Raw genomic sequence first — 72,089 nt, 5'->3', positions numbered from 1 at the left:
AGTTACGTTTCATCATAAAGACAATAAATATCCGTCTTTTACAACTGAAATTTATTCTTGAGTACCACACATGTCACTCTTATTCATGTTAGGCTTCTTTAGCCGTCTATAGTACATATAAAATTATTTAATTGTTCATATTTTGATGTGAGATTTGTAATGATTTTTTGCCAATTTGTTTAGATGTAGCTTTTTCTTTTTACAATTACAGGTTTATGCTTTTACTTACTTTCATTTTTGTGTCCTCTTCATCGTGTCATTTGTAGTTCTGTATGTGCTAAACGTCCATGGTGCAGGTTTAACCCGGTAAATACTTATTTGCACATAGCCTATACTGTCAGTATATAATTCCTTGCACATAACCTATAGTGTAGAAAACACACACGTGACCAAGAGCAGTACAAACACGTACAGTTTTGTACAGTTTAGGTTATGCCTGAAGAAATACTTAGTGGAAGAAACCTATACCATGTAGATTTAGCACATAAAATCAACAGATGGCTGGATGAACAGGACACAAAAATAAATGTAAGTAAAAAAATACAAACATATAATTTTAAATAAAAATAGCTAGAATAAACAAACTGTCACAGAATTACTACAAAACTTACATCGAGACAAGTACAGTTAAATAATTTTATATGTAATATAGACCACTGAAGATGCCTAACATGAATAGCCGAAACATTTCGTACTCAAGTATAAATTTCAGTTGCAAAAGACGGAAGGTTTCTCGTCTTTATAATAAAACATAGCTGAAGTTAAAAGGATTTTAAACTATTTTTTTAGTAACATTCATGGCATAACTATCCTCACCGTACTCAGAGGCGAGTGGTTTAGACCGTTGTGGATACCGGGCTTGGCGGCTGGTATCCAGTAATAGGGAAGGGGTTAAGTGCAGGCTTGTGATGTTTGTGTCTGCGATGGCTGAATGGTGAGTAATTTTTTTGGGATGGGAGGTGTTTCCCAGAACCGCTTAGCACTTAACTATCGAAAATCCCTCACATGAAGTAGCACTTTTCTGAGGACCAATTAAGTGAACGAGTAGTTGCATACACACAATCTGATCAAAAGTATCCAGACACCTATAAGTGGACATTAACAATGGATGTTTTCGCACTTGGCTCTTAGGACGGATTGAACTCTGTTGGGAACACATTCTGTGAGGTGTCTGAATGTCTGTGGTGGAACGGCATACCAGTCTTAATCAAGAGATGAAACTAGAAAAGGCAGCGATGTTCGAAGCTGGGGTCTGTAACATTCGACGCTCTAACTCGTCCCAAAGGTTCTCCATTGGGTTACGTGGGGACAATGAGCGGGTCAGTCCATTTCAGGATGCGTTGTTATGATGATGCAAACAATCATCGTCTCTGAACTGTTCCTCCACTGTACGGAGTAAACAATGCTGTAAAATGTTATCGTATCTTGCAGCACTCAACGTTTCCTTAAGCGCAATAAGGGGAACACACGCTAACCACCAAGAACACCTCAATACTGTAACATCGCCTCCTCCGTACTTCAGTGTTGGCACTATACACGGTGGCAGTAAAGTTCTCCAGGCATTCGACAAACACACAAATAAATTTCGTTTGCCGGCCGGAGTGGCCGAGCGGTTCTAGGCGCTACAGTCTGGAACCGCGCGACCGCTACGGTCGCAGGTTAGAATCCTGCCTTGGGCATGGATGTGTGTGATGTCCTTAGGTTAGTTAGGTTTAAGTAGTTCTAAGTTCTAGGGGACTGATGACCACAGCAGTTGAGTCCCATAGTGCTCAGAGCCATTTGAACCATTTTTTTGAAATTTCGTTTCTAGTCATCCACTGTCCAGTGGCGGTGTTTAACATTGACTACACTAATATGTGGCTTATGAGGAGCATTTCGAGAATCGATTTCATGCGATTTCTTACAACCATACCCCCCCCCCTCCCCTCCCAATGCTGTACTGTCCCTGTCCGTCTGTCCATGAGGCCTTTCTGGTTTTGATTTCCCTATGGTTATTCCTTCCAGTTTCCAGTTTCCACGTCACCAAAAATCAGCTTGGGCAGCATTAGACTGGTTGAAAAGTTCATGATGGATCTGTTACTCCGGTGACATCTAGTGAGTAGTCTTGTTCGAAGTTTCTGAGCTCTCCTGACAGACTCATTCTGCTGTTACTGATTCTCTATCGACACAATACTCATCGTCTCGTTGAATACTGGCGGGCTTATTTCTCGTGGTGTCTAGTGGTCAACCTCACATTACATGGGGCTGGCATATTCTGTTGATCAGACAGTTTACATACAAGTTTGGAATAATTATTTATGTCCTTCAGTCCACCTTTGCATATAAGAAACAACTCTGAAGGATGAAGTGATCTGATTGCAATAGCGGTAGGGAGAGGAAGATTAGGCAAGGCTGCAAAGAACAAGGGGTAAAATCATTACAGTGATGTCTTACAGAACTGTTAGCTCTTAGTTTCATTATTGCAAAGCACAACTGAAAAACACCTAAGCCGATTCTGTAAATTCCAGATAATTCCATTGGTGTTGAATAACCTTCAAATCTCTGTTTTTGGATCGATCTATTGAATGCAAGTTGTTCCCCTTCGGCGCCGGAAGGTCACGGAGAAAACTGCATCCGTGAGTGAGGTACCCGACGCCCAAAAAAAATCGTTTACGAAAGACATGTTTCAAGGCAACATCCCAGTGCAACATATTCCTAAAAGTACGAGATTCCACGGATCACTTAAGCTCGTTAAGCTGTCTGATTCAAAATTCATACAATGATTCCACATCACGTGGCAAGTGCATTATCCAGAAACACAGGAAAACTTGTAACTTAACGCTTGCAGGTAAATTCAGTTGCCTCTAGCTATCATTGGAAAACAATATAAAGTACGCAGCTTAGCCCTGAAGGGTGTATTCACACAAAGGTATCAACAAACCTTACAAATTTTCTGAACACCATAGACCCACATATACGCAAATAATATGCCACACGGGTTAACACTTGTTTTAAAGTGTTATATGATGCTAACCCCTGAAATAATTTTCGGATCACACGTGCTAGAAAATAAGTGCTCAGTCGAAAAAGGACCCACATTAAGCATACGAACTTACAAACCGATAAGCTATTAAGCAAGAGCTCGTTAGAAACGAAACTAAAACGCAAGGCGCATGGCAATAAGCTTCCTCGCCGTAGCATGTCAGAGTAGACTGGTCAAAAGGTTCTATGTTGTGAGCTTGATGAAATATTTACGTAATGATTGAGTATGACCTGTTGTACACTGCAGAGGCAAAGAAACTGATACATATGCCTAATATCGTGTAGGACCCCTGCGAGCAGATGGACGTGCCACAGTAACACGTGGCATGGACTCGACTAATGTGTGAAGCAGTGCTGGAGGGAACTGGCACCATGAATCCTGCACGGCTGTCCATAAACCCGTAAGAGAACGAGGAGGTGGAGATCTCAACAGCGCGTTGCAAGGTATCCGAGCTATGCTCAATAATGTTCTTGTCTGGAGAGTTTGGTGGTCAGCGGAAGGGTTTAAATTCAAAAGAGTGTTCCTGGAGCCACTCTGTAGCAATTCTTGGCGTGTGGGGTGTCGCAATGTCCTGCTGGAATTGCCCAAGTCCATCGGAATGCATAATGAACATGAATTGATGCAGGTGATCTGACAGGACGCCTACATAAGTGTCACCTCTCAGAGTCGCGTGTGGACGTATCAGGGGTCCTAATCACTCCAACTGCACACACGCTCCACACCATTACAGAGCTTCTACCAGCTTGCACAGTCTCTTACTGGCATGCCGGGTCCATGGATTCATGAGGTTGTCTTCCCATCCGTACACGTCCATCCACTCGATACAATTTGAAACAATTCGTCAGAGCACGGAACATGTTTCCAGTCATCAACAATCCACTGTCGGTGTTGGCGGACCCAGGCGAGGAGTTATGCTTTGTGTCGTGCACTCATCAAGGGTACAAGAGTGGGTCTTCGGCACCGAAAGCCTATATCGATGATGTGTCGTTGAATGGTTCACACGGTGACTCTTGTTGATGGCTCAGCATTGAAATCTGCAGCAATTTGCGGAAGGGTTGCACATATGTTACGTTGAACGATTCTCTTCAGTCGTCGTTGGTGCGCTCTTCCAGGATCTTTTTCCGACCACAGCGATCTCGGAGATTTGATGTTTCACGGAAATTCTGATATTTACTGTACACTCGTGAAATGGTCGTACAGGAAAATTCCAACTTTACCGGTACCTCGGAGATGCTGTGCCCAATCGCTCATGCTCTGAATATAACACCGCGTTCAAACTCACTTAACTCTTGATAACCTTCCATTGTAGAAGCAGTAACCGATCTAACAAGCAGTGTCAGAACTTCTTGTCTTGCGTTGCCGACCGCAGCGCGGTATTCTGCCTGTTTACATGTACCTGTATTTGAATAAGGATGCCTATACTAGTTTCTTTGGCGCTTCGGTGTAAGTCAGCTCGTCAGCAACGCCGAAAACGATCGTCCACCTGCACCAAGTGACCGGAAAACCAGCAAAACCCACTTGTTGACAAGGATACAAACACTTTAGTGTCTCAGAACAAGCCATTCCATACTCGCACTAACAAATGTGCATAGCACCTGTGCTGGGTAGTAGACGTGCTGAGCGACAAGGTAACAAAACAGATGACAAACAATGGGCACTGCAGGTTAAAAATCAATGAAGAAGTGCATTTCATTATCCAGCCACCTTTGAGGGGCTATTAATGTGAGTGGCAAATGGCTAGTTAAATTATCTGTATGATGCTGCTGAGATTTTTGGCTAAAATGTATAAGAGTTGTAATATCTCTTTATATTCGATGAATTATTCTGATACAATTCTACCCTTGAATGACGTTTACTAATTTTCTATCTTCATACTCGCAGAATCCATGCGAAAAGTAGCTCATACAATAGCTATGCCATGAGCACATAAGTATTCTTTGTAGTACTCTCTCTGCTGGTTGTTAAAAAAAAAAGAAGAAGAAGAAGAAAAAAGGCTTCCGAGATTGTCTTCGTGCCGATTAGCCTGAGCTTTGTTTGAAGAACTGTAATCTGATTATTGAGATTTATGACAGAAGATAACTGATCCGAAATTGTACGATTAAAAGTGAAATATATATAGATGGCTCCTTCATACAAAAGGTGTGTTTTTGACATTTGAGAATTAATAATATTCATCAATATATTGCGTAGTTGTTAATCAGAAGGGAACTTCCGAAAGACTGGATACGAACCTGCATTTAATAATCCAAGAGCTCCATTACTTCTTCGGAAGGTTAAACTTCATCAAAGCCAAATATCCGCTTGATCTGAGGTTTCCCGACTGATTATACAACGCTCCCAAAATTACGAGGCATTTTATTTGTGCAGATTAGCAGACTGCCGCAAAGCACGAGCCTGCAGAGAAGAAGAATCATCGCCTGATTTCATTCTAACAAGTAAAATTTCTGAATCATTTTTAGTGACTGAGCTATGACTGTGTTTCCTATCATGAATGATTGATTGCTCGAACGAATTGAGAACTACATAGATAGGAGGAAAAATTACAGAGTGAAAAATAAATAAATAAATAAAATATTGAAACAATCGTGGGGAGGTCTGGAACACGAGACATCAAAGGCCAGGGAGAGGAGGGGGGGGGGGGGGTGAAGGGACAGCACTTCCGAGGGTAGGAGGCAAATAGTGGGCACCATAGAGCAGAGGTGATATTCAAGTGTGTTGAGTATATTACGTGGGCAGTGAGTAATCCTCAGTGACCAGTGAAATTGCTCTGCCGGAATGGAGAGCTCTAATAGAACACTCAAGTGCGTTCAAGTGGATGGGAATTATTTTCTGCTTAAGTTGCCGGTTTTCTAGACGATTGTCGCAATTTAGTGATGATCCGCTTCATCGGTAGGAAGATGCCAAGCAGAAGAACACATAGCGAGCATTAACTAACTGGAGGTGGTGTTTAGTGAGCGATTCAAGGGTGGCAAGATTTAGAAGAAAACAAATTCCATTTATTACCATGAAAATTAGAAGCATCTTGTTCGTATGTGTGTGCATAAATGATCTAGCAGATAACGTCGGAAGTGCCACGAAGTTTTCCGCGGATGATGCTCTCGAACACAGTGTAGTCGCGACGGTAGAACATTGTAGAGAAATGCCGGAACACCTGCAGAGTATCGACAATTGGTTCAGGGAGTGTCAATTGACCCTCAACGTAAACAAATGTATCATTTAGCGAATACATACACAGAGAGACCCTTGATTGTATTCTTTCCGAATTGCAGGACAATCACTGGAAGCAGTTAGTTCCATAAAATACCTAGGAGTATGCGTGCGGGGCGATGTGAAGTGGAACGGTCACATAAAATTAATGAAGAATAAGGCCGATGCCAGGCTGAAATTCAGTGGAAGAACCTCAGGAAATGTAGTCCCTCATCAAAGGAAGTAGCTTACAAAACTCTCATTTGATCAATAGTTGATTATTGATCGTCAGTATGAGATCCGTACAAGGTAGCACTAATAGAGGAGATCCAAAGAAGAGGAGCATATTTCTTACAGGTTCACTTAGTAAGCGCGAAGGCGCCACGAAAATGCTGAGGGAACTCCAATATCAGGCACTGCAAGATTGGCGTTCTCGATCGCGATATGGTCTACTCTTAAAGTTCCAAGAGCGTACGTTCCTAGAAAAATCAACCAATATATTGCTTCCTCCCTTACGTATATCTCTTGAAAAACAATCAACACAAAATTAGAGACATTCGAGTCCACACAGAGGCTAACCAGCAATCGTTCCTCCCGCGAACAGTACCCTCCGATACCCTCTTCGTGGCATCTCAGATTCGAATACCATAAGCGTTGTTAAATACAAATTAAACAAACGACCTGTATAATTTATAATGTATGGGTGCTGTTTTCTACATAAAGTCCTACTACAATTACTCTTGAAAGCGAAATAAAATAATTATGCTGGTTCAAATCTTACAATGATCTTAAACTTTTCTAGAAACATTAATTTGACCAACTGTGAAAAATATAAATGGCCACCATTTCTAGCGAGGACCGCTGCCACACGTGCAGGAATAGAGTCAAGGTGTTTCTGGAGGGTACCTACAGGGAAGTGGAACCATGTCAGATCCAGTGTCATGCCCAGCTGCGCTAGGTTTCTCGGTTGAGTTTCCATGGCGCGAACAGCTCGATAGAGGTGATCCCACAGATTATCGACTGAAATTTTATCCTGTGGCCAAGGGAGTAGGGTAAACACATCCTGGTGCTCTTCGAACCCCGCACGTACACTACGAGCTTTGTGACACGATGCATTATCCTGCGGGTAGATGCCAACGCATCAAATAAAAACATGCATTTCGGTATGAACATGGTTCCCAAGGGTAGATGCGTATTTGGTAGGTGCGAACCTGTGTTGATCCATTACACCTTTCAGAATGTAGAGCTCACGCAGGGAATACCAAGAAAACATTCTCCAGACAATAACGTTCCCACCTACAGCCTGCAACCATACGAAGATTGTTGCAGCGCCGTACGCGCCATATGTCTGATGGTGCATAAAACGTGAATCATCTGAAAAGACTTCATCGCCGATGAACACCAGTCAGCATGGGTGTATGAACAGAGCACTTGCTGCGTAGGCCCACACGCAGCAAAATTCGCTGAACGGTCGTTGAGGAGATACCGTTAGCAGCTCCTTGCTTCATCTGGGTGATGAGTTGCTCAACAGTTGGACGTCTGTTCGCTCCTAGGCATCTCCGCAGCCGTCGTTCTCCCCAGCCACCTACGGCGCGTGGTACACCACAGTTGCCCGGCGCCTGTTTTGGATAGCGCCATTTTGCCACGCACGGTATACTTTAATCACTATTGCATACGAGCAGTTTACGAACTTAGCCATTTCGGAAACGTTTGCACCCTTGGCCCGAAAGCCAATCGTCATACGCTTTAGACGTCAGATAAATCTCTCCACTTATGCATTACAACAACGATCGGAGTGTTTTCCGCGACTGCCTCTACCGTTAGTGCAGCCACTCGTCATCTCTGAGTGGTTATGACACGTCGACGTCGACAGTGTATATGTTTTACAACAGCTGTTGCAAGAATTGCAGATAATCTTACTAGTCAATGCTGAGGACAGCTACAAGTAAAATAAACATTTGTGTTCACTGTCATGCGACCATGATCTTTAATTTGCTCTGCTGTCATGGATAACAGCGTATCCGGCGTTTCCTGATCAGTCAGTCACTTCATTTCACCAAAGTATTACATGGTGTTTCATACACATGTTCCATCCCACTTTCTGACGCTTCATCATTCAATTTTTCTACTTGTTCCAGGAAATTCATTTGGACAGAATTGAATTTTTCCCGGCCTCAGGTAGGAACTGGCAGCCAGAACCAGCCGGATTGTTGCGACACCATTTGAATAAACGTGTCGAAGCTGCCGAGCGACAAACAGGACTTATGTATACAAGTGAAGGGGGACTTGCGCTGCGTACGTGACTACAGCCATTCCAGAGATAGACATCAGAGGAGAGAACGCGACCTCTGTGACCAATATAAATACGGTTCCATCCGCAACCCATAGTAGGACAGGTCTACAGGAGGCACTGCCCCTGTGTCTCTCGTAGCCCTGTATCGCACTTACAACAGCTGTTAGTCTTCTAACGAGATAAATTCTGAGGAATAGTTCACCGACGTATCTGCATCACTTCAGATTTATACAATTAGGTAAGGAGCTTTAGCTTTGAAATAGTGACTGGAGTGGAGTTCCATGAGAACGAATCCATTCTGACTTTGATTTCTATGATACTTCCTTGAGATTTACATCGAGTTCTATACTTTAAAATACCTGTAGCAAAGCTACTGTCACAAGCAGCCCAAGCTACGTTCATTCGTGGATTGTGTGGACTGAGTAAGACCCTCTGTCTTCTGTAAGGTCTCCTATCTCCCACTCGGGACACGACATTATCTCGAATGTGAACTTACCAGACGTGTAGGACACGGGATAAATCACAAATAAAATGTGAAAACGCCGATACTAGCAAACAGTTCATGTTGTAAATTACGACATATTTCAGATTTAATATACCATTATAGGAATGGAAAGTGTTATACTGTGAAGCAATAGTCCGCTGTTTAACCAAATTTGTGGAGGTGTTCAACGGATAACAGGTGTTAAATTAATAAACTTCCATTTCATTCGGAATTGCTGTCCATCATCATCAGTATGGGGCGTGACGTACATGGGCACGAATATACAGTTGTATTCTTCATGGCTTGGAAGCGAATAGTCTCTGAATATCGTTGAAACAGGAAATACACGCCCAGAAAAACTCGTGCAACCGACCCAAAGGGACTGAGCACCAGAGATTTTGGTTTCAACAACATTCACAGTTTTTCCGAAAAGACAAATACAACTTTATCACACCAACAAGCAAACTGTTGAAACAAATATTACATGTTAAATAACTGAAATAATTTAAAAGGGTCCTAACGACAAATAGGTGGGGCAAATTTGGTAATAACGAAACATTTAAAAACATCTAAACATTGTGAACGAATATACGCTCTCCTTTAAACTAAAGACAGAAACGTGAATTCGTTACACCACTAGGAATTAGGCTAAGAATCTGAAAATTGGTCTTAACAACACCAAAACACAGCTCTGAAATCGCGAGTGAGGCTCATTTACGCTTATTTCTTCCGTAAGATACAACAGGACACATGCTGAACCGATGTGACTGAAATGTTAATCATTTCTGCACAACATACTAACCTAGTTGTCCTGTGAATATGAACGTCCTATCTCTAGTCGTACAATATGTTCTGTCTTTTTTCTTTTTTTTTCTTTCTGAAGATGAGTGTATGAACTTCCATGTTTGATCCAATTGTGGACTTGCGGTGAGAAGACGACAATAGTACTACAAACAGCTGGTTCGAGCTCTCACGTTGGGAAAAAATTGGCGTTCTATAATCAGGCAATCTGTAATGAATAATTAGCCCACCATAAGTTTTAATAAAAAGAAGTTGTAACCAAAAGTTACCTCCCGGAAACAAGTCACTGTTTCCGGCAAAACATTAATTTTCATTGTGCGATCTCACCGTCAAACAAGTAGTAGCTTGTAAATTAAAACTTGCAGACAACTCTACAGTGAAAGAAAATTTAGGGTTTGATCTTTTCCTCTGTAATCTTAGCTGCCCTATGAAGAGAGCTCACAATACAATGTTGATTCGTCAGTGTGCTGAATCATTTCAACCCGACGGTTACTTTCATCGAGTATGGGAAGAATAACATTCTTCATTGGACGGAGTATTTACTTTACGGTCTGTCGGTTCCCTAACACAAAATGCGAACATCCTGTGACATAATGACCAAAAATAAGCTCACCAAGTATAAGAACAAGTTCGTGATTTGATCGAAGACTTCCTGATAAAACTCGACGCATCGTTCTAAATGCAAAAAAAATCGACAGATGTGAATGTAAGTCCGATAGCACGCCATGGGAATGTGATAGTCGTTACTGTTTACACTATATATTGCGTGACTAAAAAAGGCAACCACCCAGAAGACATGGTATGACGTAAACGTAACTTACTGTTGTGAGAGAGCGTTGTAAGCACCTGATGTAAGTGTGTAAAGAGCCTTACTGTGGGTATCCACTTGGCCGGCTGGTCCATTCAGATTTGTGTACCATTCGGCTGTGGTGGTGGACTAACATTCGCCTGCATACTCGTCGTCAATTTTCCGGTCAACCAAGTCTGAGTATCACGAGGGAAGTTAGCCATACAGTGCACCAAGCACTTTCTTTTTTTTTATTTCTTTTTGAGTCATCAGTCTTTGGCCGGTTTGATGCGGCCCACCACGAATTCCTCCCTTGTGTCACCCTCTTAATCTCAGAGTAGCAGTTGCAACCTACTTCCTCATTTATTTGCTGGATGTGTTCCAAATCGCTGTCTTCCTCTACAGTTTACACTCCCTACAGCTCCCTACGCTACCATGGAAGTTATTTTCTGATGCCTTAACAGATGTCCTACCATCTTGTCCTTCTCCTTGGCAGTGTTCATATTCCTCTCCGATTCTGCGTAGAACCTTCTCGTTCCTTACGTCATCAGTCAGTCTAATTTTCAACATTCGTGTTCAGCATCCCATCTCAAATGCTTCGCTTCTCTTCTGTTCCGGTTTTCCCATAGTCCATGTTACACTACCAGACAATGCTGCGCACCAAACGAGCATTCTCAAAAACTTCTTCCTAAATTAAGACCTATGTTTGATACAAGTAGACTTCTCTGGGCCAGGATTTCCCTCTTTTGCCATTGCTAGTCTGCTTTTCACTTCCTCCTTATTCCGTTAGTCGTAATAGGCTTACGTAGTAAAATTACTTAACTTCACCTACTTCGTGAAAATTAATCCTTGTGTTAAGTTTTTCAGTGCTCTCATTTCTGTTACGTCTCATTACTTCCTTCTTTCTTCAATTTGCTGTCAATCCATGAACTGTTCATTTCGTTCATCAGCTCATGTAATTCTTCTTCACTTTCACTCAGGGTAGCAATGTCATCAGCGAATCGTATCATTGGTATCCTTTCACCTTGATTTTTAATCCCACTCCTGAACCTTTCTTTTATTTCCACTATTGCGTCTTTCGATGGACAGATTGAACATTAGGGATGAAAGACTAAACCCTCTCTTACACTCTTTTTAATCCGAGTACTTTGTCCTTGGTTGTCCACTCTTATTATTGCTTTTTGGCTCTTGTACATATTGTATATTACCCGTCTCTCCCTATAGCGTATCTCTATTTTTCTCAGAATTTCGAACATCTTGCACCATTTTAGATTGTTTTATTGTCTAATGCTTTTTGCTAATCGGTAAATCCTATGGACATGTCTTGATTTTTCTTCAGTCTTGCTTCCATTATCAATCGCATCGTCAGAATTGCCTCTCTAGTGCCTTTGCCTTTCCTGAACCCAAACTGATCGTCATCTAAAACAGCCTCAATTTTCTTTTCCATTCTCCTATAGGCTATATTACTGTTGTCAGCAACGTGGATGCATGACATGTTAAGCCGATTGTGCTATAATTGTCAACTCTTCCAGTCTTCGGAATTGTGTGGATGATATTTTTTCCGAAATTCTGCACTTTATATAGCCGTAATATCTGCGTCTGCCATCCGGAAACAAGTAATGGATTCCTTGCAACATTCTGAGTCAACCTGCACTGTTGGAGACTAGCAGCAGGCGGAGTAGAGATTTACCGTCCCACGCGCAGCCTGGTGTAAACACCACCACACAAGCGGCTGTGTATGGTACGGCACCATGACCGCAAGCATGCACCACTGAATGACACTGCACTGTGTTCTGTTACGAACCGCTGCTCTGCACTGTCCCAGGGTGATGGTAATCGACGAGTATGGCGGCTACCTCAGTAGACGTCACATTCTTCCAGTATTTTGGAGAGGCGCAGCGATGTTACTCCCTATATCTTGGTGTGGAAAGCCATCGGTACAGCGTCAGGTCACAACTAGTAGTGTTTGATAGAACTCTGTCAGCACAGTGTACGTCACTGCCATCCTGCGTCCTCATGTGTTACCCTTCTTGCGACTGTATCTTGGTGTCATTTTTCAGCAGGACTATGCTAGTCTACACATGGCATGTCCAAACGTTGTTGAGGTACTCTGATAGCCAGCATGATCACTTTATCTGTCCCCTACAGAACATGTTTGGTACCAGCTCGGAGATCAAGAGATCAATTCCATCCGCGTGATAGTATCCTGGATATCAAGGACCAGCTACAACAACTATGGGCTAGCTTGCATTAGGAGAAGATACAATGGATTTGCGACACATTTCTCGACCGAATCAGTATTTGCATCGAGGTCAGAGGGTGTGCAAACTCATACTGGTACGTCGGCTGATACTCACGAGATCTTTGAAAATTTCGTTCGATAATTAAACCACTGAAATAACTGTAACTACTTGGCATGATCAGCTCGGAGAGAGATATCTGTTAAACTGAATGCTACAATTTTTTATTGCATCCTTTATTTGCCAAGAAGGCAATCTAAAAAAAATTGATTGCTAGTTTTAAGCGCTTAAACGGTCAACTTCAGGTAGCGATACAAAATTGCGGTGTCTATATCAACAGAAGAGGTAAGACATTTAGTCATCACAGTATCAAAATGTCAATTTAAAATCGTATTTACAATAAACGTATGTGAAAAATACTGTTCAAACATCTTTGTAGCCAAACGAAATGTGACATCAGATAAGTCGTGCAGTGCGGGCACAGTGTCAGTCCAAGTGAAGAAGATCAATGCTGTCTGTTTGCTTAAATCTATCCGTGCGACCTTTGATTTCTCTTACATTATGAAAATGATCATTTCTTCCTATGTAGGTGGGCGTCAATAAAATGTATTCATGGGCGCCATTCGAAGGAGAATGATGATTGAAATTCCGCGAAAACATCCTACCACAAAGAAAAACGCCTTTGTTTTAATGAATGCCACTCCAAAACTCGTATGTCAGAACCGTGACAATCACTTCCTATTTCGCGATAATACAAAGCAAACTGCCCTTCATTGAACTTCTTCGACGTCCTCCGTCAATGCTATCTCAATGCCATCCGATGTGGAACACAGCGTGACGCAATTCTCCAGCAAAGGTAGGCACTTTCTTTAGTAGACCTGTTGCATCTTCTAAGATTTCTGCCAGTAACTCACAGACTTTGGTTCGCTTTCCCCACAACATTATCTATGTGATCGTCCCAGCTGACGTTATTCGTAACTGTTGTCCTTAAGTATTCCATTAAATTAACAGCATTTAGATTTGTGTCATTTACAGCGCATTCGTTTTAGTACTCATGTAGATGACCTCACATTTTCATTATTTAGCGTCAGTTGCCACTTCTCGCAGCCTGCAGATATCTTACGTAATTTCACAATTGGCTTTGGTCATGCGATAACTTTATGAGACGGGAAATGACAGCGTCATTTGCAAACAATGTAAGACGACTGCTCAGGTTGTCTCCTAAATCGTTTATGTAGAGCAGGAGCAGAAGAGCGTCTATAGTACCTTCTTGGCGAACACCAGATATCGCTTCTGTTTTATTCGATGGCTTTCCAACAATTACTGCGAACTGCGACATTCCTGATAGGATATCACGTCGCACAACTAAGACGATACTCCTTAGGCATGCTGTCTGTTTAGGAGTCGCTTCTGACGAATGTGTTAAAAGCCTTCTGATAACCTAGAAATATGGAATCAGTTTGGGATTCCCTGTCAGTAACACTCATTACTTCGTAAGAATAAAGAGTGGCTCACAAGAACGATATTTTCTGAATCATTGTTGACTATTGATCAATGAATCATTTCTTCGGGGTAATTCATTATACCTTCACACAGTATACGTTCCAAAATCTTATTGCAAATAAACGTTAGTGATGTAAGTCCGTAAATCAACGGATTACTGCTAATTCCCTTCTTGAGTTTTGGTATGATCTGGACAACTTTCTAGTCTTTAGGTACTAATCTATCGTCGAGGGGGCGGTTGTACGGGTGTATGATTGTGGAGCTACAATATCAGCATAGGCCTACTCTGGAAGTAACCTAATGGTTATAGAATCTCAATTGGAGACCTTACCTTTAGTAAGTGATTTAAGGCGCTTCAAATGACCGAGGGTACCTGCTTACAAATTACTACTGGTGGCAGCTGATCTTGATGCTAATTCAGGAATATTTACTTCGTCTTCTTTGGTGAAGGAATTTCGGAAAACCTTGTTTTGTAATCTTGAAAATTTCTCGGGTATTCAGCCAGGTAGCGTCGTCCAAAAGGCGCGATATCTCGGCTTCGTCGGTCTTAAGGCCCGTTTTATATGCCGGTTGTTGTAACCGTTCGTGCGGAACACGGCCTGCAAGTGCTGCAAATTCAGCCGCTAGGCTGTCACAGTCAGAGATTTCACGTGCTCCCTGTACCAGTGTGCTTAGAACACCCTCTCGCTGTGAAGGAGCATGACAGCTGGAGGCATGCAGGTACAAATCTGTATGTGTCGGCTTATGGTAGACGCTGTGTCCTTGTGTGCCATCTGGTCTTCTCTTGACGAGCTCATCCAGAAATGGAAGCTGGTTGTTTTCTTCTACCTCCATCGTGAACTTGATATTCTGGTGCAGCGAGTTCAGATGCTGCAGAAAGTCTTGGAGGTGAAGAAGCTGAGACCGCAGCCTTCCAAGGACGAACACAAACCGGTTGCGGCAGCGGTCATACCTTATGTCGGGAACACATCGGCAAAGATCGGTAGAATACTCAGAAAATGTAATGTCAAGTGCGTGTTTCGCCCTCCATCCAAAACGAAAACATTATTAGGATCAGTCAAGGACGACTTAGGACTCCGGAAACCGGGAGTTTACAGCATCCCTTTCCAGTGCGGGAAAATGTATATAGGCCAGACCATCCGGACGGTACAGGAGAGATGTAGTGAACATAAAAGCCACACAGACAACGCACAGCCGACCAAGTCCGCCGTGGCAGAGCACTACATCTCACATGGACATGACATGAAATACGATGGCACAAAGGCGTTACAGCAAACGAACACATTCTGGGATTGTCTCCTCAAAGAGGCAGTGGAGATCCGGCTGCATGATGAACTAATAAATAAAGACAGCGGCTTCCAGTTAAACAAAGCCTGGGATCCAGCTTTAAGCATGATTAAAACACAGCGACAGTCTCCGCTCCTGTCAGGACACCTGAAGAAGAAGAAGAACATTGTCACCACGACCGCAGAGTTCCGCAAGCGGCCCTAGCTGCGGAAGGACTGCGGCTTTCTGTACTCCGGGAAAACCTCAGATCACACGTGTTTAGTAAATTTGCTTCAGCAACATTGTCATCGGTAATACGTATCATCATTGGTATCGCGTTATGAAATTATTAATTGGGTCTTGCCGCTGGTGTACTTTGCTTACGACTAGAATCTCTTTGAAGTTTCTCCTAGATTTCAAGACAGAGTTTCGTTGTGGAAACTGTTGAATGCATCTAGGAGTGAAGTCTGCGCTAAATTTTGAGCTTCAGTAAGACATCGCCGCTCTTGGAGATTTTGCGTTCTTTTAAATTTGGCAAGCATTTTCCGTTGCTCCCACAACAGTGGTCTGACCGAGTTTTTAGGGGACCAATACTATCGCTTATTAATTTATTTGGTATACATGTCTAAATGGACTTTGATACTAATTCTTTGAATTCAAGCCACATCTGGTGTACACATCTGTAGTCGGTTTGAAAGGAGTGGAGACTGTCTCTTAGGAAGGCATCAAGCAAATTATCTACTTTTTTAAAATATGTATATGTTTTTATTTTTGGTGGTTTTGGATGTTACGTATTCAGTCTTGCTATATCGACCTTGTAGTCACTAATCCCTGTATGCTTCATGACACTCCCTATTTGCTCCTGATCATTTGTTGCTTAGAGTCAAGTATGTTTTCGCAACTATTTATATTTCGAGTGGGCTCCTGACCTAACTGATCAAAATAACTTTCGCAGAAAGCTTTCAATACGATTTCGAACGACATTTCATGCCTAATACCGACTTTAAACATCTATTTTTGGTAATATGACGAGGGTTGATTGAAGTCACAACCGTCCACAATTGTTTGAGTGGAATACCTACTTGCAATGAGACTAAAGTTTTCTTAGAACTTCTCAGCAATTACATCATTTGCGTCTGGGAATCGGTGAAAGGAAACAATTACTAATTTCTTCCGGTTGTGAAGTATAACATATACCAACACTAACCCACAGGAACTAAGTATTTCAATTTCACCACAATGCAAAGTGGCTCTAACGGAACAAACACTCCACTACAATTGTACTTAATCCATTCTTTCTTATATCCGTTATTTCATTGTAAAAATTTCGGCTGAACTTACACCATGTGATCAAAAGTATCCGGACACTACCAAAAATATTTTTTTCATATTATGTGAAATGTGCTGCCACCTACTGCCAGGTACTTCATATCAGCGATCTCAGTAGTCATTAGACATCGTGAGAGAGCAGAATGGGGCGCTCTGCAGAACTCACGGACTTCGAACGTGGTCAAGTGATTGGGAGCCACTTGTGTCATACGTCTGTACGCGAGATTTCCACACTCCTAAACATTCCTAGGTCCACTGATTTCGATGTGATAGTGAAGTAGAAACGTGAAGGGACACGTACAGCACAAAAGAGTACAGGCCAACGTCGTCTGTTGACTGACAGAGACCACCGACAGTTGAAGAGGCTCGTAATGTGTAACAGGCAGACATCTATCCAGACCATCACACAGGAATTCCAAACTGCATCAGGATCCGCTGCAAGTACTATGACAGTTAGGAGGGAGGTGAGAAAACTTGGATTTCATAGGCGAGCGGCTGCTCATACGCCACACATTACACCGGGAAGTGCCAAACGACGCCTCGATTGCTTTAAGGAGCGTAAACATTGGACGATTTAACGGTGGAAAAACGTTGTGTGGAGTGAAGAATCACGATACACAACGTAGCGATCCGATGGCAGGGTGTGGGTATGGCGAATGCCCGGTGGACGTCATCTGCCAGCGTGTGTAGTGCCAACAGTAAAATTCGGAGACTGTAGTGTTATGGTGTGGTAGCGTTTTTCATGTAGGGGGCTTGCACCCCTTGTTGTTTGGCTTGGCACTATCACAGCACAGGCCTACATTGATGTTTTAAGCACCTTCTTGCTTCCCACTGTTGAAGAGCAATTCGGGGCTACATCTTTCAACACGATCGATAATGTATGACCTATGACGGAGTGTTTACAAGACAATAACATCCCTGTAATGGGGGAGCGACGTGTAGACAACCTCCAAGATGGTGCTCCCCAGGCAACGCTGCAGTAAAATGCAACGGCAAAAAGTCTACACAATTCCGGCGACCGGACGCTTAAATGCCTCCCGGCCCACAAGAAGGCAAACGATTCAGAAGCGGAATTACTCCACGAAGATGGTGAGAGTGTGCCACTTCAATATAGAAGGCTACACAAGGACGAAAGGAGAAATCCTTGAAAAAATTGTAACAAGAGAAAGAGTAAGTGTCGTACTCTTGCAGGAGACACACCTGACGGATGAAAACATCGAACGATTATGCATACCAGGATTCACCAATGTGGGATACTCCCGGACACGACAAACATGGTATGGCGACCCTGGTGAAAAATGAGCTTCTAGGAAACCTCGAGAACAATGTGGAATCGGTTCCACACGCAGTAGGCATTAAACTGGAAGAGATGACAATCTACAATGTCCACAAACCACCTTCGCAGCAATGGCCTATAGGAATCTTACCGCAGGCTAATCATCCAGCAATCTATGCCGGCGACTTTAATTCCCAGCACACCAGATGGGGATATCAGAGATCCACTCCGGAAGGCGTTGGACTAAGTGACTGGGCTGACAACCGGGACCTACAGCTCCTGTCTGATCCCAAGGACAGAGCGTCCTTCAATTCAAAAGTATGGGGCACAAAGACGACACCCGACCTGACCTTTGTCACACGCGGCGCAACGGGCGTACCAATGCAAGCTACAAGAAGAGTCCTCGAAGCTTTCCCATGGAGCTAACACCTCCCGATTATTGTGGAGATCGGCCTTTCCATCCCGATCATAAAGAGCCCCTCGATTCCACGGTGGAATCTGAGAAAAGCAGACTGGGGTAAATATAAATCTTTTATTGACAAGACAATAAATCGAATACCACCAAGTCCAGAGAACTACCAAGGGTTTGTAAACCTGATATATAAAGGGGCCCTAAAGGCTATCCCCCGAGGGGCCCGGAGGGAATACATTCCCTGCTGGTCAGAGGAGTGCGAGTCATTGTTAGAGCAGTATGAGAGGAATGGGGAGGACGAGACTGCAGAGCGACTGATCAACACTATGAACGAGGAATGTAGGAACAGGTGGAAGATGGCAATGGAGAATCTGGACTTTACCCATTCTAGCAGGAAGAGCTGGGGTTTACTACAGAAACTGGGTGGTGCCACAACACCACGAAGATCGGCCACGGGTGTGGGCCCATCCGAAATAGCGACTGCCATGAAACAGACCTCAAAAATACGCCTGAAGACTGAGGAGAAGAAAAGGATCTCCAGGAACCTAACCAAGGAATTAGCCAATAATCCAACTAATCTAGATATTGTCAAAGCAGTAGACGTCGAGGAGATTACCCAGACCCTAACACTAATGAAAACAAGGAAAGCAGCCGGACCGACGAAATCCTCCCAGAATTTCTGAGGGAGCTGGGACCCACTGGGAGGAAATGGATGGCCAAGCTCTTCACGGAATGCATTAAATCAGGTGCACTCCTGAAGTTATGGAAAGAAGCTAAGGTAATAGCGGTACTGAAACCAGGGAAGGATGGAGATAATCCAAAGAACTATAGACCGATCTCACTGCTTTGTACCTCTTACAAACTATTTGAGAGAATATTACCGGACAGACTAGCACCATACATTGAGGCGAACCTCCCAGACTATCAAGCAGGGTTCCGTGTGGGAAGGAACTGCCGTGAACAAGTTTTGTCCCTTACAACATATATAGAGAAAGGCTATCAGAACAATCTGAAAATGGGCCTGGTATTAATAGATCTTACATCAGCCTCTGACACTGTCTGGACCGAAGGACTACTGGTCAAGCTTACTCGAATTATCAAATGCAATCAGACGTACACATTACTAAAAAATATGCTGACAGGCAGGAAGATCAAGGTCTATCTCTATGGAAAGAGCAGCAAAAGCATGGTCATAAACAATGGCCTGCCGCAGGGGTCAGCCCTGGCGCTGACCCTTTTTTAATTTATACATATCTGACATGCCGAGCACCAGGTCGCGTAAATTTGCGTATGCGAATGATCTGGCCATCGCATACCAAAGCAAAAATTTCGAAGATCTTGAAAAAACATTGAAGGCGGACCTTGAAGCGCTGAACACCTACTACCTTAAGTGGCATTTGCATCCCAACCCCAATAAAACGACCAGTACCATAATGGACCTTAATAACAGAGCTTCAAGCAGGAAACTACAGCTTTCCCTGAATGACCGGCATATCAGACATGAAGATAAGCCCAAATATCTGGGAGTAAAATTAGACCGCACACTAACGTTTAGCTCCCATCTGGAAGACACCAAACAGAAATTAAAATCTCGAAATGCCATTATGTCTAAACTGGCCGGAACATCATGGGGGTGCGGAGCTAATACACTAAGGACGTCGGCATTAGCTCTCGTGTACAGCGTGGCTGAATGTTGTTCACCAGTCTGGGCGAAAAGTGCGCTTGTAAATAAAGTAGACACCCAATTGAAAGAGACGATGAGAATTATCTCAGGCACACTTAGGGCTACCCCATGTGACTGGCTCCCAGTCCTTGCCAACATAGAACACCCTGATATAAGGCGCTCCGTGGCGACATCAAGAATATATAGAAAGATCGTACACAATCCAGAACTCCCTATACACCAAGACTTATCACCCATCAACAGGCTAAAATCTAGGTCCCCCTTTTGGAAGATTGGCAGCGAATTACAGGACTTCGACCCAAAGCTAGCCTGGGGGGAATCATGGCGCAAAGGGACGCACAAGAACCAAAAGCTTATCGATGACCCCAGCAAGAAGATAAATGGTTTTGATCTCCCTCGGAAGCTCTGGGTTGCTTTAAATCGCCTTAGAACAAGCGTGGGAAGATGCAAACATCTAATGAATAAGTGGGGACTTGCGGAGAGTCCCATGTGTGAATGTGGTGAAATCCAGACAATGGACCATCTACTGGTGTGTGAAGTGGCAGGATATAGTGGTGAACTGAAGGACATATATTACCTGCCTGACCTAGCCATAGATTGGCTCAAAACTATAAGTAGCATTGTGTAGTGTTGTAATTTCCTGGTGGGTTGTAGTGACACTGTAATATTTGCCTTGTATATGCCGAAGGAATAAATAAATCCCTGTAATGGAGTGGTCTGCGCAGAAATCTGACCTGAATCCTATAGAACACCTTTGGGATGTTTTGGAACGTCGACTTCGTGCCAGGCCTCACCGACCGACGTCGATACCTCTCCTGAGTGCAGCACTCCGTGAAGAATGGGCTGCCATTCCCCAAGAAACCTGCCAGAACCAGATTGAACGTGTGCCTGCGAGAGTGGAAGCTGGGCCAACACCATATTGAGTTCCAGCATCACTGATGGAGGTCCCCAACCGGCCTCGTTGGCCTAGCGGTTCTAGGCGCATCAGTCCGGAAGCGCGCGACTGCTACGGTCGCAGGTTCGAATCCTGCCTGGGGCATGGATATGTGTGATGTCCTTAGGTTAGTTAGGGTTAAGTAGTTCTAAGTTATAGGGGACTGATGACCTCAGATGTTAAGTCCCATAGTGCTCAGAGCGATTTGAACAATTTTTTATGGAGGTCCCCACGAACTTGTAAGTCATTTTCAGCCACGAGTCTGGATACTTTTGATCATATAGTGTATCTTCGTCTTTAATCAGCTTCCAGTATGTCTTCATCTACATCAAAATGATTCGCCATTAAGTGTGTGGGAAAATGTTCATCTAACCACCTTTATGCTATCTGGAGTTTCAGTGCATTCGGTTAGTTCTTGGAGTTCTGGTTCTTTCCCAACACAGCTACGACATTTTACAACTACTGTGCCAACTGTCGCTACGTCTTCCCTCTTGATGTGTCATCCCTGTACCCTGTGACAGTGACACCGTTTCTCAGATGTTGAGTCCCATAGTGCTCAGAGTCATTTTGATTTTGACACCGTTTCTGTAATTTCCCGGGACCCTCTAACCCAGAAGCGTCCATTTCGCTCCATTCACCCCCCCCTCCCCCCCCCCCCCAATACCCGTGTCACCGCTTCCTCGCTTCCTGGGTGTAATGAATGTCCGTGTATTAAGTGAAACCCTAAAGCCCACCACCATATGGTGCATTTCGAGGAACCTGCAGCTTTCTCGATCACAGAACCGTCTGAGTCTCTGCTTTAGAACGTCCACTCTGGTCTGTACCTAAGGTCTGTAGTCAGTCTTGTCGTCGAGGCTACAGATGGTGAGTCCCGTCTTCGTCTCCGAAGAAAGACTGACAATCTTTACCAATACTGCTACACATCTGACACTAGAGAAAATCTGTTCTGATCCATATCGTTAGTAGCGACATGAGTCACCACCTGCAACTGGCTGCACTCTGCGCTCTACTTGGCTTCTGGAAGCACCCATTCCACTTCTGGGATAACTCCCCTGATATGCAAACAGAGTGCACACTGGACGTCTTCCCCTCCTTGGCAGCTATATTTCTAAGCGGGCCAATACGCGCCTAACGCTGGAGCTGCTAACTAATAGTAACTGAACCATCTGTGACTACCCAGATATTGCAGTCTGAGACGCTACCTCTGGAACAGGGCAAGTTACTGAATCTGGTTCAATACCTTTATCAGACACAAATAGTGCCTGAGATCCTTTCGTAAGACGAACCGTGGAGGCCCTATGATTAGACACCCAGTAAGCAATTTTTCCAAACGTTTCTCGTAGAGAAAGTCTTGCGCCACCTGACACAGCTTTTAACGACCTCCCACTCAACCACGGTTGAGGAAGGATCAACCTCAGAGCTGTCAGTACCCATGGCGGTCATAGTAGTGGATCGAGAAAGAACACGTGGTAGGTGGTGCACGTTAGACGTATTCCTACGTCTGGCCGCCCTGGTTACATCTTCATGCTGCGTGACCAAAGCCAGGACCTCCTGGAGCAGTGAGTGAACGGTTCAAAAATTGAGCTCGAATCGGAACACAGCAGCATCAGTCCCTGAACACACTAAATACGGTTGAAATATGCACTAGGCAATTATTAAAACGCGGAACTCTGCCTCAGCCAACTCAAGTCACAGACACAAGAGCACCCGCCTTATATGTAGTCCTCATCCCTCCCCATGCCCTTATCACGCCTTAGGTCCCTTTAAAAAGGCCTTGAAGAGTCGACAATTCCTGTCGGACGAGGGTGTGCATCTTGCAGTTACGGACTTCACGCAGCTGTGCACGGCGTTTTACCGAAAGGGTAACTTCAACCCAGTTTGTCGGTGGGGTGATTGGCTCCATGCTCAAGGTGATTTTGTCTGCTTGGAATACAGATACTGGACTATATGGCCTAAAACGGTAACATATTGATCATCACTTATACATTAGAACTCCAGAGGTAGTTCAACAGAAATGACTGCACTACCATCCAGTATATGACTTTTAGAGACGCGTTGCATTTCGCCATCTAGGGGCTTTTGAAAAGTGAGTGAAAAGTCGGAGAGATAGCACCACCGGCTTGTATCGAGGTCATGTTTAGTTATTAGCATCTTTGGAAAGAACGCACACCAAGTTTAAGCCATATTGGTCCATTTCTTTGTGTTTGGCCTTCGTGTGAATCAAGGAAGTAAAGTGATTGTCAAAAAATGGACGAAGAAGAATTTCGTGTGGTGATTAAACATTACTTTATGAAAGGCAAAACGCCTCAGGAGACTAATGAGAAGCTTGATAAACATTACGGTGACTTTGCCGCTTCGAATAGAACAGTTTATAAGTGGTTTCAAAATTTTCAGTGTAGTCATATGGGCACAAGTAATGTTGAACGTTCTGGACGCCCTGTGGAGGTTACGACTCCAGAAATCATTGATAAAATCCATGATATGATGATGGATGACAGAAGAGTTAAGGTGCTTGAGATTGCTAGTGCTGGGGCATCGTGAATGAACGGTACATAATAGTTCGCATAAACATTTGGACATGAGAAGGCTATCCGCAAGATGGGTTCCGCGATTGCTGACGCTTGACCAAAAACGGAATGGTGTGAAGTGTTGCAAGGATAGTCTTCAGCTGTTCAGAGAGAATCAGCAGGACTTTAAGCGTCGTTTCGTCACTGTGGATGTAACATGGATACATTACTATACTCCTGAGACCAAACAACAATCTAAACAATGGGTTACCGAGGGGGAATCTGCACCAAAAAAGGCGAAGACCACTCCTTCGGCCGGAAAGGTTATGGCAACTGTCTTTTGGGATTCGCAAGGGATAATCCTCATCGACTATCTGGAAAAGGGTAAAACTATTACAGGTGCATATTATTTATCATTATTGGACCACTGCAAGAAAAACGCCGGCGACTGGACTGCAAAAAAGTCCTTTTCCATCACGACAATGCAGCAGCACACACCTCAGCAGTTGTGATCGCAAAATTAATGGAAATAGGATTCCAACTCGTTTCACATCCCCCCTCTTCTCCAGACTTGGCTCCCTCGGACTACTATTTGTTCCCCAATTTGAAGAAATGGCTGGCAGGACAAAGATTTTATTAAAACGAGGAGGTGATTGTAGCAACTAATAGCTATTTTGCAGACTTGGACAATTCCTATTATTCGGAAGGGATCAACAAATTAGAACAGCTTTGGACTGAGTGTTCAAGTCTAAAAGTTTTTATTTTTGCAAGGGCCTTTAAAACGCCAGAACAAATGTAAGTCTTCCATTCATCTTCCCTAATTCTTATTACTTATGTGATGTTTTCTAAGAACAGAGGTAATCAGTCGTCATATTCCAATTTTTTTATTAAACTAACTTCTTGGCTATATTTGGTAAATTAATTTGCCGTTGTCAGAAAGTCACACAATTAAGCTTACATCGGAAAGCAATCGCCAAGCAAACTCTGGACGATAGAGTCACCGTCTCTTTTAATATCGCTTCTCAGTACTACGCTTACATACTTATGTGGCTTGACATGGTCTAACCGTTCACAACTAGCCGCATAGTAATTTACTATGTGAGTCTCTCTCTTTGTTACAAGTGTTATGTCACATACATATACATTTAAGACTCTGTTGTAGGAAAAGTCTCTATCATAGCTTTATCATCCCGTAAAAACCGCCTACATCACTCTAAGACTCATTCCCAGTCACGATATGACAGGTAGTTGAGACCGTGGTATCCATTAATAGTCGTTTTCAAAAGTTCAGATGGCTAGACTAATCTCTAAACATTTATTTGTTTGAGAAATAATCTAGGCACATACGAAGACAAAGCAAAGAATGTGAAGGTACATGCACACAGAATGCGTTAGTGTCACCTTTGCTCTGTCCCGTGCGCGCTGCCAGGCTCCCCTTAAGTTATTAAATCTGCAGTTTCCGTCCGCATACCAATACTGCGTAACCTGTGTCTGTAACAAAAGATTAAGAGCCTCTTTCCGTGTAGTTTGTAGCTTCCAGCACTCTCACGGGAAATAATAAACATGTTACTCATAATAATAATGATCTCATGACAATTTCATGAGGTAAAGTTAATGAAGCACAATAGAAGTAGATACAGTCGAGTCGGTGTGTGAAAATATAAGATTACGTTAAATGTCTAGTATGTAGGGAATATTAACTACTAAATTTGATGACAGCACATCATCAACCAATAAAAGTTGTGTTTACCAAGAACTTGTTCATATTGTTCCAGGTGCTCTCTACCAATTTTGCGTGATAAAGTATAATCCAAACTGTCAAAGAGAGGCAAGGGCCCGTTCTTTATACAGCAGGAAGGGGTTGGACACGCCTCAAATTTAAAAGAACGGAAGTTTATTTCGCAATTATAATTATTTTGTGGTTGAAGCTATTCTGTAGGTGTTTGCTTAAAAACTGATTATTTTTGGAGAGGGATCCGTCTTGAGCAGAACACAATTTTATCTTCTGTTTCCCCTACGATTCAGCAACGTCAGTGGGCTTTTATTTCTTTCTTTTAAACGGGGTAAAATGCTCTTTACTGCTTGTGCACACATAAATTTGAATTTTTAACACTATTCACAAATTTGAAAAACAGGCGAATTTTTGTTTGTATACCTTGTCACCATGCTGTAGGTTTTCCGAGTTTATATGTTTTCTTATAGAGCTTGTCTTTTTCACACTTCGTCATTTGTAATCATACAGAACATAATGCAAAAATTTCCTTAATTCGAAATTTAACTAGTGGGAACGTTATGGTTAGGACCAAAGACAAATAGTTCTATAGTGAAGATTGGTATGTGTGTGTGTGTGTGTGTGTGTGTGTGTGTGTGTGTGTGTGTGTGTGTGTGTGTGTGCGTGTGAGTGTGTGTGTGTGTATGCAGTCAATGTCGGTATGGGTTATATTTGTTTGATTACTATTTATGTGTGTGTGTGTGTGTGTGTGTGTGTGTGAGTGTGTGTGTGTGTGTGTGTGTGTGTGTGTGTGTTCGTATGTTTGTAACTAGCTGAACATTTGCGGTTTTTTTGTCTTATTCTCTTTAATTATTTAGTTTTGTGCGTGAAGGACATAGGATGTAGAGACAGGTCAAAGAGATCCCCTTTCAAAAACAAATCTATTCGTAATAATAGTTTGTGTCACCTATATGTCTTCTCAGAACACGTCAATGAAAATGAGAATTATTACTACAGAAGAAACCCATTACACAATATCGTTGACAAGAGGCCAGCGCCTGCAGTAAAACACATAAGTGACTGCAAACGTTATGACTGTTAACGCCGTCTGCGTTGTTTTACGGGTGCTTCTCGGAATGAGCACATCCTTCTGTGACAATGTGCTATTCGCTCCTATGAAGTGACACACCAGTAATTACACCTTCCCAAGTAGATTCGTATTAACTGCTGGAAGCCAATTCACTAGAACAGGTGTTTCAAATACAAGTATCTCTATTTTGCCTCCCATTTCGTAAGAGGGAATTACACACAGTTTTTCTGTTGTGTTAAATGTTTCGTTTCCACGTACAACGCGTCCCAGGAGGAATGGTCAGTATTCAGAGATATGACAGGAACGACCATTCGAAGCAAAAAGTGCAGTAAACATGGGATTTAAAATGCATGCATGAAGAGTCATGAGCGCTTGTTCAATAGAAGAGATATCTTTTACATTAGCGGAGATGAACGAGTGCTAAAAACTCTATAGATATGTTCTTTAGGGCCCATGTTCACTACACTTTTCTTGTTTTGTTCCCTGCTACCACCTCTCAGTGTATGAAAAGCCAAGAGCTTGCAGTAAATATGTTTCACAGAATCGAAGATGAAGAAGTGCTCGTAGCTCTTAAGATATGGATTTTAAAGCCCATGTTTAGTCGACTTTTTGCTTCGATTAATCGTTATATCATAACCCCCAATACTGAACATTCCTCGTTCGATACACTGCGTATGCAAAACCCAATATATTCGACAGTTCCCACATATTCTATTCCTTCACTACAGGTAAAAGCTATTCTCGAAGATGTGCTATGAGAACTTAACAGCTGGGAACGAACACTTGTCTCCTCAAGTATTATATCTGCGTAACTGCGCAGTAGTTGTTTAGAGTCGAAATATACATTGACACAAACTTGTCAATTTCAAATATAAATTCACTAATATAAGGCTGATTAAACTGATTCAAGCACTCCATCAAAAAATTTAGTAACAACGTTACAAGGAATTCGCTTTACAGATGAAAAAAGTCATTCAGTTGGACATGGTTTCCCTAAGATCAAACCCCAAAAGAATGTGCTGAACAATATCCTACTTTTAATCGCAGCCTTTGCTTTGATTTTCTTCAAACACTGACGCTGATAATTGCGTAGACTTGATGTATAAATCACTATCCATAAAAATCAGAAGAACTTCGGAAACACAGGCAAATTCAGAAAGGTTTTGTGGATACCAGAATGGCTAAGGTCCAGATATAAAACGTGAAGATCTAACTGAATGATTTTGTTACACAAGTTGGAGTGGAGGCGAAGTATAGGAACATTTTTGAGCGTTACTTGGTAAAGACAAGGACCAAAGAACCAAAAAATGGAAAAGCACAATCTTCAAATAATGTCCATACTTTTTTGGCACCTAACCAGAAAACAATATACAGGTGGATTACCTAAGACACCAATACGTGAATTTCGAATTGATCAGGTTGCTGTATCTCAAAAGCACAGCACATAAATAATGAATATCGTTTAAAAATTGGATAAACACGAACTCTGATCACTATGCTCCAGTATGAAACTTACGAAACACGCTTAATGAAAAGCAGTGCGACATCTGTGTATCGATTGAACATCGAGACACTGAAAAAATGGAAAAGAATTTGAAGAGATAGCTCGACGAGTGCTGAAAGTTATCTGAAATACACATAGGCACTTGGTACAGGCTGTAATGGAAACAGCAAAGATGAAAAAGATGATGAAACGTGTGTGGGTGTGTGATAACTGCGAACAGGTACTGAAGGACCTTTCAGCTGCTCGAGAAAACACCACACATCCAAGAAATGACATTGGGATTTATGTCAGCCGCAACTATCACACACACGGCAAGCAAATAGGGACTGAGAGGGGAAGCATGAAAAGGAATTAGTGAATAAAATTACCAAAATTAGCAAAAAATGCCGGCCGATGTGGTCGAGCGGTTCTAGGCGCTTCAGTCTGGAACCACGCGACCGCTACGGTCGCAGGTTCGAATCCTGCCTCGGACATGGTTATGTGTGATGTCCTTAGGTTAGTTAGGTTTAAGTAGTTCTAAGTTCTAGGGGACTGATGACCTCAGAAGTTAAGTCCCATAGTGCTCAGAGCCATTTAGCAAAAAATGAAACCAACGGAAGTTATTGACATTTTAAAAGAGGAATTCAACTGTAAAATTTTCTCTCATTCTGTTTACAAAGGAAAGACTGTAACTTTGTAACCTCAAATGAAGAAAAACTGTCACGTCCTAGCCGAACGCTATCAAAAAACTTGTAAATTTTGGAAAACCTGCTATTCAAATTAAACCAACTTTCCCCCACATTTAAATGAGATCAAACTCATTCACCACTGACTACACAACAAGAACACCATATTTACCACAGTACTGCTAATTACGATTTGTGAAGAACTGTTGCGCTACCTCCGTTTTTTTTTCTTTTCATTGGAATTCAGTGTAGCACTTTTGCATGTACCAAATCGCAGCTCAATGTGCGAAATGTCTAAGCGTTGTAGTTATTTGTTACAGAAATATTTTAATACACACTTTTTTTCTTAGTACGCGTTATTGTGCGCGTCTGGTGCACTCATGTCCAATCATCTTCTTCATAACTAAAGCTGCTTGACGCAATTAAACGTTATCCTTTAACCCTACTGCAGTAAAAATTTTATTCGCATTTCCCATTCAGTATGACTACAATTAATACCCGGTGAACACTTCCTTAATGCGGACTGCTCAGTTTATTTTAAATAATTGACTGCTAAGTAATGTTGTCCCACAACCTTGTGAATGCTGAGTTACTTTTTCAAATCCGTCATATTCTCCTCTACTCATTTATTTTATATAAATTTATGTTCTATAGAAATGTGATCCTCAAAATGTTGCAGCCGATATTTGCAATTAAACATCTTGAACATTCGAGTGTTTGGCAAATACTAAATATACGCACCAGGTGCCGCTTCCTCTGGGACCACGATACACTAAAACGTTGTTTCTGACTCGTTCAAGTCGGGACCGGAAATATACGAAGTTATTGTGATGAACAGAAGCCAGTGATGTATTAAATGCGTGGCTGTAACTAAATTGCACTGTTTCCGTTAATGTGACGCTAGTTCTAAATGTGTGGATTAACTGGGATTTACTTTCAGTGAAATATTGTGTGCGTTATCATGAACAGAAGAGATATCAATGGTGGAGAAAGTTTGATAGCTAATAACTCAAAAATACCGATCGGTGCAGTATTCTATCCTTATCAGAATGGAATCGTCCTAATCCTGCCCCACATGTGTAACACTCAATTTGACTTTGGAAGAATAGTTATTGCTACTGTTTATACATTGTTGTCTAAGTGTGCTATGCATTACTGCTTCTTGCTCATAGAACATGATTTTTACGTACCTTCTATCACAGACAACCCTAAACATAAAATATTTCTCAAATCTATAATATTCTGTGTTCAGTCAGTAAAATGTCGGTATTACCTCAGACTTTATGAAGACTAGGTTCCTACAAACGTTTCATGCTCTCTGCTGAAGCGTTTAAACTAATAGCTTATTCAAGCAACCAAACAATGTCAAATATCCTATCAGTGAAAAGGTTAGCAGCATACTTTGAAGGTGGTGATAATGCTCCGGTGTACTACCCTTCGTTTAAGGAGCGACAAACATTCTTTGGACTTGCTTAAATTGAGGTTCCTTTTTACATAATTGCCCTTTAAACCATTCACAACCATTTAATTTCGGAGTGTATGATTATATTAATTAATGTCATATCAGAAATAACAACACTGAAAAAAGCTTCCCACCGTTCTGTTTTCCAACACGGGGAAGGAAGGGACATATAAAGTTATTCATATGTAAGTAAGGGGTTGCAGAAGACAGCTGTGCAAAAATTACGAGAGGTACTGGAAACAGACATATATGTGTTGACAGAGCATCTCTTCTAGTTTTTAACTCGCATTACGGGTGCTCAATACGGATACCGTATGTTTTAACAACGAAACTTGCGGACAGTTTAACCTACAGGTGCAACCTGTAATCATAAGAAGTCTGCAAACCTTTGACAAGCTCCCCATTATCAGGGGGACGTTGGTACAAAGAAGTAACACGCAGAAAATACCCGCTGGTTCTCTAATATCGTATCGTGGTGAATGGTAGTGAAAGGGTCAAGTACTAACGTTGGTGAAAATTTTGTTACCAGACGGGAAGGAAAGGAAGAAGATTAGGATTTATTGTTTCGTCGACGACGGGGGCATTAGGCGCAGAAGATACAGATATTGTAAGTGTAATCTCAGTCATGTAGTCAAGCGGTTTATAAAAGAAAATCGGATGTCTCCTTTTGATAGGACTGCATTACACGATTTAAGGAAATCATGTAAAATGTAAATCCATGTAGACAGACTTCTCTTTGAAATGCCATCCTCCGGAATTCGAGACTACTGTCACACCACAGCACTACCAAACTCTGTAAAACACCAAGGGAAATGCGAGTGCATCAAACCCCAAATTAGATTCGTGATGACGAATGAGTAAATAGAATTTCAGGTCTGTACAACATACAGCGAGATGCATTACGACGTGAAACCTACACGTGTCGCTACCAGTCTCGCAAAACTCGGCAGTATAGAACCAAAGAGCCCAGGATTTGTTGCTGGAGAATCATCCTACAATCAGACTGTATAAAGGATGGTAGTGGTCTTAGAGTATTATGACAACTCAAGTACAGAGCAACCACACTTCAAACAACTTTTAACTTGCGACATACTAGTCGAATGTCAGACCACCAATAGTAACATCTGTCATTCTCTAAAAAGACGACATTCGCCTCGGGGACCTTACTGTTGGAATATGTAATATGGAGGTATGTGAAGGATGAGCAGCATCACGGGGTCCAAAACACCTCTGAAATACATCTGGCTGTTTATTTTTCCCTCAATACGTAAAAGTAGAGGTTACGTCTCCATTCAGTCAGCCAATTAATTTGAATGGTGGGAGAATTTCCTCTAGATGGACATGGATGATTTCCTTACTCGTCGTCTTCTGTCCTGTCCGAGCTTCTCGTTCACCGCTTATGATCCCGTCGTGACGGGACGTTAAAAACAAACCTTCCTTCCTTTGAAATCGTAGTGGAATTGAGTGACGTGTAGAAAGGGCTATATGTATGGGGGGTTTCCTATGAATGTGTTGACTATTTGCAAAACAGTAATATAAATATAGAGCAATTGAGGAACGCCTTAATGCCTCTATCCACCTTTACTAAACCGCGTAAGTATTGAACCTACCAAGTCCGTAGAGGCTGAGTCTACGAATGACATTACAATGTACGTGTCTACATGTATAGGATCCGATGCAGTACACGCTGATTTTAAGTGGGTATTTGGTATAAGAAATCCACTATAGGCTATGTACCGAAAGTGACGTCAACTTAAGCACAAGTGATCCTTGTCAAGTATGACCAAATGTAAAAATAGTGGTGGAATAGATTGAAATACAAGCGTAAGAATGAGACGCGTGACGTGAAGATAACTCGTCTCTTTTTGAATAATTGCGTGACTGCCTCCACTGCCTCACAGAAGCTAAACGACGTCAATGTTAGCGTAAGGAGGGCTATGCGTGAAGCGTTCAGTGAATTCTAAAGTAAAATTCTATGTACCGACTTGACAGAAAATCCTAGGAAGTTCTGGTCTTACGTTAAATCAGTAAGTGCATCGAAACAGCACATCCAGACACTCTGGGATGATAATGGCATTGAAACAGAGGATGACACGCGTAAAGCTGAAATAATAAACACCTTTTTCCAATGCTGTTTCTCAGAGGAAGACCGCACTGCAGTTCCTTCTTTAAATCCTCGCACGAACGAAAAAATGGCTGACAACGAAATAAGTGTCCAAGGAATAGAAAAGCAACTGAAATCACTCAACAGGAGGAAAGTCCACTGGACCTGACGGGATACCAATTCGATTCTACACCGAGTACGCGAAAGAACTTGCACCCCTTCTAACAGCCGTGTACCGCAAGTCTCTAGAGGAAGGTTCCAAATGATTGGAATAGAGCACAGGTAGCCCCAATTTTCAAGAAGGGTCGTCGAGCAGTTGCGCAAAACTATAGGCCTATATCTCTGACATCGATCTGTTGTAGAATCTTAGAGTATGTTTTTTGCTCGCGTATCATGTCATTTCCGGAAACCCAGAATCTACTCTGTAGGAATCAACATGGATTCCGGAAACAGCGAATGTGTGAGACCCAACTCGATTTATTTGTTCATGAGACCCAGAAAATATTAGATACAGGCTCCCAGGTAGATGCCATTTTCCTTGACTTCCGGAAGGAGTTCGATACAGATCCGCACTGTCGCCTGATAAATAAAGTAAGAGCCTACGGAATATCAGACCAGCTGTGTGGCTGGATTGAAGAGTTTTTAGCAAAGAGAACACAGCATGTTGTTCTTAATGGAGAGACGTCAGCAGACATTAAAGTAACCTCTGGCGTGCCACAGGGGATTGTTATGGGACCATTCCTTTTCACAGTACACATAAATGACCTAGTAGATAGTGTCGGAAGTTCCATGCGGCTTTTCGCGGATGATGCTGTAGTATACAGAAAAGTTGCAGCATTAGAAAATTGCAGCGAAATGCAGGAAGATCTGCAGCGGATAGGCACTTGGTGCAGGGAGTGACAACAGACCCTTAACATAGATAAATGTAATGTATTGTGAAATCACAGAAACAAGGATCCCTTATTGCATGATTATATGATAGCGGAACAAACACTGTTAGCAGTTACTTCTGTAAAACATCTGGGAGAATGCTTACGGAACGATTTGAAGTGGAATGATCATATAAAATTAATTGTTGGTAAGGCGGGTGCCAGGGAGAGTCCTTAGAAAATGTAATCCATCAACAAAGGAGGTGGCTTACAAAACACTCGTTCGACCTATACTTGAGTATTGCTCATCAGTGTGGGATCCGTACCAGGTCAGGTTGACAGAGGAGATAGAGAAGATCCAAAGAAGAGCGGCGCGTTTCGTCGCAGGGTTATTTGGTGAGCGTGATAGCGCTACGGAGATGTTTAGCAAACTCAAGTGGCAGACTCTGCAAGAGAGACGCTCTGCATCGCGGTGTAGCTTGCTGTCCAGGTTTCGAGAGGGTGCGTTTCTGGATGAGGTATCGAATATATTGCTTCCCCCTACTTATACCTCCCGAGGATATCACGAAAGTGAAATTAGAGAGTTTCGAGCGCGCACGGAGGCTTTCCGGTAGTCGTTCTTCCCGCGAACCATACGCGACTGGAACAGGAAAGGGAGGCAATGACAGTGGCACATAAAGTGCCCTCCGCCACACACCGTTGGGTGGCTTGCGGAGTATAAATGTAGGTGTAGATGTAGATGTAAAGAAAGACAAACGTTTTACTGCCCACAAGGTAGTCGACTCGGATTTTAAACGTTACCGCCATCCGTCTTTTTACATCCCCAGACATTTTTTAAAAGAAAGTTTCACTTGTTCTATTTCACTTAGCTTCAGCACAATGCAATATCTTGAGGATACAGCACAAGCCATGTCACACACGTTTGAGTCATATACGAAAAGCCTACAACCGATATTTTAGACGTTTCGGGCAGTCAAGAAAGGCATGTCTGTAGCGCCTGTGGAACGTGTCCTAGTACCAGTATTCACGTGAATATACACACACGATCAGATCTGCATGTCGGTCCGCCAATAGACGTTAGCTCCAACAGTCTACGGACACCGTCAGCTCCCGAGGTGTAACACAGAGCAAATAATAGTAGAAAATCCTAATGAGAGAGAATTGTTGCAATGTGTTCCGATAACACTTTGCGTGGGCCTGAGATACATACGATACTGCAGTGGATGCGTTATTCTAAAGACGATGCACTGCGGAGACCACAGCTGTTACGAAGCACATCAGATGAAATCGCAATTGCGAATAATAACTACCATCAGCTGTAGATTGGAATGGCTATGATGAAAATTTGTGGCGGACCGGGGCTCGAATCCGGATTTCCCTCTTATCGCGATAAGCGAGAAATCCTGGTTCGAGGCCTGTCGCGCCACAAATTTTCACTGCCATCGTTCCATTCTACAGCTGATGGTAGTCACTATTATATACATACAGCTGCTCTTAAAGCGACGTGAGGAGACCTATCCACGAGCCTTGTCGATGATGCTACTCTGTCTGTCTTCGTACTTCAGCTGCCTGACACTTATACGTAACCACACACACACACACACACACACACAGAGGGCGCGACTGCCACAATCCAGTCAGCCTCCACTCTACAATCTAGCAAAATGCAAAGTACTCCACCTGGTAATAGAATTTACAGTACTTTAAACTGATTGCACAAGTACCCAGGTCATTGAGTAGTAACCACTATAAGATCACTATGAGTCCACTCCCTTAAAGAGGAAAGAAAAGTACTTTACCACTGAGCTGTCGGCACCTGCATTATCTCAATGGCAAGTGAGTTGTCCCGTGACCGCTAGCGCCTGCTCTAGTGGTCGCTTCTAGCACAGCCTCACGCTCCTAGCCTCTGCTGGGCGTCCCCAGACCTTTACCTGAGGCGCATAAGTATTGCGAGAGACTGCCACAGCATTCAGAATTTAAATATAATCTTACAGATCACATTAACACTGGTTAAACATATCGAGGATAGTGGACATAGCGCATGTCAGTGAGTTTCTTTTCTCTATATATTCCTATGTATACAAGTAGCAGTTTAGCAAGCGAATGGTTGCCTTCCAGTTTAGTTCCCAATAGAATCTTATAGCTGGTAACAGAACGGATTGCGTATTTGACCCTGTGCAAGACTGTGTAAGTGTATTAGACACCAACAAACAGTATTTACAATGAGCTCTGGCCCAGTCTCTTTCACATAGTATCAATAAACGAATAACGTAAGGAACAGCTGATGTGCGACGGTAACCCTTGCTAGAGTGGCAAAACTTACGTTTTTGGAGTATTACGAGGTTCATTCAAATGAAACCTGGTCAGTGCGTACACCTTTGCCTTACACGTAAAGTGGCACCACGTAACTGCGGGTATGGTGGCACCATCTGTTGGTAGAGAGACTACCGCGTGCGCACCGTTTGATGTTGCATGGCGCCATTGTGGTTTCACGCCGAAGAAAAGATGGTCAGACAAGTTATCGTCCACTACCGAACAAAAAAAATTGTTCAAATGGCTCTGCGCACTATGGGACTTAACATCTATGGTCATCAGTCCCCTAGAACTTAGAACTACTTAAACCTAACTAACCTAAGGACAACACACAACACCCAGCCATCACGAGGCAGAGAAAATCCCTGACCCCGCCGGGAATCGAACCCAGAAACCTGGGCGCGGGAAGCGAGAACGCTACCGCACGACCACGAGATGCGGGCCACTACCGAACAGGCAGGCGAGTAAGCAGAAGCAACGAGGAGTAATTCGATTTTTGGCGGCGGAGGGAGTTGGAGGCCGTGAAATGTATCGACGGATGGACGAATGAAGGGTGTGTACGGTGAGTACAGTCTGAGTCGTTCAAGTGTTGCGGAGTGGCGCAAACGATTCCTTGAGGGGCGCGATTCACTGGAAGTCGATGCTCGTCCTGGACAGGATCATCGTGTCATCACACCGGGAATGGTTGCGGAAGTGAGTGCTTTAGTCTTGGACAACCGCAGAATCACCGTGGACGAAATCCCCTGGGTATTAGCATGGCCCCGCCCACACGATAATGCATCAATACTTGAACTTCCGAAAAATCTGTGTGCAGTGGGGTTCCCACTAACTGACCGGCGAACAGTGCAATACCCGAATGGCGCTGTCTTCGAGTCATCTGCAACGTTATCATGAGGAGGAATACGGCTTTCTGTCGAGTATTGCCGTAGGTGATGAAACATGATGCCACCATTTAGAACCAGAAAGCAAGCGTGAGAGCAAGCAGTGGAAACATGCGACTTCACCATCTCCAAAGAAATCAAAGGCCATGCACACCAGTTCTGGTAAGGTCATGATGTCGTTCTTTTTTGACCACAGGTGCCCACTGCTTGTCGAGTTCCTGGAACGGGCACCACCATCAAGCCACTTTACAGAGCCATCAAGTCGAAACGCCGTGGCATGTTGTCCAATGGCGTTATCATCCTTCATGATAATGCCCGCCCACACACGGCCAATGCGGTGAAGACAACATTGCAATGGTTTCGGTGGGAAACGCTGGAACATCCACCGTACAGTCCCGACATTTCTCCGTGTAACTTTCATGTGTTGGGACCTCTAAAACAAGCTATTCGCGGACAGCGATTCGCTACGGTCGACGAAGTGTGTGACTGGGTCCAAGCCTGGATCCGACAGCAGCCTACTAACTTCTTCAAGGATGGAATCTATCGGCTAGTGCCGCAATGGGATAAATGTACCGACAGATTTGGTGACTATTTTTGAGTATGTGTACTGTGTATAACTGTATTTTTAGTTAGTAAAATCGTTACCGTTACTTTACACTAGTGAATGGATTTCATTTGAATGCCTCTTATAGAATTTGCCTGACAGCCAAAACCAATAAGTCTTCTATGGTTTCTACTTTTTTAACTCAGTCAATAACAAAACACCGTTAAATATGCAGTAACAGCATGTCGTAACCATCAAGTTCCTTTTTTTTAATTGGTAGGAAACTGGCAGTCAGTGGATGCAAAAAAAAATAATAGTAATAATAAGTGAGACGGTGTTATGCTGACGGGTCTGTCTGCCTACCGTGTAAGCACTCTACGAGAGCAGCTATGAATTACCGTGTCAATATGTAGTGTCGTTCTCAGCCACTAGTTGTAGGGCTCTCCTGTTCTTAGGCAGTCTGATCTGTAGTCAGAGAATTAGGGTGTTGGCATTTGCCATGAGAAATGATAATTGTGTCATTATGCTTCCTATTATGTGAATAGTATTCATTCGCTGTAATGAGAGGTAGAGTTAGAAAATTGTTGTGACTAAGCATATGTTGCGTATGCTAGAGTATTTGTTCGACGTAATACCTCCATTAGGCAACTCACACATTTTGCTATCACTACACACACGCACACATACACACACGCACACACACACACACACACACACACACACACACACACACACACCTAACGAGAGAGATGCCTTGTAATGTGTGAGAACGGTAGGGTCACGATCACATCTGCAAAGATGAAGCCTTTGACTTCACGGTACAAAAGACCTACATTCAGCTGCAGTGCAGTATGCATCTCATGGCCCCGCGACCAAAAGACTACATGCTGCACCATATTAGGAGACTCACCATCACCGAGCAAACACTCCTCGATACGGAGGAACAGAAGACCAAGAGACGAACACTTCGGTTTGTGGTTATTATTGGAGAACCTGGACAGTCCTGCTATTGAAATGGCAACACATATTACAGAGAAAATGATACGCTCCTTAGAAAGAAGAATTTGAATTTTCTTACGACTATTACAGAACTGTTTTACCAAAACATTATAGTGATTAACAACTGCGATCAAGTGGATTGTCAGGAGCACTCAAACAAGGGATGGGCCGGAACCTATGGAACTTTACCTGGAAATCTGTTCGCTAGCTTCGTTATAGGGTTTGGATAGCACCTATAGCGGCAAGACTGGGTAAGATGATGATAATACTGGCAACCATACATAACGGTTTCAGTTTTCTTTGTTATGGTCAAGAATAAGAATAAAATTTATTAAGAGGAAGGAGACGAATAGCTATACATCCGCAGAAAAACCTGACTGTGTTGTTGACACAGATACAGATGCGTAGAGGAGTCAAAGTGCTGACTGGACTTAACACGTAACGCATAAATGTTAATAAGTCCCTTTTAGATAGTTATTATTGTGCTATAACAAAATAACAGATAGCATTATACGTGTAAATGTGCTACCGTTCCACTACGCTACGCTGATATCAATATGCAGTTTTATTAAATACCAATGAGTACCAGCCATTTTAAATTCAATCCGTAATTACTTATCGCCTGCATAACACGTTTCGAATTTTCGTGCTGTATTGTGTGCATGATGTGCTACCAATTTACGAATTTTGCAGTCATACCAATTTATAAATTTTACTACTAATTTTACCAATTTCTAGATCTTTTGTCCGACCATTTTGTCAATTTTACAACCAATACTAAAAAATTTAAAAACATAATACGACTGACTGTTACAAGGTCGACTGCTAGTCCTTTATAAACTGCAAGTGCGTGTGTGTGTGTGTGTGTGTGTGTGTGTGTGTGTGTGTGTGTGTGTGTGTGCTGTTATTGGTTGACAGGTTTGAAAAACAATTTTATCATCAGTTTACAACGGAAAATTACAGTAACAGTCACTCATTGTCATACTATATTCCTCCTGATTTATTGGTAGTCCACATAAACCGTCATGTCGTGATATAGAAAGGTGCTGCTGTTGCTCAGACTATACTCGGCCATGGATCACACCATTATCCTCGTCCAGCACTTCTGCCAGCGTTGGATTAGGGGATCTTTGGGCTGCAGGCGGTTGCACGTCCAATAGAACAAGAAGAACGCCCCGTGGCCAGTGGCTGTCCGATGTATGAGGCTGACATTTTCCGTTATAGTTTAATATATATGTAGTGTTGCAGGACTACCACCTGCATAGTTCGACCACCACATTTATGTGTATGGTTCGCCGGCTAGGTTCGACCACTACCTCACCTGGAAAGTTGAAAGTGGAAGTCGAGGAATTGTTATACAGTCATGCCTCCAGCCTCCGCCACAGCTTCCGGAGACGCCAGCCGCGCCCGTAGAAGGCGTGCAAGTCGCTGCGCACGGTGCTACGATCGTGGGAGACATTTATGTCGTCCCGCTACGTGGCCTCGAGGTATCCTTCCGCTGGCAGTGACCCGGGCTCAGCTGGATCAACAACTATTCGAAGTCTCCGCGATAGACCCCGTTCGCAGTCATAAGAAGCCGCCCGCCTATGCTTAAGCAGTCTCTGGATATGAGTACCGCGGGGGGGACGTGACCAGGCGTCTCTTCCACGTATCTACACACCTACTTTCCGATCTGCGTTAACAGTTTACCATTGTCCAAGATGGAACCAGAGTCCTCCGTTTAGCAGTCTCATACCACTCGAGGCCCACGAGAAAGACAGGCCGCGGCGCGTAAGTCACGAAGGTAGACCTGCGCTCGCTCGCTCGCTCAAATCAGCAGACAAACTACGTTTCTACACCTGTTAACTCGCAACTAGGCGTGTCCGTACAAACGAAAACTGAATCCTTACTGGATTCCGCTATTATGGAATCTTACTGTTATTAGTCCTATAATGGTTCAAATGGCTCTGAGCACTATGGAATTTAACTTCTGAGTCACCTAGAACTTAGAACTACTTAAATCTAACTAACCTAAGGACATCACACACATCCATGCCCGGGGCAGGATTCGAACCTGCGACCTCAGCTGTAGCGCGGTTCCAGACCGTAGCGCCTAGAACCGCTCGGCCACCCCGGCCGGCAGTCCTATAATGATGGGCAGTCCATGGGCCTACTTATAGTCTGTTACGGCTGTACTGGCGTACAATAAAATAAAATCATGCCAAAATGATTTTCAGTTGCATAACGCACCACTTCCAGCATGTAATGACTACTGTTAAGCAGAAGAGACTAAATGCTATAAACAAGCCGTTATACCATTTATATCGAGTATTGATCTTAAACTAAATTTTGCTGTAGTACTGTTAATCAGTAAGACTTCATAATAGCAGATTCCAGTGGAAGATGCAATTCTCGTTAGTACTTACACGCCCAGCTGCGAGTTAACAGGTTTAGAAGCGTATTTTGTCTCTGCTGAGCGAGCGAGCGAGTTGAGGATTATCTTCGTGACGTACGCACCGCGGCCTGTCTTTCTCGTGGGCTTCGCATAACGCGCATTCTACGTCAGTGATGCGTCAGGTTTCTCACTGGTGCCGTCTGTAATGTGGCTTGTAGATACACCTTACGAATTTTTAATGCCAAGGTCTCCAGTGCTTTCTACATTGTCATGACTTCATTTATTGCTAATTCTTCCCTTTTTTATGGGTATTTTTCCACCGCACGGACAGGAGGGACCCATGAAACTCTTTCAGCTCCTTCGTCCTCTTTGAGAAGGCTGTTAGCAGAATGGAGGTGACTTTTTGTACCGAAAGTCTTGCTTCTTAAGATATAGTAAAATTTAAGAGAGAGAGGAAACTTATACTGATAAGCCAAAACATTATGAACACTGCCCAGCGAGAGATTGGATGCGGGCGCGTGACGCGGCAACAAAAGAATGTAAGCGAGACACACGGCCCTAGCGAAGATATGGGCTGGAAATGGGGAAATCCATTGAGTTACCCGACTCTGACAAAGTGTCGCATATTTAAAACATTCAGGGCGTAACAGGCTGTAGAAGAGAAGCCAGAAAGCGTAAGTTTTATTGAGAATACAAGGCGACCCAGCAGTATGTGCGTTGACAGGAAATGTGAGGTAGACTCACGATGTATCTCGTTAGGTCACATGGCGAAGCTCGAGGCGGAACTCAAGCGTTGGTAACACACGAGGGCTGGAAAGGCGGTGGCCAGACGCCAACGTAAAGAGGTCGCCTATAAGGCTGCCTATAAAGACGGTAGCGGCGGCGCACGGAAGAGAGTTCAGTTCAGAAAGCGGTCCAGGATGAACGTCCGTGCAGGTCAGGCTCGGGGCTCGCACTTGTGTAGTTTTGCTCTTGCTCTGTTCTATCTCTAGATTAGACGCGTACCTCCATCCATGGTTGTAGGGCATTCAGGAATAGCGTACATTCATAGACGCCACTTATTCAGTTTTGCTCCGACGAGCAATTAAAGATTGTAGGCGGCCTGTGTGGCCGTGCGGTTCTAAGCGCTTCAGTCTGTAACCGCGTGACCGCTACGGTCGCAGGTTCGAATCCTGCCTCGGGCATGGATGTGTGTGATGTGCTTAGGTTAGTTAGGTTTAAGTAGTTCTAAGGTCTAGGGGACTGATGACCTCAGAAGTTAAGTCCCATAGTGCTCAGAGCCATTTCAACCATAAAGACTGTAGTTATCCAAGTCTTGCCTACTTGTTCGTGTATTTCGCCCGAGTTCCGTAACTCATTGAAAATATCCTGTTAGCCTTCTCCACGTAGCTAACTGGACAAACCATCCTCTCCTTCCTTATGTCATTAGGCGTCTAGACCGCTCCCTGGACGCCACAAAAGTACATATGATCATTACGCAGAGCCTGCCTTGAATACGGCTAATCTGGTGGATTTTTCGCGTGCTACTGCCGTGAGCATCAACGGAAAGAGCTAGTCCAGTAAATTACCGCTAGGCGCTAAATGGCTGGATGTCTACGACTTTTAACAGAACGTGGGGCTCGGAATTCTGTGTGAACTGTAAAGTAGGCTAGATGGTGATCTGTGGCATCTCTGCCGAAAGAGTGCACTGTTCGTCCACGCAGAAGTGTTTCGGAGCATACCGTTAGTCGCACGTTGTTGAACATGGAGCTGCACAGTAGACCACCTCTACATGTTCATATGTTGATCCAACGACATCGTAAATTACGACTGCAAGGGGCACGAGACCATCGGCATTCAACCGTCGACCAATAAAAACGTGTCGTCTCTTGGAGTGACTAATATTTTTGCTACATTAAGTCGCTGGCCTCCTCCACAAACGCCCTCAACAGGGTGAGGGGCGGCTCGAAACGAGCAGCGCTCCACGGACGAGGCTGGTGGGAGCAGTATTATGCTAAGGGATACATCAACCTGCCCTGGCAGGGCACCTGGGGTAGTAACTCTCGTGCATCCCTTCCTGCTTGATGTCTTCCCCGACGGCGATGTCACCTTCAGGAGTGTAACAGTGCGTATCACGGAGCCAGAACCGAGCTACAGTGGTTTGCGGAGCATGATAATGAACTCACGCTGATGTCTCGGCGAGTAAATTCGCCTGATGTGAATCCTACGGAACCCATGTGGTTCACTATCGGGCACCATCACCGCGTACCCAAATCAGCAGCTCCGTATTTACGCGAATTACATGAACTGTGCGTGGATATCTAATGCCACATGCCTCCATAAGCCTATCAAAAAACTGTTGGATTATGATACGCAGAATCAGTGATGTACTTTGTTCCAATGGCGGACAAGCAAGCTATTGAGCAGGTGGTTATTCTGTTTTGGCTCATCAGAGTACAATTTTAATGTAGAGGGTGATTCAAAAAGAATACCACAACTTTAAAAATGTGTATTTAATGAAAGAAATATAATATAACATTCTGTTATACATCATTGCAAAGAGTATTTAAAAAGGTTTTTTTTTCACTCAAAAACAAGTTCAGAGATGTTCAATATGGCCCCCTCCAGACACTCGAGCAATATCAAGCCCCCTCCAGACACTCGAGCAATATCAACCCGATACTACAACTCGTTCCACACTCTCTGTAGCATATCAGGCGTAACAGTTTGGATAGCTGCTGTTATTTCTCGTTTCAAAACAACAATGGTGGCTGGGAGAGGTGGCCGAAACACCATATCCTTAACATACCCCCATAAGAAAAAATCGCAGGGGGTAAGATCAGGGCTTCTTGGAGGCCAGTGATGAAGTGCTCTGTCACGGGCTGCCTGGCGGCCGATCCATCGTCTCAGGTAGTTGACGTTCAGGTAGTTACGGACAGATAAGTGCCAATGTGGTGGCGCTCCATCCTGCTGAAATATGAATTGTTGTGCTTCTTGTTCGATCTGAGGGAACAGCCAATTCTCTAACATCTCCAGATACCGTCCAGAACTTTTCCCTTTGCACAAACACCCATCCTCTGTAAACTGTTTATACCAACGTTTAATACACCACCTATCAGGAGGTTTAATACCATACTTCGTTCGAAATGCACGCTGAACAACTGTCGTCGATTCACTTCTGCCGTACTCAATAACACAAAAAGCTTTCTGTTGAGCGGTCGCCATCTTAGCATCAACTGACGCTGACGCCTAGTCAACAGCGCCTCAAGCGAACAAATGTACAACTAAATGAAACTTTATAGCTCCCTTAATTCGCCGACAGATAGTGCTTAGCTCTGCCTTTTGTCGTTGCAGAGTTTTAAATTCCTAAAGTTGTGGTATTCTTTTTGAATCACCCTGTATTTTCCCATCAAAGTCGTAATAGGCGAATGTTTATCCGGAAAAGGTTTGAAGGGCATTTGATTGTATTAAGCTGTGAAAAGAAACCATGAAATAAGAATACACGGACGAGTATCCGGAATTCTAAAAGTGCATAACATTGTGTATGGCGCTTGTACGAATCCTTGTTAAAAGCGAGGAATACGTTGGAGATACCACGTGGCATAAGGACATTAAAAAGGTGGTGTGCGGAATAGTTCCTGCAAGTTACCAAGAGATAATTTGGGGACTGTTATCACCAATGTTTCAGTCTAAATAGGCTACACAGAATCAGTGGATAGACCAGAGTATAATTCCTCGTCTCATCTTTCACGAATGGTTGTGCAGAATTGACATATACGTGCATTTCGCTAAAACTGCTGTTTGTTACCCACTGACTGACATGACACCGAGGTAACGCACAGTTAGGCTTAATCGAAGTGAACGATTGCACACACACTGTACACAGAACTTAATCTGAGTACCACACTTCGAGTACCAAATTGTTCTTATGAGGATGGGAACAGGCGTGTCGCGTATATACTTACGGATAGCGTAATTCAAGCTTTCACAGGAGATCTTTTTTTTACTTAGAGTGAAACTCACGGTCTCACTTGTTGCTAGCACAGATTCATGCAGCCAGAAACACCGACTTGTAGAACTAACTGCAGAAAGTCAGGATAGTTGTCATGTTATGGGTGGAGGGGCACTGTAGTATCAGAGGAAAGAGATGATCGACGTTCTCGCTAAGGGGACTTTTTTTTCCAAGGGACAGGTAGGATCATTTTCTGCAAGCAGATCCTCTTGAAGAGGTGTGACGGCAAATGAGCCACATAGAATAACAAGTGGCACCTATTATATCAGTTTAGGAGAGCACATTAAGCAGATATAACGCATAAATTCTCTGCACAGCACTGGAGCATATTTGGGATGAATCACAGGAAATTACTCGTTACAGTTCCTCGTCTGCCCTTTAATCATGGGAGATTCAAGCAGCACCTGTCTAGTCCAAAATCGACTAAAAAAACCCTGTTTGAGTGTGCTGCGAAAGAGAACGCTGAACACATAATTTTCTGCTGCCATTGCGATACCACGCGACATAAAAATCACTGTGTGTGTGTGTGTGTGTGTGTGTGTGTGTGTGTGTGTGTGTGTGTCTGTGTGTGAGTATGTATGCATGTACCGGGTGATCAAAAAGTCGGTATTTGAAAACTGAATAAATCACGGAATAATGTTGATAGAGAGATACAAATTGACACCCATGCCTGGAATGACATGGGGTTTTATTAGAACCAAAAAAATACAAAAGTTCAAAAAATGTCTGACGGATGGAGCTTCATTTGATCAGAATAGCAATAATTAGCATAACAAAGTAAGACAAAGCAAAGATGATGTTCTTTACAGGAAATGCTCAATATGTCCACCATCATTCCTCAACAATAGCTGTAGTCGAGGAATAATGTTGTGAGCAGCACTGTATAGCATGTCCGGAGTTACGGTGAGGTATTGGCGTCGGATGTTGTCTTTTAGCATCCCTAGAGATGTCGGTCGATCTCGGTACATTTGAGACTTCAGGTAAACCCAAAGCCAATAATCGCACGGACTGAGGTCTGGGGACCTGGGAGGCCAAGCATGGCTGAGCTCACGATCATCACCAAACGACGCGCGCAGGAGATCTTTCACGCGTCTAGCAATATGGGGTGGAGCGCCATCCTGCATAAACATCGTACGTTCCAGCAGGTGTTTATCAGCCAGGCTGGGGATGATGCGATTCTGTAACATATCGGCGTACCTCTCACCCGTCACGGTAGCAGTTACAAAACCAGAATCACGCATTTCCTCGAAGAAAAAAGGCCCGATAACGGTAGATGTGGTAAATCCAACCCATACCGTGACTTTCTCGTCGTGCAACGGAATTTCCACGACAGTTCTAGGATTTTCGGTAGCCCAAATTCTGCAGTTGTGAGCATTGACAGACCCTCGGAGCGTGAAATGAGCTTCATCGGTCCACTACACGTTACTCAACCAATCGTCATCTTCCGACATCTTTTGAAACGCCCACACCGCAAATGCTCTCCGCTTCACTAAATCGCCAGGTAACAGCTCATGATGCGGATGGATTTTGTACGGATAGCATCGGAGGGTACGCCTAAGTGCCAACCAAACAGTAGTGTATGGAATGCCGGTGCGACGTGCGACTGCACGAGCTCTGACTTCCCCGTGCATAGACGAACCCGCTACAGTCTCCATTTCTTCCTGGTCTCAGCAGCATTACGCCTTGTGCTCAGTCGGCCACTACAGAGTTTATCGTCTAAACAACCCGTGGCTTCGAACTTCGAAATCATTCTCGCCACAGCTGCATTTGTCAGCGGACCTTTACCCGTTCGAATCCCCTTCCTATGGCGATAGGATCGTAACGCTGAACTAGCACATTCCCCATTCTGATAATACAGCTTCACTAAAAGCGCCTTTTCAGTAATGTCAACATTCTGCGACTGCTGGCGCACCTGATTCTCTCTCTTTGTTTTTTTTTCCTTTATTGTTATTTCACACTTGACATAAGGTGGGCTGGCAGCAGCACAGTACGCTGCTCTTCAGCCACAGGTATTACAAAAGAAAAACAATGGAGACACAGACTATATATAACATAGTGGGGGACAAAAAAAAAGTAGACACAGTAACGAAAAAACACGAAGCCGTTCACACGCGGAGAAAACCAAAGAAACTGTTAGCACTGAACACTGACACTGATGATGGAGAAGACACGTGAACGATGGAGCATGGGAGGGGGGGGGGGGGGAACATTGAGGCACAAACACGACGGCACACACACTAAACCGATGACGATGATCTCCGGTGCGCGAATGTCCACTTAACGTGTGCTAGTCCGGGGACCTGCCAAGAGGGGAAGAAGGTGGTGGGGGAGGGAGAGGGGAGAGCAGAGATGCCAATGGCAGAGGAGATGGTGGGAGGAATGAAGCTATGGGGTGTAGGGGAAGCCCGGGGGAGGAGGGGGGAGGAAGGGAGGAGGGAGGGGAGGGAGAGAGAAGGGAGAGAGGGTGCCCTGAGGAAAAAACATAGGAAGTGGGAGGATCGAAGCTGATAGGAGGGGTAGATGGAGGGGAGGAGGGCATCACCTGATTCTCTCTCTCATTACAGCTCCTTTTATACACGATTGTCATGCGCAGTCACTGACGTTTTGCTGTCCAGCGCCGCCTGTCGGACATTTTGTGAACTTTGTTTTTTTTTGTTCTAATAAAACCCCATATCATTCCAAGCATGTGTGCCAATTTTTACGTCTCTATCTACATTATTCAGTGGTTTATTAAGTTTTCAAATTTATACTGACTTTTTGATCACGACGGTATATATGTACATGAATATACATCCTAGAGCATGCTGAAAAGTTCTGTTCTGTTCTCAGTATCGGACGCGGTATTATACAGGGTGTTACAAAAAGATACGGCCAAACTTTCAGGAAAAACTCCTCACACACAAAGAAAGAAAGTGTGTTATGTGGACGTGGGTCTGGAAACACTTACTTTCCATGTCAGAGCTTATGTTATTACTTCTCTTCAAATCACATTAATCATGGAATGGAAACACACAGCAACAGAACGTACCAGCGTGACTTCAAACACTTTGTTACAGGAAATGTTCAAAACGTCCTCCGTTAGCGAGGATACATGCATCCACCCTCCGTCGCATGGAATCCCTGATGCACTGATGCAGCCCTGGAGAATGGCGTATTGTATCATAGCCGTCCACAATACGAGCACGAAGAGTCTCTACATTTGGTACCAGGATTGCGTAGACAAGAGCTTTCAAATGCCCCCATAAATGAACGTCATGGGGGTTGAGGTCAGGAGAGCGTGGAGGCCATGGAATTGGTCCGCCTCTACCAATCCCTCGGTCACCGAATCTGTTGTTGAGAAGCGTACGAACACTTCGACTGAAATGTGCAGGAGCTCCATCGTGCATGAACCACATATTGTGTCGTACTTGTAAGGCACATGTTCTAGCAGCACAGGTAGAGTATCCCGTATCAAATCATGATAACGTGCTCCATTGAGCGTAGGTGGAAGAACATGGGGCCCAATCAAGACATCACCAACAATGCCTGCCCAAACGTTCACAGAAAATCTGTGTTGATGACGTGATTGCACAATTGCGTGCGGATTCTCGTCAACCCACATATGTTGATTGTGAAAATTTACAATTTGATCACGTTGGAATGAAGCCTCATCCGTAAAGAGAACATTTGCACTGAAATGAGGATAGACACATTGTTGGATGAACCATTCGCAGAAGTGTACCCGTGGAGGCCGATCAGCTGCTGATAGTGCCTGCACACGCTATGCATGGTACGGAAACGACTGGTTCTCCCGTAGCACTCTCCATACAGTGACGTGGTCAACGTTACCTTGTACAGTAGCAACTTCTCTGACGCTGACATTAGGGTTATCGTCAACTGCACGAAGAATTGCCTCGTCCATTGCAGGTGTCCTCGCCGTTTTAGGTCTTCCCCAGTCGCGAGTCATAGGCTGGAATGTTCCGTGCTCCCTAAGACGCCGATCAATTGCTTCGAACGTCTTCCTGTCGGGACACCTTCGTTCTGGAAATCTGTCTCGATACAAATGTACCGCGCCACGGCTATTGCCTCGTGCTAATCCATACATCAAATGGGCATCTGCCGACTCCGCATTTGTAAACATTGCACTAACTGCAAAACCACGTTCGTGATGAACACTAACCTGTTGATGCTACGTACTGACGTGCTTGATGATAGTACTGTAGAGCAATGAGTCGCATGTCAACACAAGCACCGAAGTCAACATTACCCTCCTTCAATTGGGCCGAGTGGCGGTGAATCGAGGAAGTACAGTACCTACTGACGAAACTAAAATGAGCTCTAACACGGAACTTAAGCGTTTCCGGACACATGTCCACAAAACATCTTTTCTTTATTTGTGTGTGAGGAATGTTTCCTGAAAGTTTGGCCGTACCTTTTTGTAACACCCTGTATGTCTTGCATATTACTCGGTAGACTTCCCCGCTTCGCTGACATAAAATGCAACCCACTACCACTAGAGTGGTTCCACTTGTCGCGTGTACCATGGCAGTGTGTAATGTAGCTTAGTTCGTGCTTGGGAAACAGTCTATAGTGTAATCCCTTAGAAAACTCTAAACCTGAATTCGATGAGTTCGTCCTCGCATGGAGCACCCTCCCTTTCAGCATGAAAACGCCAGATCATAAACGAGACTGCGACATCTGTAACAATCCGACGCGTAGGTTTCACTGTCATCGATTATCATTAATTAAGTCTCGAATTGGTGCCATTAGATTTTCGTCTGTTTCCAGAATTTAAAGAGCACCTTCGATGACTGCAGTTTGATAGTGATGAAGCAGTACAAGAAAAAGTGAGGTTCTGGCTCCGTCAACAAACTCAAACATTCTATAGTGACCACATCAATAAGCCAGTCTCTCGTTGGGAGAAGTGAGTTGGTCATCAGGATGTCTATGTTAAGAAATAAGTATGTATACACGAAGCATGAAAGTTGAGCGTTCGAAACATTAAGATATCAGGAACTACACGTGAATCTTCAGCAACCACAATGCGACCTGCAGCCTTGTATCTGGTGTTTTCAAGTGTCGAATACTGTGTAAAAGTTTGGATGAATAATCATCACACAAGGCTTGTTGACACTCAACTGAATATTTACAGTGCGCATAATACCTGGCTCAATCAGATCTACTTCAGTTCACTGGTTTCCCATCCTAAAAAGTATAATGCATGCTGATCTACGCAAATCTACTGCCCTTATGAGAGAATTCCACAAGATCTCCTAGAACCCTAGTCTACAAGTGCATAGTGAGCTGCAGCTTTCGAATCTTAAAAGACTAATATCACGACAGACAACTCTGCGTGATGCTGCTGATAAGGATGCCAAGGATTTTAAACCTCTTGTTGAATGGAAAGTTCGGTGGGAAGTAGTAACAGATGTGCGCCTCCGTAACATTTTTTACATGTGCTGGACTTCCAAGTGGATCGTACTTATCACGTAAGACCTGAAGTGCCCTGAATAGAATCAGAAGGAGCCGTCGCTGGTGCAGATATGCTCTCCACAAGTGGAAAAAGCTGTCTAATCCAGACTATGAGGCGGAACTCTACACCTGAATGTTCATAACACTGTCAGTGACTGCAAGATTCGAGCCTGTTACGGTGATGAAGAGAACATCCTGCTGGCAACTCCATATGCTGTGTTCTGGATTGAAGAAATGAATATTCAGTTATGATCCACAAACATTACTAAGTCTATCATCTGTTAACCTACATATGCATATGTTACCACTGATGCGTCATACCCTAAATAAATAATAAAAATGTTTTGTCCAAATACAGGTGGTTTTGATCCACCCCACCATCAACCACGCATTTGAGTGTGATAGTTACTGAAAACTCTCCCCTCATCATCAGGCAAATCGGTAATCTGCGCAGGTGAGTGAGTTGCCTAAGCACAGGCGAATATGGTTGCTTTTCACTCTGTCATTCGAAGAATATCAAGAATATCGGTAACTGACGGACACTTCTCTTTCTCTCCCTCTCTCTCTCAACCCCCCGCCCCTCTCTCTCTCTCTCTCTCTCGATATATAACATTATACCCCAAGGAAACAGATAGCACTGTCATTGGAAAAGCCACGTGTACGCTATTATGCAGCACGTTGTTTGTGTAGTATGCACGTCATAAACGTGCCTACTTTTCAGATCAGTCGTATAATATTACCCCTTTTATGGAGTTTGACAGTGATGTACGACTACTAGTTCCTTTCCTAAGAGTTTTCCAGTTGTTAGAAAGAAACACAGTAAAATGGAATAGTACTGAATCTAGGACCTTTCTTAGCAAGTTCATTAAGTGGTTTGTCTAATGGATTTACGGTCGCCAGCCTATCTAGGCAAAGAAATGGTTAAGTTTCAGGAAAAGAGAAGAAGTAAACAAGTCCTACTTTCCTACTGTTCCCTGTCATAATTTCACAAACAAATATATCTTTTCAAAACACAATTCTGAAAGAGACACAGGAATCTTTTAGGTACTATACCCACATACATATTATATAGTTTCGATATAGAATGGCCACAAATTTTTAATCACCACTATGTGGTAAATAATTTGGCCAGGTGGCTTCTATGTTTGCATTTCGTATAAGCAACAAATTATATACTTAAATGTTTTAATAGCGTAAGATACACATATAAATTTACTAAGACACTTTGTTTATACCTTTCTGTTAACAAATGATCTGTCAAAAACAAAAGTTAGGGTATGCTCACTCTATATTGTCATTCAGTATTTTTTTGGAACCCTGCTTCAGTGTTATTGAACCCCATAAGCAATTTTCTTTTTATAACTCTTTGCACTTTACTGAATATCATTTACAACTCAAAGAATTTTATCTTTACTTTACTCAAAACTTAACCTTGCAGAACCTCAGTATTTAGACTTGACAGGTTCGTCTTTTTAACAAAACTTATTTACTCACTTCCATTATACTTATTACCACTGAGAGCGTAAGAAAATTAAATCGTCAAATTTGTCTGAAAACATCTACTTCAGTACTTAAGCAAAAGTTCACTTCAGCACTTTGCTTTGTAAATCATTTACCTGTCCTTTAAAATAAAATAAAATATGAAACTAGTGCTTGCAGACACTTCAAATGTTTTTGTAACGGGTTTACTCGGTATAATCATACACCAGCAAAGGATCCTATATAGGTGAATGATTAGGAATAAAATAACAGGGTAAACCAATTACTCAAAAAAGTTGATTTTGAATTAACAGTTCATGCTTCTAGAATTCCAATTACGCAGTTCGGAACCTGTTGGATGTAGTCGTTGGGTGCGGTGGATAGTAATGGCGGCTATTCTACCCTGTTATGATGTACACGTTTCCTGAAGTAAGCACTACTTAATTCTTCTTGGCGTTGTTTTAGCGTCCATAACATATCCCAACAACTTGTACCAAAGCCATAAGAATTCAGCAGTCGTAATCCGAGGCTACAGCGTAACAATTTCCAGGTGAGGCATCGCCTGCTCCGTTTGTGTTGCCTCTTTCACTGCTACCTACAGACTGTGTCTTCTCGTTCGCGCTCACTCTAAAACCCAAGGCACCTTTCACGCTTCCCACAGTAACTTCTGTACAGTACAAAAGCACTCTGTCTTTTACATAACACATATCCTACACATTGTCCTTATGCGTGTAACACCTTATACAAATGACAACTTGCACAAAAACATAAGATTACGAACATTAAATTTTTCATTTGATTAATCCGTGACAAATCATTATTTAATAAATTATATAATTCACATGTTTCTTTATGTAAGTTACAAACATACACTAGCAGAGCACTTTGATATTACATATATCACTCTTTTCATACAGTCTTTGCAGCTGTTAGAAAGAAACACAGTAAAATGGAATAGTACTGAATCTAGGACCTTTCTTAGCAAATTCATTAAGTGTTTTATCTAATGGATTTAAGGTTATATTATTGTAAGGTTATTTTATTATTATATTATGACAAACTTTAAAGGAAAAACATTTTATAAATTTTATAAATTAGACGACTGATCGAATAATATACCCCTGATTCATATATCTGTCCTAACTGGTAAGCATAACTGAATTATACAAGGATAGTTTTATTCATCTGTTATTCTGCCTTCACTCATAGTCATCATGAAAACATTTTCTAAGTCTTATACAAACAATACAGACTTTATACATTGAAATTCCTTTACAAAATTTATCATAAAATCACTTTACCTAGAAAATACTTTTACATAAATTATACAAAATTTTACGCATTATTGAAAAAGCTTACTGACCCCAGCATGGGTACTATGACAGTCCTTTTGGTTGCTCTGAACCATTCTGCATAAACTTCACTATTTGTCTGCCTCTTAATAAGATTATAAGCAGTCCATTTTCCACTTTACCTTATTACACTCTGTATAATTTTGTTGGCTGCCTTTTTACCTTGACATATTTTGGCGTCCTTTGGGACAAAATTTATATTTTTATCACAGGTACTAGAATAGTTATAACAATATTACAAAAAACATGCAGATTTACTATCATTAATAGCTGTTGGAAGTTTACACTTTTCTAGATGCATATTTCTTTAGATCAACTATGTTTGTGACTCCCAGTTGTTTCCTGGATTTAAGATATACCAGGAACAATGCATTTGTGTGTGATATTCCTTGAATTGAAAAAGCTACGTAATAAATGTATGTAAGTTTCAATATCTCAGCGTTTACCTCACTGGAGTTTTCGTGTGCTTTCACAAGTACCAGTTAACCAATGTGTATTTTAATATTTCAGTGTGCCATACTTACTAGCCAAATCTATCTCTTTGCTGGGTGGTTGTTCTAATATTTACTCTATTAACTTTTAATTTGCTAACCTATCACAATTTCTTCAGGAGTGCGGCTATTTGATGTATGTTGTAATGAATTCGTGATTTGAAATTTTAGAACAAATCTGCCCCAAGTTCTATGATTTTGGTGATAATAAGTCCTACATAGTCTTTCTAAATCTCACATATAGCATTCCACAGGATTACTGGATGGGTCGTAAACTGAAATGTGTGTTGCTTGTACTCCCCTTTTTTCCATACCTTGTAAAAATAATTTAGCAGTAAACTGTGGAACATTGTGTGATAGTACTCTTCTTGGTATTCCCGTTCCTTTGAAGTACTCTACCATTTCATTGAATACCGGTTTATCTGTTGCTTTTCTGAGAGGGTAAAGTTTAATAAATTTCGAAAAAACGTCTGAAATGACTAGTATGTATGTGAAATTTCCAGTAGTTTTTGGTAGGGGCCCTTACAAGTCTACAGACACTAACTCTGCATTTGCCTACAGGTAGCCTCTAAAGAGCATCTGAAACCTGATTTTATGATCCTTTACATAAAGTATCTCAAAGTAAAGTCGTATTTCTGTAGATGTAAAGCCTAAAGAGATAACTTCTGGTTCTATAGTGTACAATCCTTCAAAAATGTAAGGGCTTTATGGACTGTATGTATTATAATTTTGTGTCCCCATAAATAATTACGAAATTCTTTCTTTCCCCAAATTATGCCTAATGCCTCCTTTTCGGAAATAATGTAGCTAGTTACTACTATCCATGCTCATATGGAATGGTAATGATAAATGAAGGTGATGTAAAATGTTTGTAAGCAACTCCCTTTTCATTTTTTCAAATGGTTCAGATGGCTCTAAGCACTATGGAACTTAACATCTGAGGTCATCAATCCCCTAGCTTAGAACTACTTAAACCTAACTAACCTAAGGACATCACACACATCCATGCCCGAGGCAAGATTCGAACCTGCAACCGTAGAAGCAGCACGGTTCCGGACTGAAGCGCCTAGAACCACTCGGTCACAGTGGCCGCCTTTCATTTCTTCAAAACCTCTTTGGCATTCTGAGATACAAACGAATGCACTGTTCCTTTGTAACAAGCTGTTTAAAGCTTGACTGTTAAAAGCTTGCCCCTTTATGAATTTTCTATAGAATCAGCAAAAACCTAGAAAAGCTTTTAACTGTGTACTATTCTTTGGAGGAGGACACCTTTCAGTAGCTTTTAGTTTCTCACGGTCCTTCTCAATTCCCGCTGTTGTAACAATAAGTCCTAAATGTTTAATTTCTTTTCGCACCAGTTCACAGTTCTTAAATTTCAGAGTCATTATTGCTTTCTGCAATCCTGTTCTAGTAGTTCAAAATGTTCATTCCATTGTCGTGTAGCTACTAATTAATAGTCTACATAAATTGTGAGCCTACTGCTTAGTTCTCTTCCTAACACTCAATCTTATGCACGTGTGAATAGCTGATGTATTTAAGCCAAACGGTATTCAAATGGCTCTGAGCACTATGGGACTTAACATCTATGGCCATCAGTCCCCTAGAACTTAGAACTACTTAAACCCAACTAACCTATGGACAGCACACAACACCCAGTCATCACGAGGCAGAGAAAATCCCTGACTCCGCCAGAAATCGAACCCGGGAACCCGGGCGTGGGAAGCAAGAACGCTACCGCACGGCCACGAGCTGCGGACGCCAAACGGTATTACCTTGTAGTGACAATACTTCCCAGTAAAAAATAAATCAGTATACCTTCTAGATTCACCATCCAAAGAGATTTTTCGGTAACTGGCCGTCATGCCCAGGCTTGAAAATATTTAACGTCCTAGAATCTTCGCAGCATTTCGTGTAATGATTCAGGATAGTCTATTTCTCTCTCAGCTATCTTATTCAAACATCTGGCATCAATTATCAACCTTACTCCACAGTCCTTATACCTACAACAATCAGTTCTATGTCTCCCCATTGAGACATTTTGTCAATTTCGGCTTGAACGGCCTGCGTTTTGCTGCAGGTGCCTTACATGTGCAAACGAAAAACGGTGTATGTGGTAGTATTTCCATATGATATTCAAAAACTATCGCTCTGAAAACGAGAATCTGAAAACACGCTATAATTTTTTTCTGGTATCTCTAGCAACTCATTTTTCTGCATTGGATCTAAATGCGGTACGTCAACGACAATTTTCCGAAATTCTTCTAACATTTGGGCTAAACTTTTCGTGCTTCGTAAGTTATAACCTTCAAATAATTCTGATAATTCTTCGTTATTTGTATCTATTTCATTATCATGGACTGAAATTTCGGTTCAATGCTTTCGTCTGTTTCTTCAAAGTCCATTTTTACGGTTTCTTCTTCATTCGTAATGGTAACTATTTCATTTGCACAGTTAATTACTACTTGTTGGGTGTGCAAGCAATCTATGCCCTTAATCACTTCGGTGCTGAGTTCTGAGATCACCAGGAAATCATGTATAAAAACACGATCTTTTGTTACAAATTCTATTAAAAGCTGTGTCTTTATTGGTTTACTTTTTATTGGAGTCGCGCCTAGAATTCTGTTTCCTTGCAAAGACATTACGACTATACCTGGTTTACCTGTTATGTAGTCGCAAAAAGATTGAGATAAAACACTAATTTGAGAGCCAGTGTTCAGTGACACTCTAATTTTGCAGCCATAAACGTCTATCGGATTTATGGTTCGTTTCGTTATTTTCACCTCCGCATCGTCTTGTTCTTTACACAGTAAGTCTTTATCCACCCTTGCATCTTTCCATGAAATGGCGTTCATTTCTTTAAATTCCGTTTCAGGTGGTTCTTTCTTCTTTTTGATTGCAAATTCTTTCACTATTTTCAGGTGTTATTTGTTACTAATCATTTCGTCCGGCGGTTCGTTTTTCTTTGGCTGCGTTACATCCTCTGGATCCTTTATTTAAATTATTCTTTCTTCATATGGCTCGTCTTAGTCTTCTTCTTTCTTCTTGAACAACTTGCTTTTCATGTTCGATATCTCGTTTCGGCAAATTTTTGCACAGGATATCCTTATTTTCTGGCATTGTTGTTTCTATAAGACAGACGTTTTCAGTAAGCTTCTTTTCTTCTGATTCTATATCACTTGACCGAATGGTATCTTCATTTCCACTTAAGTCGGTATCTTCAATGTCACTGTCGGGTTCCAACACGAAAACCGTTCTTAATTGCTTTGAGAATTCTAGTTAGTTGTTAGTCTTAAAGTTCATGCACTTCTGAATTCGCTCGATAATAACGGGATCCTCTTGTTTATCTGCATTAGCAGTCAGATTATTTTCCGTAAGTTTTAGTTCGTCTTCCTTCGAACTGCCCTCCTCATCTCTCCTGATGTCATGAGCTTGCACTTCATATATGTTGTAAACTTTGTGGATTTCGAACTTTTGGTTGCTCTGAAGCATACTGTATAAACTTCACTTTTTGCCCGCCTCTAAATAAATTACAAGCAGTGCGTTTTCCACTTTTTTAATTAAACCGGGAATAACTTTGATTGTTGGCTGTCTTTTTACCTTCACATATTTGGGCAGTCTTTTGGTGTCAAAATTATATATTTTCTATGGCCCTTACGCTGCACTGTTCCGCTCAACAGTCCTTTAAGTGACACATACGCTTCATTTAGCCCATTATCAAAATATTTAGAAACAAGTACTTCAGAACATATTTGACAGGTGTTAGCATACATGCGAAATGTCGTCTTCTACTGCGAAAAGTGTGGGAATAATCGCCCCAAAGGAAGAGGAGGTTCCATTGGTGATCTCTACGCCAACCCCTGAGGCCTATTTGTGTGGATAATGAGCGGCATTGGTCTGAAACTTTTTCATTGGCTACCAAAAAGAACACCGTGTGATTTTAACGCTGGGCGTCGCGATTCTGACCTCCATCGCAGAGACGTCAAAATAAGGGGCGAGATGTGTGTAAGAGGCTGTGTGACGATCTTTCCATCGTGTGACACATCCACGGTGGCGTTGGGCAGAACTATTGTTAATTTTTTTTTCGTATGTTGACACCTTGCTGTTTGAAGCACCGCCATCGCCCTCCTCTCGTGAGTCGCCGCGAGCGTCTGCAGAGCCGCACGCTTCTCAATCTGACGTTGCCAGCACAGGGAGGTGCGGCAGTAGCGATATTTACATGCAGATCCACAATCGTACATCTGACTGCGTATTGGCGTACTTAGAGTGACTGCGCTCATGTATCTATTGCAAACGTATTTCTTAAGCTTTCGGGGTTAATTTCTGACCGTGTAAGAATCTTTTGCTGACACGTGGAACTTAGCAGAACTGCCCGCACCCAGAAATTTCTGAAAACATGCAGCGTTAAAATGCCTCCATTAGCAAATTGCGTCGGCTGTCACCTGCCAGAGTTCCAGTGAAGTCTGAAAGGTGGAATGAGTAAATTCCTTAACGGTACGGTAACCAACTGCCTCGTCTCAAACGCGTTTACGCATTTGTATAAGAATGCTGACTGAGAGGATTTTGTGGATGGCATTCCCACATTATGACAGCGAGCAATCAGGCACACTTAAACTAAAGAGCGTTGCATATCACGCTGCAGCTTGGATATCGGAGATTCACAGTCGATGCCAGTGACATCATTCCGTTGCGGTAGATGGCTCACTTGCCCAATTGAAGGAAGTTTTTCTCCTTGCAATATTATTTTACAACGTCCTGGCTATACTTTGGCATTGATGTCTTCTGCATTGTTTTGATAATACGTGGTGTGTAGATTTGCATGTTATTCTTTCTGATCAACATTATTCCGATACGTCAACTTGGCGTTTATAGAATAGTGGAAAAACCGGGATCTCTTTATCTCTATGCACATAAAAGCTTTCAGATTACATTTGTATATAGAAAAGTGAAGAGTAGATACTGTTGTTCATGTGTTGGAAATTTATCAGCAATGAAGTATTACTTTACAGGATAGACGGGAAATGCACAGGTAGTAGCAGCTTCGCCAAACCAGTTAAGAGATCAGTCTAGACATTCAGTTATTCCATATAGGACGGCTACACGTAAGGAAGAAGTGGGTCAATTTCCTGAGTCAGACACATGTACTCAAGCTATACACATATGTTACATGCATGAAGTCGGAATGATGGTACCCGATTATGATTACCTGAAGCACAGCAGCATTTCCGATGCGAAAAACCCGCTATGTATTCGTCGTACACACAGTAAAATTGTAACACGGATGCGAATCTTTAGCCGGCGTAACATCAAAAGCTTTTTGAAATACAGTAAACTCTCGATTATCCGCAGGCAGATTTCCGCGGCCAGTTCTCCCACTTTTTTCTTTTTTTTCTGCCGAAAATTTTCCAATAAACCGAGTGTGATCGCCGTTGAGCGATAATCCCACGTTACAACATAGGCGTGGAAAACAATGTGCTGCTCGAACACTGCAAGAACTGAACAGTATTTTCTTTCACGGCAGAGTAACGTAATGTGATAACGTACTGTATTCGTTGTAAATATGGAATTTCACATATACCATGGTGATTAAAAAAGAATTTGTTGTAAACATTAGTCAACAGCTTTACTTATGATATTGCAATGAATTCTTGTTTTGGAATAACCCTAACACTTTTCTGTGGATTATCAGCGGAATTCGATTATACGCGGTTTTCAAGTCCTCATTTACCGCGGCTTGTCGCTAGTTTACTGCACTTCCGGTACGCTACATATTCAATATTAGTGAAAGATACACTGTTACCCTAAAGAATTTCACTGCTAATAGCTCTGCTTGTTTCAATTTAGGATCAGCCACAATATCGCAGTTTCATAGCACCCGTAGGTGCAATCACAATTGAGGGGTGTCTGTTGAGAGGCCAGACAAACGTGTGGTTCATGAAGAGGGGCAGCAGCCTTTTCAGTAGTTGCAGGGGCAACAGTCTGGATGACTGAATGATCTGGCCTTGTAACACTAACCAAAACGGCCTTGCTGTGCTGGTACTGCGAACGGTTGAAAGCAAGGGGAAACTACAGCCGTCATTTTTCCCGAGGGCGTGCAGCTTTACTGTATGGTTAAATGATGATGGCATCCTCTTGGGTAAAATATTCAGGAGGTAAAATAGTTCCCCATTCGGATCTCCGGGAGGGGACTACTCAGGAGGACGTTGTTATCAGGAGATAGAAAACAGGCGTTCTACGGGTCGGAGCGTGGAATGTCAGATCCCTTAATCGAGCAGATAGGTTAGAAAATTTAAAAAGGGAACTGGATAGGTTAAAGTTAGATATAGTGGGAATTAGTGAAGTTCGGTGGCAGGAGGAACAAGACTTCTGGTTAGATGAATACAGGGTTATAAATACAAAATCAAATAGGGGTAATGCAGGAGTAGGTTTAATAATGAATAAAAAATAGGAATGAGGGTAAGCTACTACAAACAGCATAGTGAACGCATTATTGCAGCCAAGATAAATACGGAGCCCACGCCTACCACAGTAGTGCAAGTTTATATGCCTACTAGCTCCGCAGATGACGAAGAGATTGATGAAATGTATGATGAGATAAAAGAAATTATTCAGATAGTAAAGGGAGACGAAAATTTAATAGTCATGGGTGACTGGAATTCGATAGTAGGAAAAAGGAAACGTAGTAGGTGAATATAGAATGGGGGTAAGGATTGAAAGAGGAAGCCGCCTGGTAGAATTTTGCACAGAGCAAAACTTAATCATTGCTAACACTTGGATCAAGAATCATAAAAGAAGGTTGTATACATGGAAGAAGCCTGGAGATACTGGCAGGTTTCAGATAGATTATATAATGGTAAAACAGAGATTTAGGAACTAGGTTTTAAATTGTAAGACATTTTCAGGGGCAGATGTGGACTCTGACCACAATCTATTGATTATGAACTGTAGATTAAAACTAAAGAAACTGCAAAAAGGTGGGAATTTAAGGAGACTGGACATGGATAAACTGACAGAACCAAAGGTTTTAGAGAGTTTCAGGGAGAGCATTAGGGAACGATTGACAAGAATGGGGGGAAAGAAATACAGTAGAAGAAGAATGGGTAGCTTTGAGAGATGAAATAGGAAAGGCAGGAGAGGATCAAGTAGGTAAAAAGACAAGGGCTAATAGAAATCCTTGGATAACAGAAGAGATACTGAATTTAACTGATGAAAGGAGAATATACAAAAATGCAGTAAATGAAACAGGCAAAAAGGAATACAAACGTCTCAAAAATGAGACCGACAGGAAGGGCAAAATGGCTAAGCAGGGATGGCTAGAGGACAAACGTAAGGATGTAGAGGGGTAAGATAGATACTACCTACAGGAAAATTAATGAGATCTTTGGAGAAAAGAGAACCAATTGCGTGAATATCAAGAGCTCAGATGGATGGTATATGCGCTCCACGTCAAATGCAATGCAACATTTCACCTACGATTTTCTGTGTACTGCATGATGGTAAATCCTTCGTTAAATATAAGCTGTATGATACACTATACGGAATAGCAAATACCATTTGGGAGTGGTTAAATATTTTTTGCCTTTATATTCGATGTAAGGGGAAGAGTAACATTCTGGAAAATTCAATGAGGCATCGACCAATCAGAGTTAGCTGCTTCCTCTTCTACATGGCCGTCTATTCTCCGAATCCCTCCCAGCATACTACGGCGAAGAGTACTTCTGGTAACTTTATCAATCGTCTCCCTGCTCCCCCTCTCACATCCCCCTCCCCCCCCCCCCCCCCCCCCCCCCGTCACCACTTGCCAATAATCTGTTCTGTTCCTCCATTGATCGTGGGGAGAAACGAACGACTGTCGCCAAACCTCCGAATGAGATATCTGATTTTTTCTTCGTGGTTATTTCGCGGGGTGTGTGCCGGACAAAGGAATATTCACCGAACTTTTTTTAGAATGTACAGTGTTGGAATTTTAAGACGGACCTTTCTATTTTGTAAAAGGCTTCTCTTCCAGTTTCTTAAGTATCTCTGTAACGCTTTTGGCTTGCTAACCGACCCCAACGAAACGAACTGCTCTCTATTGGATGTTCGCTATCTCCTTTTTTCATCGAATCAGATAAGCCCGTATTTCTAAGCAGAAAAGTTATACGAGGGCTATTCGGAAAGTAAGGAACGATAGATCGCGAAATGGAAACCACAGCGAAAATCAAAACTGTTTAATTTGCAACGGTTAGCTACAACTTCCAGCTACTTATCTCCATAGTCACCGATCCGACTTAGACATTTGTCGCAGCGTTATACCAGCTTTCCAAAACCCTCGTTATAGAAGGCAGCCACCATTGCTTTCCGCCAATTGTCTACGCTGGCCTACAGCTCGTTGTCTGTGCCAAAATGTTGTCTTCATAGCCAGCGGTTCATGTCAGCAGAGATGAAACTCAAAGGGAGACAATTACGGGCTGTATTGTGGGTAGTCAAACATTTCCAAATGGAAACGATGCATCTTTGTTGCCCCTGCAGAATGCGGCTGAGGATTGCCTTGAAGCAGAAAACGCACGATAGTTACGTAATGTTGGCTGCATAGCTTCAGTCGAAATTTCTCACCAGGCCCTCGTACTTGGCGGGAGACACTATTGTTGAAGGTATCTTTATGTGCTCTCTGTGCGCTCAGAACAAAAAAGAACGACGTAACGAAATCGACGGGGATACTAGAGACACTGGCCAACACACCTGTGTAAAATTTCATCGGATTTTCACTGTGGTTTCCATTTCGCAACCGATCGTTCCTTACTTTCCGAATAGCCCTCGTATTTCGTAAGACACATCTAGGTAAGTTGTTTTAACTGTCTTTGTTTGTGCTTATTTACCCTTATGTTACGAGAAAAGTGTTTTTCTTATTTTATCATTTTTAATTAAAGTAGCGTACTTTACCGAACACCCCGATCGTAAAAGTGCATATCTCACTTCTAGCAGACATTAATCATTTAGTGATTCTCTTTTTTACCGGCTTAGAACGTTGTGAAATAGTAATTCAAGGAGGAAAACATGCCGTAATTGGGCAGATGAGTCATTTATCGCGTCGGAATGATGTCATTGCCATGGACTCTGATTCCCAGAGTTCCAAGATGCAGCGTGTTGTGCAACGCTCGTTAGTTTAAGTGCGCATGATTGTTGTAGTAAAGGAATGTTACTCATAAAAACCTCTCAATCAGCATTCTTACACAAATACGTAAACGAGGTTGCAAGAAATATTTTCAGTGAAAACGGCAGCGTCTTATTTTGTTTGGTGTGTGAAAAGGATGTTTCTGCGAAGAAAAAGTATGACATTGTGTAGCACGTTAATATCAGTCTGCATGAGGAGAGGTTTAACAGGGAATCTCACTTAAACTAATCAAAAGCAATGTTGGCGAATAATCGAAATGTAGTAATACATTCTTCAAAGACTTGTGCTTAGAATTCTTGGGTTCCGATTTTAATGTGCGTACTAGACGAAACTACTTTGCGCAATAACTATATGCTACACAGTTTTCACGAAATAATTTGTAATATTCGGAGTACACTGAACCACGAAAACATATGGATTTCTACGGACGGAACCACATAAGTTTCGGGACAGTGCGTATGTAGTGCTGGCGTCGGTGTTATCAAAGCAGGGAGCAGATCATTTCTTCTTATATGCAAATATTCGACCGAGTAAATCACGTCACAGTTGTCAAATTTTTCAGTGAATCCTTAGCCTCACTGTGGCCAGAGGGGATCTGGTATTATTATTTGTCATAGATAATGCTCCATGTATCGTTCAGGCGGGAACTCAATAAAAAGTTCTTCGCCATGAATTAGCGAACCTGACGTGCCACGCTCACGGTGTACATTGTGTCGTCCGAAGCCAGCATAACGATGTCGATCTTCTAGTTTCCATTGTGAAGAAAGTGTTCGTCAAGCCACCAATTACAGTTCAAAAATTCCGTGAACTTCTTCCAAATTTGGCTTTAACTTCTCAACCAGTTGTAACTCGGTGGGAACGCAGTTACAGGCTATGCCATATTTGACTAAACATTTCAGTGAAGGGAATAATGTTTTGAATTTCATAAATGCAGATGATGCAACCCAAGAATGTTTTGCTAAAACCAGCATCCAAGGAGAGACACAGTACGTATATAATCACTTCTCAATAATATCTGATTGTTTAATGCAGGTGCCGGCAGGAGTGGCCGTGCGGTTCTAGGCGCTATAGTCTGGAACCGCGCGACCGCTACGGTCGCAGGTTCGAATCCTGCCTCGGGCATGGATGTGTGTGATGTCCTTAGGTTAGTTAGGTTTAAGTAGTTCTAAGTTCTAGGGGATTGATGACCTCAGAAGTTAAGTCCCGTAGTGCTCAGAGCCATTTGAACAATTTTTTTTTAAAGCAGGTGGAACCTCGAAATAATTCCTTGGAACATTCGCTTTATCTGATAGACTAAATTATATAGGAAATAGGTCCGCTTGTAAAACAGTATGTCAAATTTTTAAAAAGCTTTCTAGTGGAGGAACAAATACTGAAGAGGAAGTCACCGAAAAAGAAGTGTGGTGCTTTTAACATGTACCTGTGAAGTGGCTGCGACGGCGAAAGAATATTTTCACTGTAGAATCATTCTTCACTGATAGATGCAGGAATTGTACACGGGGAAATCTCAGCTATATATCATCATCCCAATTCAGGTCCCTCCAGACTGTTCATGCTAGTTATTTTACTGCGACATATAGTGAATGACTTAATCGAAACGGTAATGGATCTCTTCAATTATTTATAAGCAGTGCGTTACAGCTACATACATTCAAGCTCTGTATCCAGTTCCTGGACGAATCAGCGATCTTCTGGGTGTCTTCCTGCATTTCGGTACAGTGGCTTTGCCGTTGGAATTTAATTAAAGGCAATAGCACCGTAAGCGAAAAGCCTCACTAGGTCTTTTGTATATAAAGTATACCGTATAAGCCCTATAACACTACCTTTGCGTTACTTTCGATATTACCTTTAGATATAGTGATTTAGTCCCCTTAAGAAAGACATTTTGAACTCTGTCTGCAAGGAAGTCCTGAATACATTCACAAATCACATTCTGTATTCGGCAAGTCCAATTTCGTTCACTAATTGCTACAGAAATTATCTTTAAATCTGCTGATTTTATTCCTTTATTCATGACGCAATGAGTTCTGTATGGAAGGAAGTCACGTATCCAATCAACATGTGAGGGGTCCACTCGTACGTGGAGCCCGATTTTGTAATGTAATTCATGAAAAATGACCTGAAACGATTGTCATATGTAGAAGAGATTGTATTTTTTACACCACTGAACCAAAGATGTTGCCTGAGTGGCAGAATCGATTATAAGTATGGGAGTGAAGAGCGCAGTAGCTGTTGCCGTTGCAGTCTGTCATAGGTAGGAGGTAAGACTTAAAGCTATTGGCTAGCTAGGAGAATTTAGTTGTTGATCTATGGACGAATGATATTGTTTATAATCACACAGAGCCAGCAAATGGTAGGTCGTAGTTACTTCTATAAAAGTGTAAAGTGCGTTATTAATTTGTGAGGCTATAAGATTATCAGAAATTGATGTGATACTGACCGTTAACAAATAGTGAGCATTGCCCATGGCAATTATAGAAGAGTAATGAATTTATACTGTAAATCAAAGGTAAAGCAACTGGGACAAATATGTAAGGTAATGAAATTTTGTATATTTAGTTTTAAGTATGTTGCAACGCAATGTGGATTTCGTTAATTTTTAGAATGCTGACCACTGAATGTAAGAACCAAATATTTTCCATCAGATGTAATGTATAGGTTGATTACGTATACCCGATTTGTAGTATTTTGTGTGTTCTGTAATCCTGATACAGAAAATTTGAATTTTGGGATCTGTTTTGTCAAACGATGTCAGACTTTTTGTCGTGTAACAATCCCAGTGTTTTTAATTACGACAGTAAGTGAGAATTGTTAAACAGTTAAGACGTTCACTGATTTTGAAGTTAATGTAAAATGTTTCATATCGCTTTTTGTGAGGAGAAACTTTATTTTCAATACAACTGATGCATTTGGTCTTAGGACATCCCATCATCAGTACCTCATCCTTTTCCATGTCGTGTTTATTTGAACCCAATGAAATTTTTTTAGAGAAATCATATTTCAATCAGAGTCAGAAAAATATTAATGTACCAGTATCAGAAAAGTATTAATGTTTGTAACAGCTTCAGTTCGGGCAGCATTGCACAGAGCTGAGCCAATATCCAGTATTTTCACCAAACATTTTCAAGGTTATTCATTTAACAACCAAGCTTTGTATGACGCTATTTGACCTCAATCTGTTCCGTGAAAGTGGACTTGGTGGATACCGTCACTGTTAACTGTGTGTCCCGTTAATGGCTCGACCCCGTAGTGATTGTAGGACAAGGTAGATTGTCGACGAAAGCTCACATGAAGAAGACGTGGCTAGTTCTACATCTACATCTGGATCAACACCTTCATCGGTACCTAGCCACCACATTGTTTGTGGAGGCCGTATGTAACAGTAATTTCTTTCTACCTCATCGATCCATTGCCATATGGTGAACAGAGACAAAGGTCATCAGTGCCTCTGTGCACTTTTGTAAAAGAATAAACCACCATTTGACTATGTATTACTATATTGGTTTTGTTTTGTTTTAGGGCGCAAAAACAACTAGGGTCATACGCGCCCTTGTCAAAACTACAGATCACGAAGACAAAGAAAGGAGTTAAAATTGACTACTCGTCAATCCCAATCGACGGACGTGAAGACAGCTAAAACAGGACGTGGAGAAAAATATTCAGGTCTAGAACTAAAAATTAAATGACCTTCGCCACATTGCTACGAGGGATAAAAAGTAAAATACGGTCGACAGCCCGCTTGTCGCTCGCTAAAACGACCGATAACTCAGACGGGAAACACAAACGAGAACACACTCGGTTAAAAAACGGGCATTTCGTCAGGAAATAGCGGACCGTCAAATGTTGATGGCAATGTTCCCAATGGTAGTGGGCGATCACCACTTAACAAATGGAGATGGCTAAAAAGATAGTGCCCAATACGCAACCTAGTTAGAACGATCGCCTCTCGGCGAGAGGCCTGGAGTTGGTTTCCATGCAGATAAGACCAGTGATGATACCAAAGTGACACCTCCTGCTGAGAGACGGCAACACAGGGATCATCGGAGGGCATGGAAGGACTGGCGGGCTGAGCAACGAGGACTGCAGTCTTGGCAGCAGCGTCAGTGATCTCGTTTCCTGTCAGACCGACGTGACCAGGAACTCACATAAACATCACAGTGGCTCCATCAAAAGTCAGCAAGTGACAGTTTGCCAGGACACGTTGCACTGAGGGATGGACGGTGTACAGAGAGACTTTGAAGGGAATTAAGAGAGTCTGAACAGATGGCGCAATTGAAAAGCCTGTGTCGCCGGACGCACTGCGTGGCCTGATACAGGGCGAAGCGCTCAGCTGTAATTACTGAGCAGTGTTCCGGAAGCCGATATCGAGAAACGTCAGCGCCAATGATGAAGGAACACCCGACACCACGGTTAGTCCGAGAGCCATCAGCGTACGCAAAGGCACTATCGCGAAGTTCCATGCAGTTATCGTGAAACTGAAGGCGGTAGGCTGGAATAGTGCCCTTAGGAAGCGAATGAAGGCGAAGGTGAACACGGGCTGCCGCACGAAGCCAAGGTGGTGAAGGGAAAGTTGTCCGCCCCCGGTAGCTGAGCGGTCAGCGCGACGCGCGACGGACTGTTAATCCTAAGGGCCCGGGTTCGATTCCCAGCTGGGTTGGAGATTTTCTCCGCTCACGGACTGGGAGGTGTGTATTCCGTATCATCGTCATTTCACCCTCATCGACTCGCAAGTCGCCGAAGTGGCGTCAAATCGAAAGACTTGCACCAGGCGAGCGGTCTACCCGACGGGAGGCCCTCGTCACACGCTATTATTATTATTATTTACCGGGAAAGTTGCAGGTACTGTGAAATTAAGGTGCCAGACCAAGAGCCGAAAGCGAACTCCAGGAGGTAACAGAAAAGAGGGACGCGCCCCATACCGGCGATTAAAGGAGTTATCGAAGAAGGAGGCATAGGGTCGGTGGCCACGCATGGTAGACAAACGGCACGCATATCTGCTGAGGAGAAGGTCAGGGCGATAGGACAGCTGTAGTTCGGCAGCTTCTGCTTACATACTCTCACCCGGGCTAGTGTACAAGACCTGAGGACGGTCATTACTGACTGAAACCGGTCCTCGTCTAAAGAATTGATATTGTGATCAAAGACTGGAATAAAAAACGTTAGTGTACAAGACATTGCAGATGATGCAGCGGGGAGAAGGAGGCGGACAATCGCCCGCGTGAGTATCTCCTACCACAGATTACACATTTGGCTGGGTGCCGACAGGATTTTCGAGTGCGGTTGTAACGATGACATTGGTAGCAGCGCATCGGGTTCACAATATACGTTCGGACTGTGATAACTTCATACCTTGCTTTGATCTCTGACGCAAGAACCACTCTATCAACAGTGAGAAACAGCGTGTGTGTGTGTGTGTGTGTGTGTGTGTGTGTGTGGGCACTATGGAGGCATCTACTTTTTTCATCACCCGATGGACTGCAATGACACCCTGGTCAGAGAGGTGCGGTCAGAACGTCGAGCAGCTGAGTGTGAATAGCACCACGGGAAGAATTCAACGTTCGATGGGCCTCGATACGAAAAGGATAGCCATGGAGGAGCGAAACTGCAAGCAGTTGTGCTTGAGAATGAGAAGTAGTCTCCAAAAGCAAAGTGCCGTTACGTAAACACAGGGCCAACGCCTTTCTGAATAATAAACGGATTTACCGTAACGGAAGACTGACCGTCTTCACTGAGTGAAACCACGAGCAACCGTGGTGCAGCTGGGAGGGTCTTTGAATCAGTAGCCTCATTACATTTACGTTTTATAGCCATTGACTAGTGAATAATATTGGCTCATTGCAAGAAAATCCCCCATGGTTGCCAGCGTCTCCGAGGGCGCGCTCCTTCCTACTGGGGGCCAACTTCAGAAGGAGGCGCATTTGCGCTAGGTGACTGTTCACGCCGCACGTCACACCTCCAAAACACCTGACACAGGGCGGCAATCACGCCTCTCTGGGCCTGGTCTCTACCAGAGGGTACATACGAACCCTATCTGTCGACCTGGGCTGGGAATTTCGCATTACCCAGTCATCTGTGTCGCGTCAGACGCGTGGGCCAGCCTTCATTTATTTTATTTATTTATGCTTTATTTTACCTGGCAAGATTAGGGCCTTCAGGCCCTCTCTTACACCTAACTAGGCATATTGAGATTGAACGAATTTCAGTTTCTACAGAACATTAAGGACATATAACGTGTTATACAGTATTAATGTTAAAGAAAAAAAATTTAGATTATAACAGTAGTACAATGATAATTAAAACAATCAAAAAATAATTATAACAATCAAGAATAATAATAATAGTAACGACTATGTATATGAAAGTAAACATATTTTTCTTTTATGAATGTCAGTCCTATTGCTAGTTGGGAATTTTCTCGTTATGTTCTTGCAGCTTGTGAGTTATTCTCATCGAGCAGAGACATAAGACGATAGAATGGGGTGAAAGAGATATAGAAGAGTAGATAGGTTAGAGGAAGAGAAATAGAATAGTAAAATTCGAAGCTACGATGGAGAGGAGAAAGAGGCGAGAGGGGCACAACAATGGTGGCTATACCGTCCCTAATATGTAAGTTTTGAGTTCCCTCTTGAATGTTGAGTGGTTCTGGATAAGACGCAGTTCACAGGGGAGCGCGTTCCATAGTCGTATGGCTGAGATGGAGAATGACACGGAGAAAGATTTTGTGTTATGTAAAGGTACAGCCAAGATGCTAGACGTATCTGATCTGGTATTGCGGTTGTGGAATGATGATAGGTCTTTAATGTGAGAAGATAAGTATTGGGGGCACCAGTGGCTAAGAAATCGATGAAGTAAGCACATCGTGTGGAGATCGCGTGCCTTATGTGGGCGTATCCAACATAGCTGGGAGTATGAAGGACTGATATGATCACACAACCGTATATTGCACACGTATCTAATGCAAGCATTCATCACTAGCTCGAGGCATCTCGAATTTTCACTATTTGTGCCATGTTGAACCACATCACAGTATTAAAGATTAGGCAAGACTAGTGTTTGGACTAATTTTTGTTTAACATGGGTTGGAAATATTTTTCTAAATTTTTGAATTGCATGTAGGGAGGAGAGCGATTTCCGGCAAGATGTGACTGTTTGTTCTTCTCAGTTTAGGTGTTCATCCAAGATTATTCCAAGGTCTAAAGGAGGGCACAGGAAAGAAGAAGAAAAAGAGGAACCTCAAACACCGAAGCGGAGGAAGGTTAGGAGAGGGTGAACGAAGAAAGAAAGAAGGAATGAAAAACAGTGGAGAGAATTCCGATTTGACTACCGAAAATGCAGAATACATTTCCATAAAAAGCCCTGACCTGTTCCACAAGGGAGCGGTAAAAGAACAGTAAGAGAACAGACGTGATGCGTTCTTAGCTGTCTTCTATTATGTCATTTGGGACTGACGTATAGTCGTTTTTTAACTTCTCTGTCTTCGTGTTCTCTAGTTTTGACTTTGGCGCCTATGACCCCAGTTGCTTTTTGCGCCCTACAGTAAAACAAAACCAAAGCAAACGGAAGGGAAAAGGTGCTGCAGAGGCTGGGCCCACGTGGTAACCAAGCACGAACCCGCCAAAGAGCGGCGAGCACCCAGGGGGGATTACTATATTTATCTCCTGTACTATGTAGATTACAGTTTTTATGCCATTATCAAGTACAGTGCTAGAAGTTCTTTGACCATTAAGATGTTATATCTGTTTAGGCAGAAGTTAAATACACTAATAAACAATCAAATACCGGTTTATTCTTTCAAAAAATACTGCATGACCGTGGTTAAGAGCCATCGATAACTTTCTCCTGTGTATTTGATCAGTGTCATCTAATTCTACCCTCATGGTCATTATGCAAGGTTAGAGAAATCAGAAAGTTTCTTAGCTCGTTTTGGAACGAGAGACTTCGTGATAATGAGAATAAGATCTTCTGCGAAGCACATCGTGTTACCGAGCACTTCTATGACACTCCCGCTCTCACTTAACAAATCCGTGACAAAATTCGAAACTGTTCTTTGAATCAACAATTTCATTTTTTAAAAATGTGGAACAATGCATATGTCATTTAATTTTAAACGTGAAGCTAGCGTATTTTAATGTATTGTATGCTGGCATTGTGGCAAAACACACCTTATCAGTCCTCCCAACATGGAAAAGTTCCTGGCAGTACCAGTAATCGAACCGGGCGCCTCTGCATAGCAACCAGATACGCTGACCACTGAGGATCGAGGGCTCGCAATCATAGACTTATGGGATCCAGAATTAGAATCTGAGGTTAAGAGAGCTTTGGAAAACTAGCATCAAAGAAGGCAGATACGGCAGATAACATTCATTCAGAATTTCTAAAATCATTGGGAATGTGGAAACGGACGACAATTCATGTTGGTGTGAAAAATATATGAGACCGGTGATATACCATCAGAATTTCGGAAAAATATCATCTATACAATTCCGAAGATAGCGAGGACTAATAACAGAGACAACCATCCTACAATCGCTTAAACATCTAATGCATCCAACTTGCTGACGAAATAATATACAAAAGAATGGAAAAGAGAATCTTTGACCTGCTAGTTTATTTTTAAGATAGGTAAAGGCACCAGAGTGGCATTCCTGCGTTTTATAACGGAAGCATGAATGAAGAAAAATGAAGACTGTTCATAGAATCTGTCGACCTGGCGAAAACGTTGGACAGTTTAAGACGGAGAAAGTTGTTCGACATTCTGAGATAAGAGGGGTAAGCTTCAGGGAAAGAGTAAGCTTTAGGGAAAGTCTGTTAGTATACAGCTTGTACAAGAACCAAGAGTGAACAATAAGACTGGGAGACCAAGAATAAAGTGATCTGATTAGAATAGATGTAAGAGACGGATGCAGTCCTTCGCCGCCACTGTTAAATCTATATATGGAAGAAGGAATCACGGAAAACAAAGATAGCTACAAGAATACGATTAAAAATGAGGACGAAAGGTTATCAATGATAAGATTTACTGATGACATTGCTGACGACAGTTAAAGTGAGGAATAATTGCAGGCATACACTTTAGACATAGTAAACAGAAGAAATACCAAAGTAACAGGGAGTACCAGAAACTAAATCAGCGGTAAACATACCATCAGAATTGGGGATCACAATCTGCAACCTTGGTAGAAAAATAATCCATGACGGATGGACCAAGGAGAATATAATAAGCAGACTAGAGTTGGCAGAAAGGGTATTCCCAATCAAGAGAAGTCTAGTAGCATAAACATAGACCTTAATTTGAGAAGAAATTTCTTAGAATATGTGTTTGGAGCACAGCATTGTTTGTTTGTGAAATATGGACTGTGGGAAAACTGGAACAGAAGAGAGTCGAAGTAACTGAGGTGTAGTGGCACCGGAAAATGTTAAAAGAAAGGGGCACTGGCAAGGTAAGAAAGGAGGAGGTCCTCCGGAGAAACGGCGAGGGAAGGAAAACACTGACAAGAAGAAGGGTCAGAACGATAGGACGTCGGTTTAGAGATCGGGGAAGAACTTCCACGGTACCAGAGGGAGCTGTAGAGGGTAAAAACTGTAGAGTAAGACAGATATTGGTATACATCCAGCAAGTAATTGAGGATGTATGTTGCAAATGCTACTCTGAGATGAATAGGCTGTCACAGTGGGTTCAAGTGGATCCTATGCAAAGGCACCACACGGCTTAACACTTTATTTCGTCCATTTCACTTGTTCTGAATTGTTACAACGAAGTAACGCGATTTATCTGTGATAAGTTTCGAAAAAGCAGCCTGTTATGTTGCAAACTTCAGTCTATAACTCACGCATGAATGAAGTTTTCTCACAGTAATACCATCATAAGTGCATTGGGAATCCACTCTTAGAGACACTCCATATTCTCGTATAACCACTACTTGGAACCAGGAAA

This window comes from Schistocerca piceifrons, chromosome 4 (genome assembly GCF_021461385.2).
Source record: "Schistocerca piceifrons isolate TAMUIC-IGC-003096 chromosome 4, iqSchPice1.1, whole genome shotgun sequence".
Taxonomy (NCBI): Eukaryota; Metazoa; Arthropoda; class Insecta; order Orthoptera; family Acrididae; genus Schistocerca; species Schistocerca piceifrons.
Note: the sequence above shows the minus strand (reverse complement) of the source record.